This window comes from Argiope bruennichi, chromosome 8 (genome assembly GCF_947563725.1).
Source record: "Argiope bruennichi chromosome 8, qqArgBrue1.1, whole genome shotgun sequence".
NCBI lineage: Eukaryota > Metazoa > Arthropoda > Arachnida > Araneae > Araneidae > Argiope > Argiope bruennichi.
The window spans coordinates 63,345,362-63,417,450 of NC_079158.1; the positions used below are offsets into that span (position 1 = coordinate 63,345,362).

A 72,089-nucleotide genomic window follows, 5' to 3' on the forward strand; every position below is an offset into this window, starting at 1 on the left:
AGCTTTCAGGAGTGGTACAAAGAAAATTTTGCTAATTATTTCATGTAATATATTTAAAAATAATAATATTCTTTAGTAGAAAAATCATTAATAATAATGTTTTTTTTAATATCAAAATATATATGAAACATCATATATTTTAAAAATAATATTTATAATATTCTTAAAACGTTCCATATTTACAGTAATTCCTTAAACGAAAATTAAATGTTTTAAATAGAATAAATTCTCGTTTATCTATTATTGTTAACCTTAAAATATTAAAATGGTAATCAAAAAATTCAATAACGTATAAAAACAGAAGCATTTTAATATATAAAAAATACCGTTATTATTTTGTAAAAAAATAATTTCCAAATTTTAAGAACACAATTTTTATTTATTCTTCATAATTTAATGTTTATGACCCTTACATTAAATAAAAATCTCTCTGAAATATTTTACTGTGCATTAGTACTGCAATGTTCAAGTCTCATAAATCCGAGATTACTTTATTGTTAAATCTCCTCCTTTCATCTTTCTTCTCATCCCTATTTTGGCGAATTAAACCCTTCCTAACGCATGTGGAAAAGCGCGGAGGGTTTTAGAATCCGTTGTCCGTTTATTTATTGACATCATTATCAACGCTTATGAAAAACAGATTAATATAGTAATTATTTTCAAATTCACTGGGAAAATATTCAAAATATTAACAAAATAACACAGGTCCCATCGTTTATGTAGCAGGTCTATGCCTTTGCTGTACAAAGATGGTGGTTGATTCTTGAGGAAGTCCTGCACAATTTCCTTCGTTTCATCGTCCGAATGAAAGCGCGTCCTCTGCAATGCTTTCTTAAGTGGCCCAAAGATGTTGAAATCACAGGGTGAAATATCCGGACTGTATGGGGGTGTTCCAACACTTCCCAACGGAATGTTTTTAAGGTCTTCTAAGTTTCATGGAAGACGTGTAGGCGGGCATTGTCATGGAGAAGGATCACTTGCTGTGTGAGAAGGCTTGGTAGTTTTCTTGTGGTTGCTTTCTGTAGTTTCGTCAGAATACTGCAGTAATGTGTTAAATTGATAGTGCTCCCTTGGGGCAGGAAATCAATCAAGAGTGGTCCACGGTATTCGAAAAATCAGAAAACGTCCAACCGCGCATCATTACGATCTGGACACATCCATGTATTACTTTCGATCAATTTCCTCTACCACGAACAGCTTTCACTGTTGAACGCCGTATGCAGTGCATATATCTCCTCCCTCTCTTTATATCCCTGTTCGGTGATGCTGCCATAGCTGCAGTCATTCTAACACAATCGCAAGTGTCCACTTTCCATTTGGGCAACTTAACATATCATCAAGATTATAAAGAGAGATTCATTATTAAAATTTTTTCTTTGGATAAGAATATGTTAAAAATAAAAGTTTCATTTACACCAATTTTCTTAAGATATATTACATCACAGCACTCTTTGGCAGTCTTACGGAACTTTTATTTCAAAACGGATCTCGATACTTTTAATCTTTTTTTTTTAAATTTAAAGAATATTTTAGATTTAACAGTGTTGATAAGCAAAAATATTTCATAAAATTCTTCTTGCCTTTCGTTGAAGTCGGCCAGATGACTTATTTAAATTGAATTTCTACTTAATATTGTTATTTGTTCTATTTTTTGTTTATCATTCACTTTTGGGGTCATCTACCCTCACAGTACTTTGCAAAAGGATTAAGAGAAACATACTAGTGCAGAAGTGATTAGGATGCATACAGTTATACCAAACAAACAAACAAAAATTCTAAACATCGAGCCAATAGCTTATCAAGGGTCACTCCGCCATCGTCATCTGTAGCTTAAAAAAATGGAACTGGCTCCTGAAAGATAGCATTATGTTTTCGTACTTTTATCATATTCAGCTTTAAAAGTAGTGTAAACAAGCTAATGCATTATCTCTAAAACACCTTCCATTAATGGCGCCCAAGGTATCTGTAAAAAGTTGCTCTTTTAGTTAGGTTTCGACATTCTCCTTTCAAGGCATCGTCCATCCGTATTTAACATCAGATTAATGAAAAATTAATGAAATACTACCTATTCTCCAATGAAAATTTGATTCAACCATTAGATGTTTTCCAATGAATATCGTCTCGGAAAAGGGTATCTTCCCTCTTCTAAAGAGATTCAGATTAGCAGAATGCATAAATCAATAAAATAAAAAGGTGTTCTCATCTCCTAGCACAGTGGGTATGCATTAAGTCGATCGCGATCGACCACCAAGGCATTTTGGAGTGACCGCTTTTACCAAGACCTAAGGCTCGCATACTAAAAGAAACATTTATGAAATACCGACGGCTATTATTATTTTGTTTGTATCTTAATATTATTGTTATGTTTGTAGTTAAGTAAGTAAATGCATATTCTGTATTTATTATTAAGTTGTAATAAATATTGTAAACGTTTTCCTTAGCTCACCACACCTACGTTACTGGGTGGACCATAACATCTTGAAAAAAATTAGAAGCAGCCCGCACTCTGGAAAAGTCAGCCCACACCTATACCAACAGTTGCTCTCACGATATTGTCTGTCGGTATCTGACTTTGAAAATGAAGTCTTGTTTCTTGAAAAAAGATTTACTTAGGGTAGAATCGCTTGTTTCTGTAACCTACCATCATGCCCTTGAAACTATAATCTACTGGTTACTTAAGCAGTGTCGTAAGCATGAAGTAGAAGACATCCTGAGGTGATGAACTCCGTTGGTCCTTGTCAGTTTACAACATTGAAAATCGATTGTTTAACATAAGAAATTTATGGAAGGTTGATAAGTAGCGAATCTGTTAGGCTGGACTGATCTTATATGCTTCAAAATTTAAATTTAATAGAAACATGCTGGTATCAAGAATTCTGAAGACACGAATTATACAAATACACAAAACATAAACCATCACAAAATGAAATCAGAAAAATGAGAGAATTCTTCCTTTACCGTAATGCCTCGAATGCATCAATCGTTATGCCGATGAATAGGCCACAAAATTTTTAACAGTTTCTTTCCTGGTGCTATTGAGATGAAACCACTTATTAGCTAGCGTCTTTCGTGGGTAGAAGCAATTTGCATCTACAATAAGAATGAAATCTCTTTGATAGGAGATGTATTATCTTTTCATCAGTTAAACGGCACAATCGTTGAGTTGATGTCGAAAAATACAAGTTTTAGGGAATCGGGCTCATTTAATATATTTATTAAAATTTTTTATTTATAGTAAGTCAGCCATCTGACTCTCCGACGCGCCACGAAGGCACACGGATTTAACCATAAAACTGAATGACCGGACCGCCGGAATAGCAACACTGGCGGGAACTGTGGTTGAGTCCTAAGGGCCATCACCGGCCACAGTACAACTCTCCCCGAAGGAAGTACGTCCCGTCATCGATGGAAGGAGTCAGTTCCCCCACTCTATTTGTGTACCCTCCAGAGTGCCGAGATTCAACCACCATGCCGGAATCATCTCATCCTCATTTCGAGGTGCCCCCGGAGGTTTTTATCTATAGTAAACAAAAACATTTGAAGTAAAATCTATAGGATTTGGTAAAGGGACCAGAATTGTCAGCTGGTTTACATTCGATATCTTTTTATTTATCAAAAGCAGTGATTATATATATATACCAGCAATCTTTCTTTCACAGTTGCATTTGTATACTAGAAAGTTTTTCAGGAACATAAAAAGCCTTTCTGGTTATGATATTAGATATATAGGCACGCAAATCCGTCCGGTGAGAGCTCAATAAAGTCACTAAAGAACAACGATGCTTTAATCCACGTGAAACATAGGCAACAAATCACATTCAAAGCGTACACAAAGATGATACTTCTAGAAATCAACAACACACATGCAAACAGCAAATCGCTAATTCCATTAAATAACAGCGCATAATATCATTAAGTTTACAGCTAGGAAGTGTCCTCAGAGAGAAAATTTACTCAACTCTCTCTTGTTTCCTTCTTTATATAGGTTATCTAAGAAGACATAAGAAAATCTAGATGAATCTCTGAAGCTCGGGTCCTGATAAAAATATCACCGTTATTTTTGTATTATCTAGAACAATCATTTTTGTCGCCAAATTTGTCTCAAAAGTTGGAGTCACTGCTCTGGCATCTATTAAAATATCTGTACATTATGGGACTAACTGCGAGGAGAAACAATGTTGCTCATTTCTAATAATATTTTTATGAAAAATAACTCAAAAATCCTATGGCTATTTGTAAAATAGCAAATCCAGCGGGGTCAGTAACAAATAATGAGCTTTATTCTCCATATCATAAATTTACAACAAAACAGTTCAGACAAAACGTATGCAATAAAACCATTCGCAGTAAAAAAGTAGCATGCAAGTAGCAAATCGTTAATAAACAACTGTATCAAAAAAAAGTAGTCAGAGTGCTTAAAGAGAACTAGCAGGGGAGAGATTCATTCAACTACTCCTGTTTTTCGAGTTGTCTGATTACTCATTTGCTCTGAACTCAACTGTCTCTTACTAACTATTGACTAATTCCGTGATCTTTTTTCAGCTTTTTAGATTTTCCGAGACTGGGCATAGAAGTTTGTGATGGTTCACATTTTCACAAGTCCTAGTTGAGCTATCACCAAAATTCTTTAGGTTTCTGGAATCTTCGATTTTATCAATTGACGCTGAGGCCGAGTTATTCATTATCTATTAGAGTTTTCTGTAAAACTATCTTCTTTGCCAGTAGGCTTACTGCACTGGGAAGAAATCTATTGTATAAATTCGTAGCGATTTTCTTCAACTATCCATCTTATCACACTGAGCCTCGAGTTTACCAATTGTTTATCCAAGATAAAGTCTGTGGCATACCAACCACTCATGGGGTATAAATCTGATTATATTTGACTCTAAAAAAGAAAATAAAGCCGCTTATGTGTCTTCTTGATGGTCAGTTGAAGAACATAGATCTCCTGACCCTTGCTTTTAGATTCCGCATCACTGTGTAAAATTATTAAGACGTGTCATCAGATCATTTCTCTTTGTCATGTTACATGTACATTATTTTTTCCGAATTTGCAACAAACGTCGCTGTAATGCCTTTCAACTTCTACAAGATTTTATGTTGTTATAATGATGTCATTGTCGAGAAGTGATTACGCGTGTATGATATGCACTCTTATAATCCGTGATATTTAGAATGCGATTTGTCTTTCTATCTAACTGCTTATTCTAATCGCTTTACGTCCTTTTTTTTTTAACAGCATGATATAGCATCAACAAAATTGCAACCAATGACGAATGTTATTTCGATAAAGTATGATAAATGTATTTTAAAAGAAAGATGAATATGTAAATGCGAAAACCTGATTGTCTGCTTTCGTGGGGAATTTTGGTGCTTTACGGTCCTAGCCAATGCAAATTATTAGGATTTTCTTTTAATTAGATGGTCGATTCAGTTTCACATTTCTGCATACTTCAATATGCTAATAGTTTATTTTCAGCAAATATATTTTTTATTTTACTAAATTTGTGAATGTGTGTTTGTTTCTATTTATCCTTTATGAACTCTAGACTGCCCAGCATCCACGTTTTTTACACAATATTATTGCAGCAAATGTTCGACTTTCCAAATATTCTAATTACTAAGTGAATACAATGAAATATAATATGCTTGATAATACTATCCTAATATTTCATATTACTTTTACAAATTTGTTTATTTGGCAAATAAAGTTCTTTAATCGACCTACCTGCAGCCCTCCGTCAGCCTATCGGTCCTAGGCAGCTGTCTAATTGGTAATCTACGACTGAACTATTTTATCCAGCATTTTTTGCCTACAAATCGCTAAAGATGTCAGTTTGTAATTGAATGAATTTTTCTAAGCATAAAAGTTTGCACTTATCTAAATCTTAAACTGGTTACTCCGACTCGCCCGAAGGCATACGGAAAAATCTGAATGACCGAACCTACGCAACAGCAACACTGGCAGGAACTGTAATTGAGTCTTAAGGGCCATCACCGGCAACGGAACAATCATTCCCTTGGGAAATGCGTCCCGTCATCGATGGGACCCATGGAACCAGACCCCAACCTTTTTCTGTAACCACCAGAGTGGCGATAACCAACCACCATTCCAGAAGCTTCTCATCTTCAATTACGAGATGCCACCGGGGGATCGAACTTATCTAAAAATTAACATTAGAATTGATTTTTTTAAAAAAAATTAAGAGAAATTTGTGAAAATCTCTATCGAGCATACATAATTAGTCTATTCAATTATTATTATTTTAAATTAAAAGAATTTTTATCATTAATTTTACTATTTTAGTAATTGGAACAAAGCAGATTGTAGCATTTTTGACGTTTTATCAAATATTCATGTAGATATATTTAGGCAGAAATTGGAATAAAATTAGCAATGCTTAATAGATATTAATTAAAAAGAAGGAAATAAAGATATTTTTTAAAGATTTATAGCTGATATACCCGACATTGTGAAGAAAAAAAAACATTTTAATGCTTCTAACATTAAAATTTTAAAATATTTTTCGCTACTGCGGATTCGTTGATTTTTGTTTACCTCCTCCCATATCTTCTGATCACTCGGCCAGAAGCTAAGGCCCCCCCCCCTTTTTTTTTCTTAACGGATTTAGATAAAAAGGCGACATGTCTTTTCGGACCGAGAAACTGTACCGAAATATATGAGATAACAAAGTAAGCCGTCTATCATGTGAATTATTCATAACAAAAACGAGTTTCTTTTATTTACTGAGCCAGAACCACCATTTGCAAACCGAGATTTAAATAAATCTTGCAAGAGCCAACAAATCAATCTGCTTGGTGAAACCGATTAGACAAGAGGAACCGGCGTAGTCAGGAACTTGAGGAAATAACCGACACCGCTTCCAGTATTTTCCGCATTCAGGTATTGAAAACAATATGTACAATACATTATAAATATATTTCTCATACATATATTCATTTTCCAAGAGTATATAATGAATTTAACGCCAGAAACTAACATTAATATAAACAAGTAGCTTTCACTAATCAGAATTTAGTAAATCTTTTTAATAAAATATATGGAATTTTTCTTAATTTTAAAAATGGAACTGTACGAAAAATGAAGATGTAGAAATTCAATTTAAAGCATATTTTTAACAAAGTTAACTAAAGCATAATTTTAACCAGTTGAAGAGTATACTCGTCATAGAAAAAGTATAGCATTTTGCGTTATGCCGAATTTAATCAATGACTATTATTATATTTATATAATAATTGTTTATTTATTATATTTATATAATATATAAATGTTTGTGACAATTTAGATACGCATTTTCCAAAGAGGTCGAAATGGTTAACTAGTTAATAGTTAATTTTTTTTATCAGATTAGAATCAGTATTTGATAATGTAAAATTTAAACTAATTCTTGATTTTGAATTCTTTTTACTTTAATATTGAGTTGACCGTTTAATTAGAATAAAATTTCACAGAAATCTTCGGCATGTATTGCTATAAAGGAAATATATTTTATTAACATAATTTTTTTCTATTTTTAATTAATTTTTAAAAATTATTTTTATCATATACTTGCCGCCTTTGGCGACCAGCCGGTTCGCCAATCTTAAGGTTCGTTAAAATTTTAATAATTAAATATTTTATGCAATTTCTACTTTAATAGCTTCTTCATCTAAATATTTTAAAACTTCAAATTTTGATTATCATATAATTCATTCATAATATTATAAAGGCCTTCAGTCATAACGTAATATGTATCTCTCTCATTTTCTGTTAGCACCCGTAGAATTTATGCTTTAAATTAAAGTGGAAAGAATTAATCTTCAATTAATATAATAATATTTTTTACTGAAACAAAGCATTTTTTTATAATCTGATTACTGAAAATAAAGTCACTCAGCGTTTAAACTTTATGGGCACTAAAGAATATCTTTTTTAATTTATGTAATATCTCAAGAGTTGGCCAAAAAAATTTTCTTAGATTCATTATGAGCAGATCGATTCATTAACAATGTTTAAATTTAAATGCATCAAACACTAAGAAAATAAAACGAATTGTTTAAAATAAACGGTTGAAAACAGGTTTTAAAGAAACTACTTAAAAAACGATGTACTTAAAACTATAAGCATATACAAAAAATGTATATCTAACATAAATACAATTTACTTACAAAAGCATGCAACTAACCCAAAAAATAATTTAAATCAACCATTGATAACGGTTGCCATGGCAACAATCAGAACAGAATGCGCATGCGTGAATTTTCTTCGCCGGTTACTTAACGCAAATACGTGATTTTTTCTACGCCAGTTGGGGTAACGCTATGCGGATTAAAAATTTTTAATTTCCTTTATTCTGTTTTATTTTAATTCAAAAGTACTTCAGAATGAATCTGAAAGATCGATTCATTAACAATGTTTAATTTTAAATGCATCAAACATTAAGAAAATAAACAGAATCGATTGAAATAATCCGCCGAAAAATTTTAACCCTAGCCTCATTACTTTTGGGAGAAAAAAAAACTGAAGCCTTTCTCTTTTGGCGGTGGGGAAAATGGAAGATTTTTTTGGCGGGAAAGTTAGTTTTTAATTAATAATTAAAATTCTAATTAAAAATTCGAAAAAAGGAACCCCAGGTGCACATTCCCAACCTCCAAGGTATACATGTACCAAATTTGGTAGTTGTATGTTAAACGGTCTGGCCTGTAGAGTGCCAACACACACACACACACACACACACACACACACACACATTGAGCTTTATTATAAGTATAGATTACAAAAATATATATCATTGTTGAAGTCAAACACAAATCGTTTTCATTGCTGCAACAAATATTTGATCTAGATTTTTTTTCCCCTTCAGTTGTCTTTGTGAAGATGCGAAAATTCCTTCTGTATTTCCATTTTGAATAGATTTCAGTATAAGGCATCTTTTGAAATAATTTACGAAATTTATTTATGCTTACTATTAAGATTCAACTTCAGAATCAAGCAATAGTTAATTTAAAAAAAAAAATTACACCCATTTCTAAGCAATGCTGATCTTTCCCGAAATATAATTGGATGTATAAAGATAAGACAGAAAATTTGGGAAATATATACCATAATGAACAGAATGACGTAAGCCTTCTGAAATATTACGTTTTCAATGTCTACAAAAGATGAAATTTAAAAATTTGTATTCATGAAATCATTACGACCAAGTTACACAAATTAGTATTTAATTGAAATTTTTAGCAACCATTACTCATTGTAGATCAACAATTAATAAAGATAATAGTCAATGGACGTTGCTGCATGTTTAATAATTTCATGCAAATCTAATGAATTACAGTTACTCCCTGGAACTAATATATTGATTAATAACAGGTTACTAACAAATTTCCTTCTAGTAAAAATAAAATAAGAGCAAAGGGCAATCGCGAATAAGATCGAATGCAAAATAAGATATGATGCTCATATTTATAACGGAAGTTAACTTGCATAAATTCTAAAAAGAAAGAATTCGATACAATATATATGTGGAGGATCATGACGCTCGCCCCCCCCCTCTTCCTCAAAAAAAAAAAAAAAAAAAAAAAAAAAAAAAAAACATTAGAAAATACTTTGTAGTCTGGAAGGAAAACTTCTGCACGTTTGATCGCTTTTGAGCAGTTAATCGGGCAATATACAAGAGTTGGATTTTCAAAAAAAAAAAAAAAAAACTATTTGATCTAAGCCCATTAGGTAAAAGAATTTGTAGTGAATAGCTTATAAGCCAGTTAACAGCTACGCTACACGAGCAATTGCTTTTGTATTGTGGTCCTGTTACTGGGCTGCGAACCACTAGGTCCCAGGTTTTATCCTCACTCATACCAATCCGCAAAAAATTAAATAAATAGCTTTATTTTTTAATAATCGATCATCAATTTTAATAATTATCTTTATCATCTTACATGTCCAAAATTTTAAAAATATAAAAACTTCATTGATGAAAGTCAACTTGCCGTTGAGAAGTCTCGTGCAAAATCATTATCATGAATACTAATTTCTATGTTATCTAATACATTCTATACTGTCAAATCAGGAAGGTATGCCAATAATAGACAATATCTGCGATATGTTATCTATTATCAAAGAAGTTGTCATCTATGTATTGTAATGTCTTGATCTAGACTGATCAAATAACGAAGCAGAATTTCCAGACAATTCTTTATTTTACAGCCCTATATTTACAAAAGAAGAACTTGTTCTATTCTTGGTTAAACAAATAGTTATTTACACCTGTAGTAGGAGACACAACAGTCGAAGTTGAAAGTTTACTTGAAACTCAGTTCTCCATGAATACGGAGAAACAACACCACAGGGAATTCACAGGTTGTTAGTCAACGAGACCACTCCAGGGGTACTTCTCCGGACTCCGAACTCGTGGGCGTAGTCCAACAGTCTGCCTGCAATTCGTTTATTCTCTTCTCCTAAAAAAATCTCCGCCCTTTATTTCGGTGACAGTCTCCACCTCTTAATTTACATTGGTCATTTGAGCTCTGTTTCGGTCAATCAGGGTTCAGCAATATGCTCCCTCAGCGGCGCCAGTGGGTCGTGGGAAGGTCCTTTCACAATGAGAAACATTTAGCATCCAGATGTTTGGATACCCCTTTCTCTTTGAAGGTGCTATCAATACCTCTTGGACGAGGCATTCCACATGTGGTCTTTCACTGTAGTCGCTAATGAACAGATGCGAGACCACCCAGGTGAAAAGATCCACCATCTGGCTATCTAGAGAAGTTTAGTAAGTAACAGCGACGACACAGCTGGCTGTAAATGTCTTATCAGTACTGGGAAGTGGGGAATGTTACAATATATATAATATATAATAATATATTATATATTGTACATAATATATTATATTAATATTATATAATATGATTATAGATTATATAATCATACAATATTTCTCTCCTTATACATTATATATATTTAGAGAGAAAGAGAGAATATTATATGGTCGAAGCTTCGCGTAAATTTAATGTTTGGTGGTTGGCAATCATAGAAGCTTTATTAATTAATTTGCAAAACTTTAGTTAATTATTTGTTACGAAATTTATTAACTGAAGTCTGAAAGTATCATAATTGTGCATTTAAAATAAAGCCATGTCCTATAACGGAATAGTTTAGTTCCAAATATATTATTCCCAGCCGAATTGCTGCCTTTTATTGACTCCCAAACCTCCCCAGAAAATTTTCATACTTACGATAATATGTTCTTGCATGACCCCGCCCCTGAAAGATTAGTCTATATCAGTACCTGAGCATATATTTATTGATTAGAGGCAGCGGAAAATCAAAGTACCTTAAATCTGAGATCAAAAACTTCAGATTAAGGACATGATTCCTACATTAAGTGAATATTATTTTACTTCAATGTAATCAGCAATATATCGTGTTAAGAGAAACAGAAACGTGCCGAGAAAACGTAAATATAACATAATAAAGAAGTATTTAATTAATGACATTCGTCAATCCTAAAAAATATCTCAAAATAAACTTGCCTCAATCTAATCTCAGAACTGCAGTTTGTACTTTTAAATTGTTTTCATTTTTCGAAAAGCTTTATCTAATCCTCAGATCTATGTTTGATATCCACACATAACTTAAAAATCTTGATGAATGTCCTTCAATTGTCAAAATGACTCTCTTTCCTCATAATATTCCATAAGGAATTTTGGCAATAAAGTTCTACGTCAGCAATTTTTCGTATTGCAGTTCTTCATTTTCAACAGTCTTGATTCTGCTTTTAGCGAAACCAGATCTGTTTTCTGTCACTGGCAGAATGCTATTTGAAGAATTGATTTGCGGGCCGTTTTCGGTAGCTCTCATTCTTGGATTTATAATCTTCGTTTTATTTTATCGGTAAGTAATTCAGATTCTTTTAACTTTATTTTGATTGTCAACTGAATTGTATTGAAAAGCATCAATATTTAGAAAAGAATACATAACAGCAATTTTATTGAATTAAGTTGTTTGTTAGCCATCCAAATAAAGTCACTATGTTTTGCTCCCAGATATCGGTCCGTATAACAAAAGAGGAAAATAAAAAAATTTGAATATCATTTTCTGCATAAAAGGTCATTAAATTTGGAGGAAACACCAAAAAAGTTAGAAAGTTCTGGATATTAACAAGAACTATTAATTAGTTATCGAACGTTAAGACAACATAAATAGGACAGCAGTAATTGTTTAAAGAAGTTTTTCAAAAATATTGAGGATACTGATCTGAAACATTTATCAAGCCTTTTCTTCTGTATAATATATAATATCTATATAATATATAATATCTGTATAATATATATATATAATAATATATAATATCTGTATATTATATAATAACTGTATAATATATAATATATAATTCTGTATAATATATAATTGCAAAAGAATTCCAGAGAAATTGCAGATCTGTTAGTAAGTTTGATTTCACTTTTTTAATTGAAAAGGATTAAAAATATTTTCTGAATTGTATGATTTTTTAAGTTTTTTTCAATCTGTTCGAATTCGAGGAGAAAAAAAAAAAAGATCCTATTCGAAAAATATTGCTCCACTGTTTCAAATAATACAGGGTGTTTATAAAGTCTCGGACCCATTTTGATGTTTAATAACTCATAAAATAATGAAGATATAAACAAACTTATGGCATTTATCGATGGAATAACTCATATATTTTCCTTTTCAGGTTTGAATATTTTTACTTTTGTAAATATCGTCTGCGCGTGTGGTTAATTTCAGATAATTTCATTTTCCAGTCTAAATATCTGTACTTTTCTAAATATCGTCTGCTTATTAATTGCATTTTTCTCTCTTTTGTTTTTGGCAACTATTGCTATGTTATGTTTACTTTTGATGTGTTTGTTCTATGTAGTACTTTTGTATGTGATGTTTTATTCGAGCGGATATTAATGAGAATGCATACACCACAAGAGAAAGCACAGATTTTATGGTGGTTCATAGAAATGAAATCGATAGTGCAAGCAAAGAGAAATTTCAGAATTTACCAAAAAGATCCTTCAACGTTTTCAGGAGGAGAGTGTCGAACATTGATGACCTAAAAGCCAGAATTACAACCGCAATAGGCTCTGTGGATGCCGACATGCTTGCCGCTACCTGGCTTGAAATTGACTATCGACTTGATATTCTCCGTGCGACGAAGGGGGCACACGTGAAAGTTCATTGACAAGGGTCATGAAACTTTTTGAGTCTATTTAACCATTTATGTTATTAATTTTAATCTATCTTTATTATTTTATGAGTTATTAAGCATCAAAATGGGTCCGGGACTAAATAAACACCCTGTATAATAGTAATAAATAAATAAAGTAAAAATTAAATTTGAGAAAGGAAAAAAAAATCTTAATTTGTGATGATTGGTTCCCAAAAAAATGTTAAAGAATATTCGCGGAAAATGCGTTCAGGCTTGATAAATGGGACAAAATATTAATTTACAGCTAATTTATTTCGTTTTTTTTTCTTTGAATATCAATTTTATAAGACCATCAGATATCTAAAAATAACACTTTGTGAATAGAAATTATCCTGTCAATGAATTCGGAGAGATGGAAAAATAGGTTCTTACCGGTCTTTTTCGACGACTCTATCAAAATTCATTTTTACTTTCTTGTATACGTAGTATTCTGGTGATGATTAGGTGTGTGACAAAAGTGGCGTTACACCGGTAAAAGCTCATAAATAAAATTTTTAAAAAATAGAATTTAAATAGCTATCAAAGAACTAGCTATTCAATATTTTTTATAATCTTGTGTACTAGAAGCTAAAAACAGCCAAAGGAAAAAAAAAAAAAAGAGTAGGCATAAAAAAGAAAAAGTGGAGACGTCTAAATAGTCCAAGCAGAAGAGTCTACATAGTGTTGTTTCAACAGCATTATTGAAACCTAATTTGTAAATAATAAAATTTACCGAAGACAGGCAATTTAAATTTAGAAGAAAAAAATAGAAATAAATAAAAATATATATATTGTCGTGGCTGGTTCGTGAGTGCTTTCAATAAATAGGCAAATAGAAAACTTAACAGATTTATTTCAGATTCGTTCGAGTTACTCTGCTCAGTAACTCCTTCTCCTCCAAGAGCCAACACTCGAATGACATCACTCTTTGAATTACACTCGCGCTAGTTGTCTAGCGCCATCTATGAACGTTTATTTCCTAACGCTGCAAAATCCAATCACTACATATATATAAATAAAAAAAAGTGAAAAATATAAATAAACAAATAAGTAAATAAAAAAATAAACAAAAAGAAAAATAAATATATACAGTGGCTCAGTCTAAGGTAGAGTCCATGAATCAGGAACAAAAGGCCTGATAGTTCCTTTTGCATTTTTTTTCTTGTACTCACTAGATACTGTCCACTTTTAATAGTGCTTGACAAACCAGGATAAATTATTGTTCAATTTGGAAAAATCTGTTTTCATTATGATATAGGAAACCCAAAATATTTTGAGCTTCTAAATTCAATTTTTGTTTAATAGAATTTGGGAAATATTTAGTTGAGGTTTAATAAGTTTTCTCAAATGATGATGAATAGGGCAATGGAAAATATAGTGTGGAATGTCATCATAATTATTACCACATCTACAACTACAATTTCTCAAACTGAATCTTTTAAGATAATGCGGGCAAAGTCCATGGTTTGTAGTTAATTGGGCTAAATATTTATTGTCAATACATCTATTTCTTTTTACCTGAGAAAAGATACTGAAAGTAAAGCGGCCTTTTTCATTATTTTCTCATCTTAATTGTATACGTAGTATAGAAAAAGTATAGTAATCATAAAAAAAAAAAAAAAAAAAAAAAAAAAAAAAAAAATTTCAAGAATTTAACGAATATCCACGTTTTAAATTTCCTTGAGTTTGAAAAAACACACTTTAAAAAAATGCCCGTCCGTCTGTCAGACTGTGGCAAAAATACTGAAAAATACTTTGAGCTAGACGGTTGAAACTTGGTATACAGTCTTTACCACCAAGTTTACAGATTTCTATCAAGTTTTCAGTAAAATCTGTCCAGAGGAAGTCAGTATACCCCGTTCGAACATAAGTTAACACTACAGCTACAAAACGAAGAGAGCTAGATAGATAAAATTTTGTACGCAGTTTTAACAGACGTTAAATTTTGAGCTTAATCTAACTACAGATTGACTGTCTATCGGTCTGTATTTTCAAAAACATATAAACGCGATAATTCAAAAACGCAATGACTTAAATATGTCAAATTTGAATGGATGTTGTGACTACAAGTGCAGTTGTATCAAATTTTGGTTTCTATCGTTTAAAAAAACGCGTCTAAAACACAAATTCGATTTTTGGATACTATTAACGCATGCTAAGGATTGATCGCCAAATAACTCACTAAAGATGACACAATAGACTCAGTAAAAATGCTAGATTCACGCCAAAAGTTAGTGTTGCGTGACTATTGTAAGCCAATTCCATGTAATTCGTTCTCTGGCGTGATAAGTTTATTAGAGTATGCGAGAAAGCTTTGGGGAAACCACGCCCACCACTTTTAAAAAATAGTACAACTACTGATCTGAAGTTATTACCGTACATTTACTTCTGCGAAAATTTTGCTTAACTTTAAAAAAAATAATTTTCCAGATTTTCATTTTTTAATAATTTTTCCTGCTGTATTTAACCTATTTTAACTTTAACTACACTTTATATAGGTATTTTTAATATAACTTTTTAATTACAAACTTTTCTTCTTGGACTAGTAAAATTTTATTTAAATACAAAAAACTGATGATTATTTTTCCTCCTCCCCTGTCAGCCAATAACAAATATACATACTTACCTGTTTTTAATGTAAAGCCTAACAACTTAAACCAATAAAATTGCTGTTATGTATTTCTTCCAAGTGCAATTCGATCAGATTTTCTGTACCCATACAGTGAATACGAAGAATTTTGGATAATAATATCGATTTGAACTCGCACCACTTTGTTCAGAAACCAAGAGTGCCAGCAAGCCATTATGACTTTATGATTATTCCGAAAATTAAATTTCTTTTTACTAAACACGGATCGATATTAATAGTGACTCCTTATATTCTAGTATTTTTAATTCGATTATCTTCTGGTCATGATGACCTGGTGACAAAGCCTTGGCATGGGGATCGTAGTGTTCCATGTTGAACACGATTTCCACCGAAGAATCGCGTTATGATGCGCATTAAATCCGTCAGGTATCTGATTCAGTTGTCGTCCACGTTATCCGACCGTGGCTCAAAATTACGAAATATATCTCGAAATATACCGCATGTTGGCTTCCAAACAAAATAAATATAAATATAATTAAATTAAATTTTAGTACCATCCTCACATTTTATGAATTTATTTATACTCTCTTAAATTGCGCAAATGCTCGTGCATATTTGATACGTCTGTTTGTGGATTTAAAAAAAACTAATATTATATTTCTAATTATAGGCACTCTTTTATTTATATTGTAATATACAGTTATAAAAGTTTTAAATTTATATTTGTTAAATTAAACTAAAATTACTGCCTTAAGTAAGTCAATTTTTTTTATCTCTAATATAAACTAGAACCTTAATTATTGTTTTTGCAAGTGTCTGATTATTCCTGTCTAAGTTATGATAGAACCTAGCTTAAGGAGCACAATTAATTTCCCTATCTTACTCGTAATTCGAAACACTCGATAAGCCAAACAATATTTTTTTCCATAGGAGTCCATGCAAAATAGGACAGTGCTTTCAATTCCGAAAAAAAAAATCTCAAATAAATTTATAATAATTCTGTTTAATATTTATAATGCATGCTTTTATCAGAAAATTGGGTAAAGAAGTTTGCTGCGCTTCAAAAAAGGACGAAAATGAAACAAAGCATTATTGTTAAATGAATTTCTAACTCTCAAAGCTAAGTGCCTTAGGTTGATGCTTCTCAATTTAGATCAATAACACCAGCCTTCAACAATTTCTTGTTTTAAAAGTAATAGTTGTTTTTTTATGTATTTTCGCATGCTTATTTCAAAAATAATATCAGTTTTTACGTATCACGTACAGTTTTTTTGAAAAGTAAAATTTTTAAATAAGTAAAAATACACAGATTTTTTGCGATTTGGATAGGATAAATTAATAAAGTATGTATGTTTATTTGTTTAAATAAATTCTGAAAACCTCTTACTTCATTGAAATTAAATAATACATTTATATTGAATAAATACTTATAATTGTATTTTTAAAAAAAACCTTTTATTTAAAAATTCAAAACATAGATGACAGTTGGATTTCACCGTAAAAAATGAAGTACCTGAAAAATTTAATAAAGCCGAATTAAATGACTTAATTTGTGATTTAGGTTTAACTAAAGAAAATGTAGAATTATTAGGCTCTCGGTTAAAAGAGAAAAATTTACTAACGACACATACGTCGTTTAGTTGGCACAGGAATCAAGAAAAGCAATTTTTATCATTTTTCAAATCTGATTACTTCTTGGTTTATTGTGCTGACATACCTGGTTTGTTACATGAATTAGACGATAATATTCCTTATAATCCGAATGATTGGCGACTATTTATAGATTCCGCAAAGAGGAGTCTAAAAGCAGTTTTATTGCATAACGAATCTAAACTTGCATCAGTTCCAATTGCACATTCCGTTTTCATGAAAGAAACATATGAAAGTATGGAGATGCTTCTCACTAAAATAAAATACACTGAACACAAAGGGGCAATATGTGGTGACTTAAAGGTTATAGGTCTGCTTCTCGGGCAACAAAATGGATTTACTAAATTTCCGTGCTTTATTTGTGAATGGGACAGAGAAAGTCATTGGATAAAAAAGATATGGCCGAAGAGACAAGAATGGATTCCTGGCAAGAAGAATATTTTAAATGAATATTCAATAGATCCACAAAATATTTTATTGCCCCCACTTCATATAAAATTGGGACTCATAAAGCAGTTTGTGAAAGCTTTGGATAAAGGTGGAAAATGTTTTGAGTATCTTATATTGAAGTTCCCAAAATTGTCTAGCTCTAAAATTAAAGAAGGTGTATTTGATGGAACACAAATAAAGAAATTAGTTAAAGATTCCAATTTTGAACAATGTATGACAAATAGAGAGAATCAGGCTTGGGTTGCATTTAAAGATGTCGTAGAAGGTTTTTTGGGAAATGAGAGAAAAGAAAATTACAAAGAACTTGTAACTGAGTAATTACGTACTTATCATCTTTTGGGGTGCAATATGAGCATTAAAATTCATTTCCTTCACTCACATTTGGAATACTTCCCAGACAATTTAGGAAAAGGAGTGACGAGCAAGGTGAAAGATTCCACCAGGATATAAAGGAGATGGAACGCAGATATCAAGGACTGTGAGATGTTAACATGATGGCCGATTACTGTTGGTCTTTAAAAAGAGACAGTGATGTGGACCATAAACGAAAAACCCGAAAAAGAAGCTTCTTGACTTCAAGAAAAACACAAAAGTTATCATAATATTGTAAATGAACAGCATTATTGTGTTTTTTTAATAGTAACTACAGTTGCAACTGTATGCATTATACTGCATTTTGTTAATTTTTTCATCGTCATTTGTAAAAAATCCTTACGTGTTACATAAAATTTAGTTTGCATTTTGGAATGACATCATCATTGCTGATATAAATCAATTAAAATTTTACAAACAAAAAAAAAATTTTGTTTTTTTGCAGGCTGGTGTAATTTATCATGTTCTCCGCATCTTCCTTATTTCATTGGAAGTTTTTTGCTCTGTTGAATCTATTATTTCCTCCTCTCCTGACTAAATTTCCCCCACAACTTTCTGCTGTGAAACAGATCCTTAAGTCCTTCGGTAGTTCTGGCTATTTTCTTTCAAAAGTTCATCGATGTCGATGCTACACAGCTTCTCTCCAACATCACGGTGTTCTTGCCATTCGTTCTGCAAAACATCGCTCGTTAAACGAGTTACATTTTTACATTTGGTTTACTCGATATGAGAGATTTGACTTTATTTACTTGCTTGCTTTATCACAAGCTTAAACGAAAAGATATAACAACAAAATAATTCTCTTCACAATTATAAAAATCAGTTTAATATTTAGCACACAAAGCATACCAAAATGTGATATAATTATATTATTTTGAAGTAGTTCTAATAAAAGTAGTTTTATTTCAGGTTAACTACAAGAAATCATGATTACTGGGAAAAAAGAGGAATTCCATACGTTAAACCATTGCCATTATTTGGTTCATTGCTGGAGGATATGACGAAGGTTAGTATGGGGAAATAATCAGTGTTGTTATAATGTTGCAAATAGACCAGTTTAAATTTGAAAAAAATAGTAATAACTGATAGTAAAAATTGGATAGTTTTTACGTATCATTTTCCAATTTAATTCTCAATAGAATCTAAAATATACAAATTTAAATATTTAACTTTTTTTTCTTTCTAAAAACAAAAATCGAAACAGATAAAGGGAAAAAAACTAGTCAAAAAAGTAATTAGATAATAGCGTATTTTCGGAAAAATTCTTCAATGTAAATTTCAGTGATCAGCTGTTCTCTCAATATCCAAAGAGTAGTGCTCCAACCAGAACCACTAAACGGATACCGCGAATTTTTATTTCATATAAAATTTAACGACTCCTAGATAAGTCAACAATGGTTCCCTGCTTTCGGTCACCTCTATTTTTGTAAGATATTACAAAATAAAAATAGCCCTCAACCTGAATAGCTGAGCCCATTTCGCTAATTACTTTCACTATTTCCCAAGCATAGATAACCAATCATATTGTTATATTTCTTTATGTTATCGTAATTCAAAACAATACTTACATCTTATCATTTAGCATATGATTCCGTATCAAAAGAACATCTCATCTTTTAACTCACCGCATCAATTGATCTAATTTTTTTCCCTAAGATTAGAAGCGGTGCTTAGCCAGGTTTGTTTATGAATCGGGACGAGTAATAATCCGATGGAGCAATATCTGTTGAATATGGAGGGTGGTGTAAAACTTTCCATTTCAAACTATTCTAAATAAAATCGATTGCACGAGCAACATGTATTCGAACGTTGTAATGCTGAAAAATTACTTTATCATGCCTTTTCTCGAATTGCTGTCATTTTTGCTTGACGCACATCTCAAATGCATTACTTGTGTTTGGTAACGATCACCGACGATATTTTCATTCTTTGAAGCAGCTCTTAGAACACAACACTAAATACAGACCTCGGGATTTGAACCATAAATATCCGTCCCTGAGCTTATGTTGATGCAGTACCAAGTGAAACTGATGATTTTATACGATAAAGATTATCGCAGTATGTCTATTTTTCACTGTTGTGATTATACGATGAAAAATATTTCCTTTTCAACATTGTGGGATTGTTCACTTGTGAGAAGTCGACTTTCAACATCTTTCCAATTCATATGGCATCCAATTTCTTTGTTTTTGAATCATGCCAAGTGCATTTAAACATTTGGAAACAGTTGTGCGATCAATATTTCAGTAAGATCGTCTTGCATATGGCATGAATCCAGATCGAGCAATTTTTCCAATTCCTTATCTTCGAAATTTTTTGGTCAATGAGGGCGTTTTTTGTCAACTGTGTCGAAATCACCAATTCTAAAACATCAAATCCAATACTTATACATTTTTATCAAAGAAGTGTGTTTATCGTAAATTTTCAACACTTAGTGACTTTTCTTTGAATTAAACAGAAAAAATAAAACTTCTCGCAAATGTATTTTGTTAGCTCATAATTCAATATTTTCGGGGCTGAAAAAATATATCGTCCATTATTCAGCAAACTGGCACATAATAAAATGTAAAACATAATGACAGAGTTACAAGAATATAATTACAGAAATGTCCGATTCAAGTACGCTATATATTGTAAATACCTCAAATTGAATTCATACTTCTGGTTTTTTACATTACCATTCCGTTTTGAAACAACTTTAGGATTATTTTATACAAACCACGTAATTATGAATAACATAGTTTGTTTGATGAGGATAACACAACGTTTATATGATGGGGATAATACCAGAGCAAATATCTCGTCTTTAAACTTTCTTGTCTCACCAACGGAAAGGAGTTTGGCCCCGACAGGTTTAGTTTACGCCATACCCTCTTATATGGCGTTTCATCATTGGAATTGGGCTTTTTAGGTCAAGACATTAAAAACAGAAGCACCTCTGACCAAAATCCGCATGAAGGAAATAGGCTCTATGTTTAATTTGCAAAATTTGGCCACAAAATGTGCGCAATTGGAAGCCATTTATCATTAGTTTATGTTAAATGCAATTCTGATGCAAACTGACTTGTATGTTTATCTGTTCAATACTTTTATTTTTATTTTATTATAAAAGTCATGTAATATTTTTAAAAGTTATTGCGGGAAAATTCCCTTTGTTTAATTAACTAAAAAAAATTTAAAAATCGCTTCCACGCACGCCTTTTTATTTTTCAAAATATATATGTACCAAATTTGGTAACTCCAATCAAAAGGTCTGGTGTGTAGAGCACACATATTCATCTTAATTATAAGTAAAGATAAAGATCAACCCATCCAACTGCATGAAGCTCTATTTTATAATAAAGAGAGCAGATGTAAGCTTAATAACATAATAAGGATTTAATACTTGTCACAATTTGATAGTTAAAAATACAGAGAGCACAATAACCATTTAAGATAGTAGTACAAAATTTCTGGCTTCGCATAATCCAGTTCTTAAAAAAAGTCTTTGAGTAAGTGGTGCAGATGTTTAGACATGCAAAAATGAATGAAGTTTTGATATTTAACAAAATGGAATATAACAAAAAATCACATACAAAAATCAATAAATTTTTAATATTTAACAAAATGGAATATAACAAAAAATCACATACAAAAATCAATAAATTTTTAATATTTAACAAAATGGAATATCATAAAAAATCACAATGCTTTTTGCGATTCGATGGAATTAAATCAGCTATTCCTGTTCAAGGGCATTTTCAAACGTTGTTATGAAAGTTTGACACATCACTTTGAAATAATCAAGGGTTGAAAGCATGGATAATAAATGGCGAGTCAAATGTTACGCTACAAATTTTGTATAATCTATGGTGATGGCTAGAATGCCCCCCCCCCTCCTTCATTTTTCAAGCTATTGAGGAAAACGCACGTTGAAATTTAATAATCTATTTGGCATTATTGCAAAATTAAGTAAGAAATTTACAATTTCCAAAATGAAACACATACTTAAGTATAATGAGTTTTGTACATTAGATTTTGATAATTAGCATAAGACTTTATGCTAACATTGTATTTTAGGTAGAAAATCATGACCATAAAATTATCTGTAAGGATTTGATATTAAACACAACCAATATTTCCAAGTACCCAGTTGGTCGCCAAAAGCGACTAGTATCTTAATTATCAAAAAAGTCTTTTAATCTGAATGTTTGTCATATTACTATGAAAATCCTAATGTTTACTGTTTATTTATAATCAAATTAATTTCAGCCTGCACTAAATGTCGAACTAGAGAGGTATGCAAAGTTGGGACCTATTTATGGGTAAATATAAATGGCTTTTATATTTATTTTATTTTATTGTAAAATGACGAAGATATACTTATCAAACTATTTCGTTTTGTTTACTACTCAAGTTGTATTGAGTGTAAACTTTTAACATTCGTGTATTACGTGAGTTAGCTTTTTTCCTATATGTAGTAAAATAATTTATGCGTACTAGCGATGCGACTCTAAAAATGTTGAAGTCGATTTCTAATACATGCCTAAAGCTTTCAAGAGTTGTATGGTAAATGTTCTCAGCTCTATTTTCACTTATTATTAATAGTGTTATTTGCGCTCACATTACTGAAGCTGTATTGCCATTACTATGAAAACTTGGCGAACATTTAGACGGCATATAGGAAATACATATTTCTCGCTCTTATAAGACAGCGTAAGAAAATAATTTTTCGTGGGATAATAGCTTTTATTCTGACACTCAAACTGATAATTACCTTTAAAATGCAAGAAGCATCTTTAAAATTTTATTTATTTATATTGTTATGTTCACAAGACTTTAGGACTAACACCAGAATTTTGCACATAGTGAAAAGCACAGGGACTTTCTAATGTTTCAGAAAAAACAGAGATTTTTCAATGTGAGATTTCTAAACGTAACCGCCTAAAAAGTTTTATTATTTACTTTCAAATAGCATAAAGGCCGTTAATCTTTATTAAAATATGATGGATAATATCTAAATATAAACAATTGTTCCAAGAGTACTTTCTCAAAAAAATGGTGACAGAAGTGCTTATTCTAAGATCTGAATAATTATTGAAATTGAAGTTACGATAACACTCCAATTTAAATGATAGTTCAGGTTTATTAACCCTTCCTTTTAGATAAAAAACTCAGGGAAGAAAATATAGAAATAAAGTGCGAAATAATATTTTAAATTAATTGAGATTTCCTAGATTGCATGTACACAATTTTAGAATAAATTGATAGTTAGCAAAAAAATCATTTGCAATCCTGTTAACAAAATAGGTAGAAATTTGCTTGTAGTAAATAGATAGTATTGCGAATAAAACATCAGATCTTTCTTCTGCATATAATTGTCTTTGCTCACAGTACTCAGCTTTAGTGCGTCTTGTAATAAGAATAGCAAAACAGATGAAAACTAGCAACGCATGCATATCAGTCAAAGTTATTAAATATGAAATCAATATAAAAACTTCTGACATTAATGATTCAGCAACAAAAGTTTCACTGAGATTATAAAAAAGGTGTCATCAGGTTTTTGTCTCTACTTTTATTACGCTTGTTTCAAAGTGGCAGAGACTCAACGTTGTTAAAATGCAGTTTTGAAGATAAATAAATTTATTTTCCATTTTATATATAAAAAATTTTTTTAAAAAAAGCAAAAGGTTAAGAGATTAAAGAAGAAAGCATTTTAGTCATACGAATGTATAACTAGAAAGACATGCCGATAGCCTTAGTCGAAAAAATAATAATTAATTTATAATTTTTTGTTGATATTAATAACAACGTCTTTGATCTGTGTGATACATGGCAGTGACGTTATACAGTAACTATAAACTTAATGTGATCATTTCAGGACTTAAGAATTTAGATAACATTAACTGATTGTTAACAATTACCTAATTAGGTAAAATCAGCTATATTTTAATCAAGGAAGAAAATGAGGGAAATGAAGATGAATGAAATGAAGAGAAAAGGGAAAAAACACTTATCTCAGGATTATCTATAATTTATTTTAAAAATAATTTTTAAATTTCCTTAATTATTTCCGATCAAAAATTATTTCGCAATAATCAACTTATATATTGTTTACACTCTTATTTCTTTTATTTATAATTTATTAAATAATGCTGTAAGCCACTTTTCAAATTATCAAATATTTGATTCATTTTGGCGTTCATTAGAGGGGCTAGAGCCACATTCATTCCCCTCATCAACGTTCACAACTTTCGTTCATGTCCATTTTTCGTTCACAAGTTTTCATCCGCATTCATTCATCAGAATCATCAACGTTTATTGCTTGGTTTTGATCACAAAAATATCACGATTTACCAAAATTTTATAGAGAGAGACTGGGAATTTTTCAACTGTCTTGCAGCACTGCGATGTTTCATATTTGATAAACTTTCGCACTTTGTCTTTAATTTTGTCTTTAACATTTAAATGAGCTCTTTGTCTTTTTTTAAAAAATATTTTTTGCTTTAATAAGTCACAGTGGTTTATGATTGTTCAACAGATTTCGAAGCAGACCTGGCAGCTTAGCTGTCTGTTTAAATCGATCCAGACTTCTTTAGAATGGGAATCCATCCCATGGGGGAAATGATAACCAAATGTTTCTTTACAAATGGAGCAAGAAATTTTATGAATGTCAGTTACTAAAACTGGTTGAAAATGAAGTATCTGTCAGTTCTCTTTCTCAAGTATGATGACATCAAACAATCAACGACAGTAATCATACTGAACGAATATTTTTGTTCACATTTGAATACATCATTTCTGAATTTGATGATTTTGATAATATAAAATGAATAATAACATGAATCAGGTTCACATTAAATGGCGTCGGCAGTATTTATTCATATATTGCTTTAAAAATATCCAAAAAAACCTTCTTAGTAAAAATTTGTCATAATTTTTCATTCAGTCTAACTAACTTGATTTAGATGCAAATTGTGGAGAGTAATACCAATGCGGGTACTGGTTCAGAGGTGATCGTTCTCTGATTCAGGTCTAAATTACGATCTGTGGATGAGTGAATGAAATGCATGAATGAAGTCCGACCCATAAAAAGGGTTGTGACGCGTGAGTAGCTAAGTCGTATTCTTGGCCCTACTTGGCGCTATTGAAAAAACAAAAGACGCTCGCTCGGCTTAAATCGCTGACAGATAACTGTCAGCGGGCTTGTAAAGTGCCATAAGTCACAACACAACAACAGATACAAATAAAATATCAAAATGCTTTGAAAGAATTTTGATTGGTATGTGAAAATATTTTGTATCAGATTTTTGGGTGGTTTTCGCACGCACTTCCTAAAACATTGTCCATTCATCTCTTAAAATAAACTGAAAATTATCAATTATTTAACTACTGTGTTACTAATATAATTATGAATTTGCAGGTACTTTCGTACAGTTATGCCAAGTATTTCTGTAGCTGAGCCGCATTTAATAAAGGATATCTTTGTGAAAGATTTTCAATATTTAATGGATCGAAGAGTAAGTGTTTTTCTAATTAATGTAATTAGTAATAATTGTTTCTAATTAATTTAAACTATTCGAAATAGGCAAGGAAACAATTTCTCTCATTGAAAAAATCATTGAAAAACAATGATTCCGGTATACTAAATTTTTTTAGAAAAAGCATCAAATATGGGAACATTTCTGCTGGATAAAATTAATCAATTGTATAATCCGAATGTAATAAAATGAATAATTTTGTATTTGAAACATTTCAAAATGGTTTGTTTTAATCTTTCTTCTAATTATTAACAATATGAGCTATTTTCTGGGTATTAATATTGGATAGAGTTTACCATTTAGAATTACATTTAAAAATCTGTGTTTACTCGTAACTAAATAGAACTATTAATTTTGATATGTTAATTTTATAATTATTTATTGTTGTTAATTTTTAAAAAAGAGTACGAAAAAAATAATAATGACCTTTTTGTTTTGAACAGCGTAGTCTTCTTGGATATGGAAACAACAAAATATTAATATTGATGCTGAATATGGCCCCGGCCAAATATTGGAAACGAATTCGATCTTCCGTTACTCCAGCTTTCACAGCACGGAAAATAAAACTAGTCAGTATCTTACTTTTTAAAATCTTTTCATTGAAAATTATGAAAACTAGTTTCCTTAATAGAGTAATTTATTAAAAGAATTGTATTTAAAATTTATCTAATTGATATCTTATCAAAAAACACTTTTAACGCTACAGTATTATGTACTTAGTCTTTGATTCAATAAAAAGTAATATGTTCATTAATTTAAAATATTCAAATGCATTTTAAAGAAAATTTTATTTGTATTTAAATTTTAAAAATAACATTTCATATAAATACAAAACAATTTTCACACAATAAAATTACAATACTCACCAGATGATATAATTATTAATTAATTCAAAGGATATGTATGCATTTTTGGATCTCCAAAGTTGTGAAATATGGACCTCTAAACGATGAAAATGAATATTCGTTGTCCATACAGACGCAGAGAATATATTAATAATTCTAGACTATAATTCTAGACTTAAAGGAATAATTATAAAGCTATTTAATTATAAATTCTTTCCAAAACAGCTGAAAGAATAAATTTTGTGCAATGAATCGCATGTAAGCCATTGATGGCGTATTTATTGTTGCCAACCGTACTAAAGTTTGCAAGTAAAATTGGATCAATTACAATCTATTTCTTAATAGATTATATAAAATGTAATAACTAATTTCGAAAACTTACAGGTTCAGAATTTTTTCTGTGACGTTTTAAGAAAACAACTATTTTCAAGGTTCCAAGTTTCAATCTTTTATAGTTGATGTCTATTCGGATATCATTATATTCGCATGTCATCCTATTATACATAAAATAAATATAGGTAAATTAATTAAAATATAAGTTCATTTTTTTAATAAAGAGGAGAATTTTATGCTTCATATAATTATGTCAGACGGTATATTTATTTCAGATAAAAATAACCAGAATTTTAAATACCTTTTATCATAAAAGCTAAAAAAAAGTTCCAAACTTTTAAAAGAAGATATGCCAAGAAATAAAATTAAATACGCATATGAATATAAATAGGGTATAAGGACATAAATATTGCAGACAGTAAACATCTCAGACAGTTAGAAAATCAGACCAGCGATTTAATTTTGCATTTAATCGAATTGAAAATTGATTGCTGTGGCTTTCATGTGATTTTACATCAAAATGGAATGGAATGTTTTTGCATTTTGTATCCGCGAACAAATTTTCTTAAATCTAAGTATATGAAAAATATTTAGTGATAAATCTTAAATGTAAGATACAGAAAATTCTACTATTATAATATTGAAACCAAAGCAGCGTTTCTTATCGAAAATTCTTCTTACGGCGAGATAGCAAATATACAATGTGTCCTCTACAATCATATGCATCCTATTAATTTTGGAGCTCCGGCAGCTGAAATCATAAAAGTAGTGTCTAGACCTACTGATGTAATTATGTTGCATTTTATGAGACTATGTATTGCGTCTCCAAGCTTGTGAATCAGGAATTACTTTATCAATCTCGAAAATAATGCGAGATGAATGAAAAATTGCCAATTAAAGTTGTAGAGCTGAGTCAAAAAGACACGTGGTGTATATGCATACTAAGTCTACAGTAGTCCGTTCAACACAATGGGTGCAACAGTCATTTGTTTGCGAGAAATCAGCTCCATTGGACAATAGACGAATTTATTGTTCTTTCTTTATTAGACTATAGATTGAATCCCATTCTATACAGGAAATATTCAGCTATTGTGATCACCTAGAGAGACATACATGCATGTTAAGTGTCATACCACTGAAATTCTTCCTGTTTGGCTACTTCTAAAAAGACACAGCTGATCCTATGCTAATTTACACTTGATGTGCTTCATAATATGTAGTATTACATTCAATATAAACACATTATCCATATGCATAGGCAATCCCTGTAATGCCTATGCATACAGAATAATCTGAATGAATCCTTATCACGACAATAGGACGTAGTTCGGCTGCGGTTCGAGTCCTTAAAATCCTCAGCGTTCACGTCCTAATTCTTCAGTTGAAGGTACGTCTCATCATTGGAGTGGAAGTAATTGGACCTCACAACGTCATTTTACCTAACCAAGGACTTTAATTATACGATAACCTCTTATCCATATATTCATGTAACCCCTGGTGGCGATTAGATTCAGAATAAGATAGGTGCCTAGAAGTGGAATGAGCGCCAACCATAACTAGTTGTTCATTTTTGATATACATATTTTTAGATAACAATAACTATGAAAATCAAAAATACGCAAGCTAATATTGCATATAATATTCTGATTTTAGCATTCAAATTTGTGAACTATCTTTTTGCATAAATATTGATGATTCTCTGTAATAAAAAAAGTTACCGTAACTCAAACAATTTTCGAGATTGAGACGATAATTCTTGCCTTTGTTGCAGCGAGTTGTAAATAGGCTCATCGAATAATGAATATATTCAAATTATTTTATTTAAATTTCCCTTTTTTTTCTGTAGTTATCAAGTGTCCAAAAAATAATACAGTGAGAAAAGACATTAGTAGACACATTATGTAAAATATAAATTTAAATCTTTCAGTAGTTTTTCTGTTACTCTAATTATTTGTCGTTAATCTTTTCACTTCAGTGCTGTATAATTTGGTTCATTACATAATAATAATTGGGTTAAAATAATAACATTAAATTACTTTGTTTGGCTGAATCTTAAATGTAATATTGCTCTGCATAATCCTTTTTCTACTTGTAACTAAAGGAGTTGCTTTGATTTTAGATTACACAAATTTTCAAAGACAGCTGCGAAACTTTGATAAAGAATATGACTGACGCCTCGAAAAAGAAGCAGGTGAACATAGTGAAGTGAGTTTATTATATAATCATACAACGAAAAATATTTTTAAAAAATGAAAAAAAATTTGATTTTATTGTAGTGATATTTAACAGTAGAAATTATTTTGAAAAACTTGTTTAGTTTTTATAAGAATTCTCTTAATAAATCCATTTATGAAATAATACAAATAGTGAATACAATTAATAGCAGAACCGACAAACTTCTTCTGAATGGATTTCGTTCAAAATTCAATAGAAATTCCGAATGATCATATACCAAATTTCATCTGCCTAGCTCAAAACATTTTGAGTTATTGTATTCACAGAAAAACGAACATATTGCCATCGCTCTAGAAATGTGTTTTTCAGGCTGAGGGAAGTGAGAAATACGAAGGTTCATAAAATCTCGAAATTGAATTTTTTTTTTTTTTTTTTTTTTTTTTTGCAATAAAAATACATTTTCTCTGTAAGTAAAGCGAAGGTAAAAAAAAAGAACTATATTTGCCTAAAAGATATATAAATCGGAAAATAAAATATTGTTAACATGGAGAAAAATCATTAAGCTAAACCCAAGATTCTTTTTGTTTTATTAAAATAAAAAGGATCATTTTTTTTTCATATACCTAATAGAAATATACTTATTTACTTCACGCATTACAAATGAAAATTTTGAAAAAAATAGGATTATTAACATCTTACATATGTTTCAATATGTGGTTAATTATGAAAATGTATTTTATGTAAAGTTGGCTGATTCACCAACTAAGTGCATTTTTCAAGATTACAAGATTGAAAAGGTAGAAAAATATATTTATTCATAAAATAGGCCAAACAAGAAAATAAGCATGAAAAATAAAAGTTAATTAATACTAGGATGCTGCAGAACAATGCATTTGATAGAGGCAAATGTTAAGGTATTGTTTGTATAAACAAATAAACAAGATCCTGAAATTCATTACTTGTGTAATTCTCAATTCTATTATATTTAAAACGGATTCGATAAAGAATCTCGCTCTTTCACAAGTAACATAATTTATTTCTATATCGGACTGAATATATATATGCACAACACTCTCACGCATCACAAACTAGAATACAGACGATGACACAATTGCCAGAATAAATTAACAAATTCTTGAAGAACATTAAATAAAAGTTTAAAAGCAAACGATTTATAATTTAAATCAGGAATAACTTATTTGAACTCGCAATTTATTCAATTGATTGTGAAATAATAAAAGTTCTTAACAGTTAATCATAAAATAATTAAAGTTTTTCTTTAATTTTGAAAAGGCGAGTATTTTAAATATTATTTATTTAAATATTATTTTTTATTGTTTTTACATGTGATAAAAATGTTTTATTATCCTTACAGATTTTATGATGCTTTCATGATGGATGTCATTCTTAGTTCGGCTTTTTCCACAAAAATTGATTCCCACAATGATCCGAATAATACTTTTGTTCAACATTCAAAACAAATCACAACCAGTAACTGGAATATTTCAATAATTATTTACAGTAAGTTTAATTCTATTTTATAACTACTTGGTTTTTTTTTATATATATTTTTTGTTAACATTCGAACAGCACAGTTCGATTAATTTATGAATTGAATGCAATGAAAAGAAATTGGCTTTCAAAGTAATTACAAGAGTAACAAAAAATAAATAAATTGAAAATATGATTTCATTTTATTTATGGAATATAAATTTAAACTATATTTTCATTAATTAAATATATTTCATTAATTAAATATATCTATTAAATATATAATATATTTTCATTAATTAGTTCGATTAATAAAAATATGCATTATTTCCATTTAGTTTTTATTAATAAAATATAAGGTTATTTATATAATTGAAAATTATATAATTAAAAATAAAATTAATAATATATTTTTTGATAAGCAGAATATGATTTTTTTAATCGAAAATATGGCTTTAAAACAAAATCGTAAAAAAATTATAGAAAGTTGATCAGAAGAAGTTTTGGTTATATTCGGTATACAGGATGACCATAAACTAACTTTCGATGGTTAGGGGCATCTGCAATTAAGGGTAAAGTTAATTTGGAACTAAGCCAAAACTTATATGCAGGTTTTAAAAGGTATTAGATTTTAAGAAATGTACTGAAAATCGCTGATGCAATGACTTTTAAACAGGAGAGTTCCGCATATAAAAAGTTATTCTGCGATGACCAGAGGATCTCAATAAAAGATTATTTTCTGTGAATTCCAAATGCCACTCATTTCTGTATGAACATTTTTTTGTCATTTGAACATTAGAGAAATTTTGCATAATCCATCTTTTGTACATTCATTCTAATTATTGATTCGCTTTGATCGAAACATCACTTAAGTCTTTATATACAGTGGCTCAAACAATTCAGAGTGCACCTTACTTTTATTTGATAAATCCGACTTTCAATATAAACAACGCATTATAGGGAAGTGCAAACATGTTTTTATTTTTACACATAACAAATGGTTTAATTTAGAGTAAAAATAAAGAAAAAATCAACAAAAAAACTTCTAAACTGAAAAGTTTCAGAAGCCTTTTAAATAAACATACGCAGAATTTTGTCTCAAAAAATTGAGAATACACCAATGAAATTCTTGTAATATCTCGCATAGAAAGAATGTGTCAGTATTTAGTTTGCATGTCTTTTGGCTTTTATAATGGCCTCTAAACGTCGTGGTACCGATTCAACCCATTTTTGGTGGTATCTGAAGATAGTTTACCCCATTCTTCTTGCGACACTTGTTTTAAATGGATTTTGTTTCTAATTTTGAGTTTTTGGATCATTGCTTCGAGTGTAGCCCACAGATATTCAATAGTATTGATGTCAGGATACTGTGGTGGTGTGTATAATTACTGTTTACAATGAAAAAGACACCATATTGTGACGTTACGCGCATTCTGTTTGGGGTCGTAGTTCTACTGGAAAATAAAATTTCCATCTAAACCCAAATTTTTAGCACTTTAATTTAAATTACTGTGAAGTATATCCAAGTAACCATATCGTTTATAATGCCATCTATAAAAATTAAATTTCCTACCCCGGATGAAGCCATGCAACCTCAAATCATGACGGAGTCACCATAGTGTTTAGTTGTAGGACGTAAATTTTTTGGATTCAAAGCAGTATTAGGCTTTCTCCATACCGTACGATGGCTGTCACTGGCAAAAATTTTGAGTTTTCTCTCATTTCTAAATATAGCTTTCTTCCAAGGGTTATTGGTCTTCAATTGATGAGTTTTTGCAAACTTCAAACGCTTTTTCTGAATTTGCAAGCTGGTGAAAGGTTTTTCTCTAACAATGCGACTTTTATATCCAGCTTGTCTAATGGCATTTCGCACATTTCAGCACTTCCGTCCATCATTTGAAAAGTTTCTGCAACAAGTTGAATGAACCATATGGTCGCGGCAATCTAAAGGAACGTGTTAAAAATTTGGGTTTAGATGGAAATTCCATTTTCCAGCAGGACAACGACCCCAAAAACACAGCACATAACGTCAAAACATGGTGTCTTTTTCACTGTAAACAGAAATTACACACACCACCACAGTACCCCGACATCAATGCCATTGAATATTCGTGGGTCATACAAGAAAAAGTGGTTCAAAAACACAAAATTAGAAACAAAACCCATTTAAAACAAGCGTTGCAAGAAGAATGGGGTAAAATATCTTCAGATACCAGCAAAAATGGTCGAATCGGTACCATGACGTTTAGAGGCCATTATAAGAGTCAAAAGACTTGAAACTTAATAGTGGCACTTTGGTGTATTCTCAATTTTTTGAGACAAAATTCTGCGTATGTTTATTTAGAATTCTTCTGAAACTTTTCAATTTAGAAGTTTTTGGTTGATTTTTTCTTTATTTTTATTCTAAATTAAACCATTTGTTATATGTAAAAATAAAAACATGTTTGCACTTCCCGGTAATGTGTTTTTTGTATTGAAAGTCGGATTTATCAAATAAAAGTAAGGTGTACTCTCAATTTTTTGAGTCACTGTAGGTGACTTTTGTCGCAAAGTTTTTTTTTTTTAAGGCAATTCTTTTCTCATGCTTTCCTTTATCTGTACAAGAAATTTTATTTCTTCCCATTTATTAGTTTTAGTTGTAGCTATTTGCCCACAGGAAGTTATTTTATGTTCACTTTATGCATGTTTTTAATTCCCTTTCCCACTTTATTTTACTTTATGAATATTATTAAATTTTAATTTTCTTTTTCGTGATTTTGCTTTGATTTCTTTATTTTATTGTTCTCAGCTTTCATGCATTTAAGTTTTTATTTGGCTTCAATGTTGCTGATTTAAAGAATATCTGTTTTTCAATATATGAAAAAGTATACTTAATTTTTTTTTAAAAAATTATTCTTTATTATTTTTATTTTCTTTATTGATGTGTTTAATAATTCATTATTATCAATATCGTGGAATCTTTCATTCAGTTTTCTTAGATTTGATATCAAGTCATACCTTTTCTTATGATAGCAAAATTTGATTAAAACTTTTAGATTAATTGATAATTTTGTTCTGAAATAATATTATTATAAATATTGTATAATATAGCTAATAATTTTGTACTGTCATGGAAAAGGTCAAAATTTTAAAACATCTAAAACTGACAGAAAAATTGATTATGAAATTCCATCCTTATAACCTGATTATATTGGAGATATAATAGTAAAATCTGTTTACTACTTTAGCGGAAGCAATTCACAGTGCAAGTTTTCTTTTCCATCCCATTAAATATCATATATGACTTTCTGAATGCGTATGTTCTGTACTTGAGTTATTAATTTTTACTTATCCATGACTTATTCCGAACATTATTCGAAAAGATAGACTGTTTCATTATCTAACTATAAGCTATCCATGTCTTTGGAGTTTGATTTGTGAAAAAAAATGTTCAGACTAATACAGACAAATATGATGTATATACTATTCCAAGTATATATCTAGATGATAAGATTTTCCATAACCAATGATAATAGAGCTTTGTGCATGCAGTTAATACAAAGTGGATCTCCCACCCCCCTTCCTTTTCACTCACACACACAAAAAAGAAATGATTCCAATGTAAAACAAGTTTGGTTACATTTGGTTTAACATATTTCTTATACTAGAATCCTACGTTATTTTATGGCCACTTTGCATATTAAGCTATTTGAAAAATATGCATTATTATTCATTTTTTTTTAAATATAAAGAAAAATAATTTAAAAGCTATACAAAAAAGTACCTTTATGCATTGAATTGTACACAGATGAGTTCCATTAAATCGACTTCATTTTAATCAATACGTGTCAAAACATTTTATTCAGTCAGCGAAATTAGCGCCTCAACATTTTTTTCGATAACTGCAATGCCTTCGAAATTAGGGCATGAAAAGTGATTTTCACGCTCTAATATTGACTGTTTCTAACATCGACAATTTATGCTGTCAGATAATAATTTAAATGTAAAGGAATCTGCCTTTACCTTTCAGCTTGTCGAGAGGAATTTTTTTTTTTATTGCGAATTAAACAAGGCAGTTAAATATTGAAAATGTGTTTTGTGCTTCCATCAGACTTGAAAATGAAGTAAGCACTTACTTTATTTTAATAAATGATAAGCCATAAAACAGAGAAAAGCGCCCTCTTCAAGAAAGCAGTTACATGTTTGATTTAACAGTCGCTAGTGTCTTGTTTCGTATCATAACAAGAAGAATTTAAAAAATAAAAAAGCAATGTTGCTGACTCTGATGGATCTGAAGGTTTCAGCCATACCAAGATAGTTTTCGAGCAGTTTATTATGTTTTTATTCCAGTAAGATCTATGAAAAGGTCGGTAAAAGAAATTCATTTTTAATAGTTGCATAAATCTTTTCAAATATTAACACTTTCTGTTAGCACTATAGAAAAGTTTCTGTAAATCATATTCTTAATTAAAAGATAAAAGTGAAGATGTACTATTTCGGAGTTTTTTTAGGCTTTTGGTTCCATTTCTCTACATCGTAATTAGATAAAAACAGAATGGAATCGTCCTCATTGTTTAATTCATCAGAAAATGTGGAAACGAAGTTAAGAGTCCATATGCTTATCATGACCAGGGGGAATCCGATTAACTTAACTGATCAGGAGACAGAAAATACTAAAACAAGCAAGAAATAAACTAAATAAGTTCAATGAAATGTATCCGAATGAGACAGAGGATACATGAAGGTGCAAAAATAACATACCAAAAACAGTATTTAAAATATGAAATATAAGCTCAGTTTCAGAATAACTACTTTACCATTTAGTGTGATGCATGATTCGTAATGGCTTCAAATGGATTTCATATACAGTCGTTTCGCCATTTTTTTCTCCTTTCATCGATTATTAAGTAACGATCGATTATTAAATGTAAGTTCAATTTCACTGTAACTAATTTACTATTTGCTGTAATGCAGAATTTACAATGATGGCAAATGGATTTCTTATACAATCGTGTCGCAATTTCTTTCCTTGTCATCGATTATTTCAAGTATAAGGTGCATGTCTGTCCTGTCAACGTTCGTAAACGATTGCATGTTCTATGTAAACAATTGGGATTATTATAACATTAGACCAGAATAAGGGGGAAATTTGTCAACTTGTTTGTTAGATAATTTTTCATTATAAACGATTCTTGAAGTTAAGCACGAATTTAAACGAGCCTCAATTCATGAACCTTTCAGTTAAGTTTCTTTTTTGGTTTTAGTTCTATTTAGATATATTAATGTTTCATTTGAAAATAATATTAGGACTATTTTGGAATGAATCTCATAATTTTGAACCCCGTCCTATTTCTGAATACAACATTGATCAAATATCTTTAAAACGCCAAAATCAAGGTTGATATTCACTAATATATATTTTTAATAACAATTTTGTTTCTTTTTTTGTCTTGATTTTATGTTTTTAAACTATTTTTTATCTCTTACCAGTTGTTTACCCTTAAGTTTCTACTTATAATTCTTTTTCTCATTGATACGAATATTTTCTCAACAGTTTTATTTCCTTTTCTACGGAAATTTTTCATTTTCTACCATGCCAAGAAAGTTACTGATTTTTACAAAGATGCCGTGCTTCGAATCATTGCAGAGAGAAAAAGAACAGGGCAGGTAATTTTCTTTTTGAAAATATATAAATGAATGTTTGAATGTTTTATTAAGATTAAATTTAATTGCTATTTTTATGTTTGATATATTTGTAAACCTTGTTTTCCTTATAAAGAATTTCTATTTAGTCGTAAGATGTGACTTTTTGGCTTTCTCATATTCGAAGAGAAACTGTCGCAAACAACTTTGAGATTATGATAAACATTTTAGACTTCCCTGGTCCTGAAAAAACATTTTTAGTATTGTATCTGCCTGTCTGCCTAATAATTAAAAAATTCAACAAAATGGAAAAGTGCAACATGGTGCGTAGTTTGTCCAATCGCTCGTGTACATATAAACATAGTTCTCAAATGCAACTGATTAAATAGATGAAATTTGGCATACAGTTTGGACCCAAGCCATTAGAAGATTGATTGTCGATTGGTCTATTTATTCATTCTTGTACAACGGCTGTGACTAAAAAAATGTAGCAATTTATTAACGAAATTTAGTAAGTTGCCTCGATAATAAAATTGAAGATTCATCAAATTTCACTCACTTTCGACTTATCGGAAAAAGATCCAAATTGCCTCCTAGGACCTTTGTTTATTGTATTACTAAGATTAACAGAGAAATGGGTCTAATTGTTTCATAGAAAATCTAGGAGAATGAAATAAAGGATCTCAAAAGAATAATTTAAAACTCTTTGCTCTTCTTGAGCTCCTTTTGCACGGGCTTGCTAATATGTTCTTTTACAAGTATTAATTCGCATAATTATGATTAGCTTACATACAAAAAATTAAGAAAGAAAACATTTTAAATGAAATGCTTTAAATTTAAAAATAATTAAATGAGAGCATCTTACCTGAAACAATGTAGGACATAGTTATACAATAGAGCAAATTATTTTTGGAGTTTCTATGGTCCTTTAAATTTATTTTGTTTTACTGAAAATCCCGGGAAATTACTTGCTTTATCCTCAGATTTTTTAAAGTTCCCGAAAATTAAGCAAAATGTGTGCATCCATTATTTCCTGAGGAAGAAAGAAGAAAACGATTTGTGATTTAGTTTTGCATTGTTATTTCCAAAAACGAAAAAAAATAACCTGTGATATGGAAACGTTACCTTGCAATTCTTTTTTATGCCTGTATGTACAGGGTGGTTATAATTAAACTTCCCCTATAAACAGCATCATACAACGCAAACAAGTGAACGGATTGCAACGAAATTTGGTATATGGACTATACACGAGATGCGCTCACGGATTTCGAGAAAAAATAGTTCTAAAATTCCATCAGAGGAGAACTTTTTTATTTAAAAAAAGCATTAAATTTAACACATTAAACGACCAAAACGGAACGCCCAAACAATATTAACAATCCAGAACAAGAATTATGAGTAATAAAATGAAAAACGGGGAAAAGGTAGAAACTCCATAACCTCCATGTGCGAATCCTCACAATTGATCAGTTACGATCTGCAGTTAAACACACCGTCCATCGACTTGAAATTTTGCTGGCGAATGAGGGTGGTCACATGGAAAAGTTTTCCCTACGTCGTCTTGGACACGATTAACAACTGATCTCTTGTGCAATTTCGTCCTAATCTTCCGCAAACTGAACTGATTTTTCTCCTCTCTCTCTCTAACAGCGTACTGTTATTTTTTTTTTTTTTCCTTTCATTTACTTAATTTACTTATGACAAGGTGATCAGAAACTAATCAATAAATTTTAATATTGTTTATGTATTCCGTTTTGATCGTTTATTGTGTTAAATTTAATTATTTTCCGGAAAAGGCGCCCTCTGGTGGACATTTTTGAACCCCTTTTTTTCCTAAATTCCGTGAGCGCATCTCATGTATAGTCTATATACCAAATTTCGTTGCAATCCGTTCATCCATTTGCGTTATAGGATGCTCTTTTATAGGGGAAATTTAATTTTAACCACTCTGTAGTTTGGAGAAAAGAAGACCAAGCAGAATTACCATCACAATTTCCAAGGTGCATTTAACATATTTTATACATGAGTTAATAAAAGTTAGCCATTCATTGTATCTTTATCGTGTGTTGTTGCAGAAATAAAAGTGTTTTTGCAAAAAAGACTCTTGCAACTAAATTCCTAAGCATTTGGAGAAAGATTTTCATTTTACTATGCTTTGGACCAACAATACGTTCTTTCTTAATTCCATTTAACATTGCTGTATTACTGTGTTTTATTAAAATACCTGGCATATCTAAATGCATAGGTTTTAATGTTTGACGAAATATTTAACAAATCTTTGCAAATGAAAAAATCAATTTACATATTCAGTTTTTAAATTTAAAAAAAAAGCGAAATCCTGTAATAAATATGTATGTCATTCCACTGCCGAAGGTATATTACGAGAATTTTTACAGAAAAATTAGATTAGCTTGGAATAGGAAGAATTTGGAATCGAAAAGGAGTGGAAAGATTTCGTTTATCTTGATCTATGATCCATCAGTAAAATAAATGTTTTTTGACCTGTTGAATCATGATGCATAAAAAGAATTTTCAACAATGTTAACAAATTCTCGCAACAGTTCTTGTAAATTTAACGAAATAGTATCCAGATGAGGTATTGAATTGTTTTTATCTAGTTGTGTGTGGCGTATCTTTGAATAAATACTCAAAGATTAACTAACAAAAAGGAAAAATTATCTAAAATTTTAAAAGCTATCTTAAGACCTATCTCACATCACTGGCGGTAATGTTCTTCAAAGAGGTGATAGGAAAACTGACCTACAGACTTTTAGTAAATAATTCATTTTGTTCCCTACTCTTGTTTTCTTATGGTCCAATGGTCCATTGAAGATTAAAACAGAAAAAAAAAACTCACTTTAAAGATCATAGCATGTGTAAATGGCATACGTGGTGTAATATTTTTCACAACCTCTAGTCTTAATTATTTTATGAAAATGAAATAAATATAATAATATTTTATTTTCCTCTTATTATTTATATTTACATTTTTTTTTTCAAAAATTGCACAAGGGTCATTATTTCCCTATTACATTTCTTATCAATACATCGTTAACACAAAGATTAAGTTTGAGATACAGATCATTTACATTTTACTGTCTGGCTGCAAACTCTTTATATTTTCCATTTATGATAGCTTTCTTTAATAAAATGGCAGATTTAACCGTCTTAAATCTTTGAGAATTTAATTAAAAATATAATAAATCATTAATTTTGCAATGTATCAATTATTTTTTCAATATTTAATCTGTAATTTGATTAATTAAGTGAAGCTCTGGAAGTTCTACTATGAAATTATTCGTTTATTCTGAATAGGTACGCCATGATTTCCTTGAATTAATGATGGAAACAGTTCGGAACAGTGAAGAAACGGATGAGAAATTCTCGAGCACTGACAAAGAAGATCAAAATGGCATCACATCAGATAATAATTATCAGATATCTAGTCATCATATTTCCAAAAGCATTCCTGCTAAAAGTGAGTTTTTATTTCAATTTGTTTACGTGTTTCGTTTCATGCATGGTTAAGAAAAATTTCGTGAAAGGTTTGAATAGAAAGAAAGAATATGAAGACAAAAAAACGTTAATTAAAAAAAATCGTTGATTAAATCACTATCCTTTAGAAGGTGCATTGAGGTACAGAAATTATCTAATATATTAATAAATATCTCTATGCTTCTGCTCCTATTTTATTACAAGAAACACTACAACAGACATATGTACATGCATACTGATACCAATAATTCTTTTGGCACCAGTTCTTACCCATTTCTCTTACAGTGATTTCCCCGAATTATCAAAATATGGCTGCAGAAAATTCTATAAATAATAATTCCATTCTTATGAGTCCAAATCAAAAGCAAAAAAACAGTTATAATGTTACCAACTGAAGTATATTATTTGATTTTACTACCAGATATTAACGTAAATGGATTTTTCATTAAATAGTTTCCCACGGTTTATTAAATGCTTGAACAGGAATTAATTAGGACATTAGATTAGTTATGACATTTTATAGCCTTATCATTAAAGTCGGAGCAATTGTAATTTATTGAATGACATAATGATTTCAACCAAAAGTACAGAAACAATAATTGAAAAGGAAAATACAGTAAGTGATAAAACAAAACAAAAAAAACTTTCCTTGTCAAATTATTGTAAATCCTATATTCTTTACCTTGGAAAATTATGTATATATCCAACACTCTGTAAATAATTCAAATATTTGTTGATATTTGTCATCAATGACATAAGGTATGTGCATACCTTCGGAGACTTTTTTTTTAAATATTTAAATTTTTAATAAACAAAAGATGTTTTTATTTAAAATAGGGCATAAAACTTTAAATTTAAATGTAATTTGTTTGAAATTATTATTAATTTTTGAAATATTGGTCATTTTTAGTCAAATTTTAGCGAAAAATTGCACTTACGGTAAACTTTCTGCTATAAATTCTAATGAATATATTTCAATAATTTTTATACACTAAATAAATAACACCCTTATCTGTGTTATAAACTAAAAGATTTGCAAAATTTGGAAAAGTTTTTGAACTATTTGAAATTTTGTGTCAAAACTCAATTTTTTTTTTAAAAAAAAGACTCATGTTTTTTTTTACAAAAAAGCAATAAAATGAAAAAAAATGAATATGGAGATTAGATTTTAGTTCATAAGACAGATAAAATATATTTAAACATTTTCGAAAAATTTCAAATCAATATCTTAAAAAGATGGGTTTTGCTGATGTTTAGCGTAAAGCAAAATATTGAAAAACACAGTTTTTCAGAAAACACATTTAAATATTTTAATGCACCATAAAAAAATTTTTACTCCTTTTTTATTCTTAAAATTCACCATATTTGTAGGTCAAACCCTCTTCGTTTTTAATTAATTTTGATTATTTTTTTAGCTTTCAGCTTTTTTCTGGTCAATTCATTGGAGGGCAATGATTGACGTCTCGATTTCTTAATGTGCTCATCATCGATTCCCACATAGATTTTTAAAGTCAGAGGATTAATTGGAATGTCCAATTGTTTAAAAATAGGTAATAGTCCTATATATCCAGAATTAAACAATACGGCTGCTACATATGCACCTAAAAACAAAGTTTCTTGTCCCACAAAATGATCTTTAGGTAATATTGACCACAAGATGCTGTTGAAACTTTCATTATTGTTCTGTGTCATACCATGCAAGCATTTTTTTAATAACTCTCTATTACAGAGTTCTAAATATGTTGATTTTACCACTTTCATGACAGAATTTGGAAGACCTGGTGATTTTTCTGAATATTCTGATCCGTTGCTCATAGCTTGCTGATATCGACAACAGCTGTCACTCCCTTCTGGACACTGCCTATGTATTAAGTTTCTACTGCTAGAACAGCAGTCAAAGAAAGCAGCTATAACAGCATATTGCATTTTTTCAATATCTCCAACAATACTGCGGATATCAATTCCATAGTAATTTTGAAGTTTATCGATAAATTTATCAGTTAATTTTCCTTTTCCACCGAGTCCTTTGGTCTTCATTTTTAATTTCCTAAGTTGTGACACTACTCTTTTTTGAACGTGCCCTATACATTCAAGTTTTGTTATTGTATCGTTTCCATAGACATCCTTTACGTTCAGAAATGCCTTAGAGTCACCATCCCCAAAATATTCGGTGTATTGTAACTCTCGTTTCAATACTGATCTTTCAAAAATTCTGTAAGCCCCAACAGCTTCCATATTTCCTGATAACTCCTTGTATAAAAAGAATTATGCTAAAATTTTGAACAAATCTATTGAAAACAAGAAAAACGGTTTGAATTACGAGTGTAAATAAGTTACAAACGATAATAGTATTGTCGTTCAATTACTGAAACTTGAATTTAAAAAAATTGCTGCCAAATTTAAAAAAATAACTAAAAAATGAAAAAAGAGACGTTTATTTATATTTTTAAAAAAGATTATGGCATTTATATCGATTAAAAATTACAAAATAGACGCGTAGATGTATTGTTCGCATTTTTGTATCCCTTTAAACTTCCACTTCCGGTTGCAAAAAATCAACTTCCGGTTTATTAATTAGGCTGTAACTTTGCTTCTTATTAACGTGAGAACAAAAATGAAACAGTTCTGGAATCGCAAATGTATGGGCTATAAAATGGGCACATAATAAAAAAGTCGATAATTTTCACGAAAACGCTTATTTTAGGGTAGGCACATACCATAAATCCTGCAATATGTGCGAGTCTGACTTGGAAAACGTTGTAAGTATTAATATGTTCAGCGAGAGTTTTGCTGGCACTCCCAGGAAAAAAAAATTAGAGAATCCCTCATTAGTATCTACTCACATATTCACATTCAAAGTATTTGAAGGACGTAGTTAAATGCTATCATGATTAGAATAAAGATGGGGTGTATAAAAATTGGACATGGTGAAAACAAAATAAATAACATTAATCTGAAAATTGGCTTTAAAATTAATCTATTTTTCGCTTTTTTACAATCTGGAATTTGTTGCTTTTTCCAATTATAATTTCCTATTCATAAAACTAAATATTTCGTCAAAAACAACATAATCTAAAATTTATTAGCAAATTTACTGAATTTTTAAAAAAAAATTATTTAAGGAAGAATTATCTTAACATTTATTAATTCATTAAGAAATCTCAACTACTGAAAGATATTAATTGCTTGACTGTTCAAATTTCTCTGTATCTTAACAGATTACTCTTTCTATAGTAACAATTCACCAAAGAGCTCACAGGACACATAGAAATTGAGGACATTTAGGTTTTATATCCAATAATAAAGTCGATAGTTTTTTTTTTATTTACATGATGGGAAAATATGATTATTTGATATGCAAGTCAAACCTGATGTAAGCCAACTACTTTATCGATTTATAAGAAAAAACAGAAGCAATAAATTATAAGAGAAAGCATTTAAAAAAATCACGTTTTATTTTCTATTAATATTTCTCTTTCTTAAACTCTTTCTAGAATTGTCTGAGGAAGAATTAGTGGCTCAATGTATGACCTTCTTCGTTGCTGGATACCCAACATCAACATCTACTCTTTCATACACTTCCTATTTGCTAGCTCTGCACCCTGAAATACAGGAAAAACTACGCCAAGAAGTTGATAAAACTCTTTTAGAAAATGAAGTAATTTCTTTTCTCAATTCTTTAGATGTGTGGAATAGATATAAATATACTTTTTTACAATACAATATTCAGTAGTTGGAGTACTTAATAAAAATCAAGAACAGTTTGTATTATCTTAATATCGTTGTGGCTATATATACAAGGGGTGTTCAAATGGAAAGGTACGAAACGACACTGTGGGTATAAATGATGATTTCATTCAAAGTGTACACCATAGGCCTGAGAACAACGATCCCATTGATTAACGAGCCGAAGGATTCCTTATTCCCAGAATTATGTGGCCGTGACGAGACCCAGTCCTTCACAGTGTCCTTGAATTCGCCGTCCGAGTTGAAACGCTTCCCTTTCAGATATTTTTTCAGGGGACCAAACACATGAAAATCGCACAGCGATATGTCCGTGCCGTAGGGAGGATGGTCGAGCTGCTCCCACTTGAACTTGGCCAGTTCCACGTGTATGACACTAGAGACGAGTGGACGCGCTTTATCATGGAGCAGAACCACACCCTCTGTGAGTAGCCCCGATCTTCTGTTTTTGATGGACCTGCGTAGTCTTCGGAGGTCTCACAGTACACATCCAAGTTAATGGTTCTTCTGTGCTCGAGGAATTCAACAAGTAGCGAACCTTGGACGGCGAACTCAAGGATGCTGTGAAGGACTGGATCTCGTCACGGCTACAGGAATTCTGGGAACAAGGAATCCTTCGGCTCGTTAATCAATGGGATCGTTGTGCTCAGGCCTATGGTGTATACTTTGAATAAAGTCTTCATTTATATCCATAGTGTCATTTTGTACCTTTCCATTTGAACACCCCTTGTATAAATATGTGTGTTCCACTTCTGCTCTTAATCCTCCCAGTCCCAAGTTTTAAAATAAGAAAAATGTTCTATTCCTCTCAAATCCCATCATCTAAAGGAGTTGGTGTATAAAAGACAAACTAGCTTCAGTGGCGGATTTTAATAATATGAGGCCACAGGTCCTGAAATATTTTGAGGTCCCTCCTCGGCGAATTTTATTGACGACAAGAAAGTATCATGGATAAATTTATTTGAGCTTCCAACTTTGTCTTCATGCTTATTTTGTGATATCGTTATATAATTAAAAGGCAATTCTTAACGCATTTATTGCTTCTATTTCTAATTTGTACAGAGAATATATCTTTTATCGACACAATTTATATACTATGTCATTTTTTTAATGTTTGTACACCAACGAATTTTGTATTTTGTTAGAAATATATATATAATTAAAAGCAATCGTCAAGGAGTTCTTTAATGACTTTTATTCTTCATAATTTCTAGGAAATAAAGTTTCAGAAAAAAGTTTGCAATCGCAATGGCTTAATTCCGCGAGAAAAATAAGAGCTTGTGCAGCTGTAAAATAACAAATACAGTGAAATCAGAGCACGATCGATTAAGAAATTATTACATTATATATCTTTGCTCAATGCATATGTATATAATCGAACAGATAAAAATAAGATATAATTCTTTACTACCTTTCATTTTTATTTTTTAAGCTACCATTTGTTAACAAAAATAAAGTAAAAGAATAAAATGACAGTAATTTCCTTCGATCTTTGCGTCCTTCTAAATCGGATCGACATATGAATGTGTAAGCATTCGAATTTTATATGAAATAGGAGCAAAAATTAAAAAAATATTCTTAATAAATATATCATTTTTGTTTTTCTTTATTTAATTTCCAAAAAATGGAAACTTATTCAATTTAATCAACGAGAATGGTCTCCTCCAGACTTTCTAGTATACTCTCTATTAAAGATGTCCCCACCCCCTTTCTTAAAAAATTGTGGTCTTGGGCAAGGCCGTAAACGTGACAAATGCTCAAATTTTTATTTTCAAACGCCCTCTCCTGAGAATTTTATGCTTTATAGTATAATGAAGAAACTGAACTGTCCTTTTTTGGTCCTGCGTTGTGCCAAACTCTTATTTTCAACAGATTGAAAAAAAATTAACACAGAATTACAGTTTTAATATCAAGTCCAAACACCAAATTATATTCATCGAAGTCGTTGCTATCGCGTTTAATGCATTCAGAAGTACAGGCCAACAGATGGTCAATTCTTTGAAAGATTTAATTCTAAATCCAATAAGTATTTACACTCTAGATGCTTATTTTGTGCACTAAATTTTATTCATAAAGCTATTTACGTTTTGTAGTTTTCTTGTTCACTTGTTCTCGGACAAGTAGATAAATAAATTTTAACAGACATAATTCCCAAACTGCCTTTTGCGAATTCAGGCAGTCTGAGATGTTGCGATTTGTCTAAATGGTGAGTTCGAATTTTTTTTGACGATGAAAATATTTTCTCTTGAAGTACTTAGTTATAAGAGAAAATAAAAATGGGCTTGAGTTCATAAACTGCTAAATGTTTAATGAATTATAATTTTATTTTAAATAGAGGACTACTAAGGGAAAATTTTATATTTTTTCTCTTCGAGCTAAAATAAACATTGTTAACTTCCTATAACCCGAAGACGGAATAGCATGTTCTACATTTTAGCGTATTTTCAGATAAAAAAAAATAAAGCAAATAAACATTTTTAAAAGAAAGTTATAGAAATATTAATGCCAAATAAATAAAATTAAATTTTAGAGAGTTGTAGAAAAGCGCATATTGAATTAGACTAAATTTATACTTTTGATAGGTAATAAAAGAAATGAAAAAAAAATGAGGGTAAAATTTTGCTAACATAAGAAAATATATTGCAAAATATCACTTTTCTTGCTTTTAATTGGGATAACTAGTGAATAATTTTTTGATAATACCATTTTAAATAAATAAGTAAGACGGTTAGTTGACTTACACTATTCCGCAAATAATTCTATTTTAAAACAGAAAACGATTTATCTCGATTTTTATAGCAAATTAGTTTTACCTAGATTTAAATTTGGAGAAAACTAAGCAAAAAGCAATTAAAGAATTTCTTTTACTTAAATATTAAATTACCATTTGTAACTTATTGCTTTTAGATTTCTTCGTCTAATTAAAAAAATGTGCGATATTATACTCACTAATTTAAGTGATTTGACGTTAAACGAACGAACGAAATGGAAGTACCCGGTTCTGAAAGGGAAGTGCCTGGTTTGAGCAATGACACTTTTGGGAAAAAAAAAAAAAAAAAAAAAAGAGAAGACAGAATCTCCTTAATACCGGCAATTCTGATTCTAGCAGAAGAAGAAGGGGAAAAAAAGGGGGGGGACTATAGCAGCAGAATTCGATAGTTAATGTAAATTATTTCTATTCAAAATTAATCCCGTTCAGTTAAACAAAAGACTAATCGATATTCTTTTTATATTAATAGTTTAAAAAATAATAGCCGACTTCGGTGGCAGCGGTTCGCGCACAATACAAATAGTAGTAATTTAGTTATATGAACTATATTTTACCATTAAAAAATTAAAAATACTTTAAAGCATTCCTGTACAATAAACATAAACGCCATAATCGGTGGGCTGCATTATAGTCTTATTTTTCAATAACTTTCGAAATGGGAGTAGAGGAAGAAAAGCATCAATTATAAATTATCTATCATAATCTTTCATGTGAAATAAAAATCTGCGAAATCGAGCCAATAGCTGAGGCTTGGCGACTGGTTAATTTTCCCCCTTATTATTTTAGATAGATTGTTGATTTAATAATATAGTTTACTTGTCACATTTATATCTTAGAAACTTCTTGAATACGGCTTTCGAAATTATTTATGATCGTTTTTTTTACTATTTCCATCAGTATTCCAAAATTTTGCGACTCGTATCGAAGGGGAGACTGTGAACAGTTAAATCTGCCATCGTCTCAGCATTATCATATTCGTCAAAATAGATTTTGAGGCCCTTATAGATTTCAAGGTACGAAGCGACCGCCTCCACCGCCTGTGCGGTAAACCGCCACTGCCTAGCTTATCTGATAGTTACTAAGTAAATGTATGCTCGGACATTTTTTGAGAATTTTCCAAAAATCTCCATATTTCTTAAACTTATCTACGTGAAAGTATCTAACTGATATAGCAGGAGCTTTGAATATTAAATCGATCATATTTAAAAAGAGAGAGGAAATTTCGCAGTGATATTCGGCATCTCGGGTATCAGCCGTGGTTTCGTGAATTGGTTCTTTTCAGTACTGATGGAGTTAAACCACCGGAAAGAATTCAACCAAATTTTTCACATTTAGAATTTAATACAAGAAAAAGGATATTATTAACTTTTCAACAAGCAAATGCTTGATAGAAATATTCAATTCATTAGAAATTAACTTTGGTCGGATTTAGACAATTTGCAGTCCTAGGTAATGAATATTAAGGGGTTACTTTTTTTAATAAATGAACAAATTAAAGACACGTTTCAATATAATTTTAATTTAATCAGCATTTTAAATATTTATATTAGATTAAATTTAAATGTTAATAATTTTGAAAAAAGGCACATTTTTTAATTAATTAATTGTGATTTTATACATACACATTGCCTATATGTTTGCACACAATTATATTTGAGAAGAAGCTTGGCTTTTATAAATATTATAATATCTAAATGAGTGCAATAAAATGATGAGTAACTTGATCACTACGACAGTGTTATTATCCTAATATTTTATAATTCATTCAATAATTTTTTTACAAACTTATTCATTTGACAACTAGGCAAATAACATTTTTTTAATGGATCTACCTGAAACTCTCCTCAGAATAGTGGCTCTAGGCAGTTGTCTATCTAACAAATATGTCACTAAATTAACTTTTTTTTTTTTTTTGATTCGCGGAATGATTTTGGGGCAAATTATTCCATATTTTTATACCATATTAAAATTCGAAATGTTACCGTTTCATTGAATAAATGCAGATAATTTTGAAACAAGGAAGATTGAGAGTACTCTGTTAGGCAGTAGTGAAACTTTTAACTATTTCACAGCATCTTTGTTTAACATTTGCTTCATTTTTCAAAAACATTTTACTGACTTCTTTTTTTGGTTTTAAATGAATCTCAAAGTAAAGAAGGCTTGTTTGATAGAAAGAGAAATTATGACATACAATTTTCTTCTTTAGCTTAGAGTTATGACTGGAAAGTATTACTGCCATGGTGAAATTTGAATTGAGAATAATTTTCTAATTGAATACTGTTCTTTTTAGGGTGAGCTAAATTATGAAATTGTACACAGTATGAAATATCTTGACTGTGTTGTGTCAGAATCATTACGACTGTCCCCTCCTGTTCCCAGGTAGGATGTTATTTCCTTTGCTAAAATTTTTAATGATTTTTATTAAATAAGGCTTAAATGAACAAATTATTCATCAGAACTCTTATTTTTTATATAGTCACTATTTATTCTAACTAGCAAATAAACCTAAGTATTTACGTTTGAATTGGACGACAGAATGATTTGATTTATGTAAAACAAAAATTCTTAAGTATAGGAACAATATCTCTTTAATTGCTTATACTAGAACTATTAAAGTTAATAACTCTCAATGTGAAATCCTTTAATTTCACATAATATGTCCAAATGAGGCTCACTTTCAAGCTATGCATATGCAAGCGCATGAGAAGTTATAGATTTAATAGCTTTTGCGATACGCTGCTTTAAACTGTGTGACGTTTTCATAACTCTACATGAAAAAATGTTCAGAAATTTAATTTCGAAAACCGTATGATATGACTGCTAGGTGAAATTTTTTTCATTAAATCATCTTCAAGCTACACATAGAGCCATCTATTGGATTATGAGAAAAAACTTTATGATCAACCTTAGTAATAAATACCATCGAAGAAACGCCATTATTCTTAATTATTCTTTTACATAATTTTGTAAAGTGTTATATATATATAAGCATTATTTTATGTGAAGCAGAATGCAGTTTTGAAGACAGTGAAAAGACTTTCTATTTCGTGACGTCGTTTTATTTCATTTTGAAGAAGCAGGCATATGTACACGCGATGAGCGACGAGCAACACACACAACACAGAAAAAGAATGAGGAAAAAGCTCTTGGATATTTTATCCCTGGTCTTATATAACCTGAGATTTTGATAGGAAAAATATTTCTTCATAGCGATAATATATAATGAGATTCCTATAGGGATTTTCGTAACATGCGTCGAAGAAGTAGGAGAAACACAGGGAGATTTTAAAAAAAAGAATTTGTCTCGTCAGCGGTATTTTGTCTCTTCACGCGGAGTGTGGGAAAGTTAGGTTTTTAGCCGATTCAGCAATTTTACTTAGCTTCTCTTGAATTAATTAAGTAGAGACAGTGGAATTGGATCAAGAAATAAGGGAATATTTTAGAATAAAGTTACTATGGGCTAAATTAAGATAAAATCTTGGAAATTAATTAAATTGAAATTAAAGTTTAAAATATCATTAAATATATATATTTACACAGTATCATATAATAGCTACACTCTTTGTTTGATTAGGAATCGTACAATTTTATATAGTGTTGCACGATATTATATGACATTTAAATAGCCATGAATATTTAAAAATAACAATTCCTGATGAATAAGATTTATATTTTTTAAATTTGATCTGATATGCAAATATCAAGCACTTTTTTGCAAATTTTACCCTATTTTGCTTATGTTTCCTTGCCATCCTTATTACCATTTTGCTCATGTTTTTATCCTTGCTTCTCATTGCAGATTGGAGAGAATCGTAACAACTGATTACACACTTGGTGATACTGGCATCGTTTTAACAAAGGGGATGACACTCACGGTCCCTATAGCTGCCATGCACAGAGATCCTAAATACTTTCCTGACCCGCTGAAATTCAACCCAGACAGGTAAATGATTATCTTTAAATTTAAAATAAATGAAAACTTACTACTGAAAAAACATTAGTAGTAATTCCTTGACCAGTATAAAAGCAAAATAGAGTTATTAATCAATAATTGAGCACAAGAGGCTACAGATTGCAAATTTCTTATTCAAAATTCTTCTTGATGTAAATCAAAACAACGAATTTGAGTCTATTCTAATTTGTTAAGGATATTTTTCTATAAAAATTATATTCTACTTATTACTTTTATACCGATTTTCGTTATCGTTGAAATACTACCATACATTCTAACTTATCTCACGTGCAATCGAATTCAGAATTTATAATAATGAATTCAAAATATAATGCAAGCCTTTGAAGAACAAATGAATGCTAAAATTTATTCCCGAAAAATTTAATATGCAAATGAAAATCAACAATTGATGAGCTTAGGAATTATATAAACAAATATAATTCGAACAATAGCGTAATTAGAGTTAGAATTTGCAATATTAAGTATTAGCCACCTTAGACGATCGACTGATTAACCGGGAATATTAATAATTTTTAATTTCAATCAAATTCCTCATTATTTCTCTCTTCAATTAATCGCTTATGTATTAGGCAATACCTTTGCGTAATGCTTCATAGATCCCCCATTAAAATATTTTTCAGCCTCAAATTGTGATACATGTGAAGTCGTGTTGTTTAATAAATTTATGCTTACTATGTTCATTATATACATGAACCTTGCTTATTGAGAAAATTTCATGGTCATGCCATAAGTAACGTAGCTGTCCTATTAATCTATCTCCAAATTAAACATCGCAGCTCTGCAGTCTTAATAAAACCGGTGCTGGTTTTCACCCATTGCCTTTAATTTGCCTTTGATATCACTAATCAGATTTTAAAATTGTTGTTATAAATGTGCATTATTTTATGAACATGTGCATTATAGTTTATTTTAGTTCACTGATATTCAGGAATACATTACAATTGTTAAAAAAATTATTTACCTTAATGTAGTGCTAAGAATAGTAAGCAACTTTATAGACTATTGCTTGCGATTTTTTATATATTCTTTTCAATGAAAGAAACTGAGCAAATAAATTTAAAATAGTTTTTAATAATGAATATACAAAACAAAAACATTTTCCTATGTAAGCATGCAAAAAAATCATAGCATTTTAAAATGAATTTTTCCTGGTTAACAGAATGAAATTCGAAGTCAAAATCGACTTCTAAATCTGCGAAATCCGACAATTGAGACTTTAGATTATTAATATTCAATTGAGCAATTATTGCTCTTGCTATAAATTTAAAAAGTATATTATTTTTGAATATCTGCTAATATTTCTGAAATGTCTTTTCGCCAGATTCAGCCCTGAAGAAAAGGACAAGCATATACCATACACCTATCTACCTTTCGGCTGTGGACCCAGAAATTGCATTGGAGCAAAGCTTGCCCTTATAATGATTAAGATGTGTCTTGCCTATATTATTGCTAATTTCCGAATTAACCGGTGTTCGTTGACAAAGGTAAAATTTAATCTAAACATTGTTCATGTAAATATTTCAAAAAGGTTGCATTTTCAATTTTGGAATTTAATGGTTTTTTTCTTTCTTTTTTTTAATTTGTGCTGGAGTAATACTATTTACATTTAATGGTGTTAGGGTAGTATCCAATAAACGTTATTAATGCAATATTTTAAAAGATTCAACACTAATATATATTACTTTACAAAAATGGAGCTTTAAGAAATTATCCACTTCAGGTATTTACTACCTTCGATCAAGTGTGTATATCTTAGATCTCAAGAATATTACTGTTCGTGCCACAAACACAAGAGAATTCGATGCAAGAAGGACTTTTAATTATATTTTTATTTGGTTACATGAATAGATAATGTGTAAGTAGGCTGCGGTGGCCTAGTGGTAAAGTCTGGGCTTCGGAATCTTAGGGTTTCAGGTTTGAAACCCGATTCCACCGAATAACTGTCATGTAAGCGTGTTCTGGTGCACGTTAAATCCGTCGGGGTCGAACGTCCTCGCTCTGGTGTGGTGAGAAGTTTGGATGGGGGAGGGCAGCTCAGGTGTCGTCCTTGTCATCAGCATTACGAGGTCCGATCCAAATAGATCTCGTGTTGTTTTAAAACGGGACGTTAATATAACTAAACTAAACTAAGATCTCAAGAATATTGCTTTTCATGCCGGAAACACAAGAAAATTTGGAACAAAGAGGACTTTTGATGATGCTTTGATATGATTTCATGAATTCATAATACACAAATGCCTATTTCATTTACATTGTTTTGATGTTCACTGCATAATCAGGAATTTCACATTGTTCTACAATTATTTAAACAGATGTTTGCAATATCAAAGTCGAATTTTCTACAGTCTCAGTAGCTGAGAGGCGTCTGCATACAAGTCGGTTAGAGTGCTTTATTTTTCCTGTTGCAACAAAACGCATATTATATATAAATACGTAAAAATGTAAATTCTGTTAGTTATAAATTGAACAATATGGCAAGTATAACTGCCATATTGTTATGATTCCAATATGTTTCATTACATTCACTTAGTTATTAGAATATTTATAAACACAGAATGTCAATTTAAATAATATTGTGCACAAAAGTGAATACAGACGATAAAAAATAAAAACATTTTCAAAAAGTAATTGAAGGAAAAACGATTAACCTAAAACAGATCATAAATATTAAAAATGTGTTAAAATGTGAAATTAAATTGTCCAGTTTATTAAAAGTAGGACCTCATAATAAACACCGCCTATGGCCGCAAAATATCTAAATCCGACATTGTGTAGCACGGTAAATAATTTCATGATTAAAATACTTTAGCTATAATTTATGATGACATATGATAAGTTGAAATGTAAATCTGCAATTTTCCTTCTCTTTCATTTAGCATACATAAACATATATTCCTAAAATCAGTAAGTAATGAAGATTTTTTTAGTAATATCATACATATGGCGAATAGCTTGTCCATCAGATTCTTGTCAAGCCAGAATGCTTCTGAAACGTAATTAGAAATTTTTTCCATAAAATTCTTAAATTCCATTGTGAATGAATTCGTTATTCATCATGGAGTGCATGTTATGATAATCAATAAAAAATATTATGCGTGTTCTCTGAACCATCTCCAACTTTTGCTGTGAATCCTTTACAGAATGCATGCTACTATATCATATAATATTCATTATTCCAGTACTCTAAACTATTCATAATCAACTTCACTTTCATTTCTAGACGTGAATTATTCTCGAAGAGCATATAGTGAGCGCACATAATAGGCATCATGTATGTTTTCTAAATCGAGCAGTGGCTCAAATGAAGATAAATGCTTGAATTATGATATCCCGAAAGCACTGATTCGCGGATTCTTCAATATTAGTAAACAAAATCAATACAGAAGATGATTTTGATTAGAAGAATTCATAAAAATTCTATAAATAAATGCTTCGAATTTTATTTTTTCTGGTAATTCCTTCGATTTATAATGTTACGGATTTCCCTCTATCACTATCAATCCGTCAGGTTCGTTTACTTGTGTGTATTTAGTGGTTGTGTATGGTATGAAGATAACACAACACAATGATCAGTCCTTTCAGTAGACGAACACACAACACATTTATTGACACTACGACACACAGGACAACACAAAGACGACAACTATATACAGCATAGAGAAGACAATTTATTTTCAGCCGAGACGTGCACACAGCAGCACACAACAAGACTCTACTGCAGACAGTAGCGCACAGCTTAGTTCAGCATTAGCTTGACTCCGTCGCTGCTCTGCTAATCTCTGGAAGACCCGTTGTTTACCGTCGATTCCGACTACCACTCCGACAGCTGCACACTGTCTCCTTTTATAGGTCTCAGGAGGCGGGACTAGAAGCCTCTGAACCAATCAGGAACTTTCGAGGCGTATCTCGGTTCCTAATGGACAGATCGGGAAAATTCTCGATGTTTCGGGTATAATATATTTTGGCGCCAAAGTCGCCAAGCTCTGGGACCTCCAACGCGACACCCGGACTCCGTTCAATACAGATACAGACTGTAAAACAGTCTTTCTGATTATGGAACCAACTATGCTGGAAAGCAGCATCACAGATTCATACCAATAATTTCATTTGAATTGGTTTGCTGCATGTTGAGCCATGAAACAGTTTTTCATTCTTAGATGGTTTAGTGTAATATCTTTATTACCGAAGTAGAATTTCAAATGAAAAAAAAAAAAAACATTCAGAAAATTGTGCTCTGAATCATTGAATAACAAAGAATGAGATATATCTGTGCTGTGTCGAATCGTATTAAATAGATATCAATTAATCTAAAGTTTAAAAATATTCAGATTTCATTCTTATACTGTGAAAAAAAAATAGACTGTGTCACATTGTTCAATATATAGAATGCATTGAATAATAATATAAAGAAAAGATTACATTTTTTTTTAAATATATCAAATAATTCTAAATTTAAAAAAAAATGGAACAAAAAAATCTAGGATGTTTTTGTTTGTTTTTTTAATCATGCAAACTTTTTACTGTCGTCTTTATCAATTGTTTCTTATTATAAATATTTGCACTAATTAAAGAGGTTTAGTCACTAAAAAACAGATTTAGGATAAATACCGATTTTAAATATTTATGTTAGAGAATTTGTTCCAACATACTTTTGCTACAATAAGAGGGGAAAAAAATCTTTTTAAAAGTATCTTCTTCTGTGTAATATAATTTTTGTTTGTTTACAGGACAAATTGAACTTCTTGGTCACCCTAGCTCCTATTACGCAAGTCAAAGAAATAATGGTTGAATTAGAAAGAAGGAATGACTCTCCAATGGCCAAGATATTCAATGGAACGCCTTAATAATTAAAAAAATGCTGGATGTTTTGTTCAATGTATTGTTAATCATTGAACAAAACAATTTTTCATGATAATTATTTTCTTTTAATATTTTTAATTTCATTCAAATGTCATTCTTATTAAAACTTCAATCATTGCATCTTTTCCTTTTTCAAAATATTTATTAGCGTCACGGCACATATAATTGAAATAAATTTTTGAAATATTTATTTCACTAATTTCAAAAGGTGACTAATCGAATTTTATCTAATGCAAGAGTAATGATTTGCACCCTTTCTTATAAATAAAAATTATGATTCTGAATCATAAAAAAATATTATCATTACACAACAAATTTTTAGTTTGCTTATAATATTAATCAAAAGTTATTAATATGTTCATAAATTTCATTACATATTTCATTTAATGTTCTTATTTTTGCATTGAAATGTCGGAATATTTTCTTTTTTTTTATTAAAGCGCTATTAAATTCGAGTTTTTAATCATTCAATCAACACAGGAACTCGTTTGCCCTACTTTGTTGAGATCAAGAATATAAACAAGCAATGATGGTTTTTTGTTTGTTGTTAACTATAAAATATCAGCATTCTAACTTTAGAAAATGTTCATTCATTTTTCAAAATACTAATTATATGGTGATGGATTATTAAAAGAATTAAAATAGCGTGTATTTCAAAGTATAATGAGATCCATTCATTACAATCGATGAAACTGCCAACGGATCGTGTGAAATGATTTCATTTCAAATTTAACATTAAAAAGATACATTTAAATATCAGGTAACTTTTCTTTCCCTTCTATAACGCATGTTTATACTATACATTAAGAAAAGACATTATATATAGAGAGAAAGATAAAGAGATTGTTTGCATTATTCCACAATAAGTGCTGAAAAAAAATATATAAGAATATTATGCTGCTAATGTGCAATGTAATTAATTATATCACAAAATTATGAATCTCGTACATTTAGCATAAAAGTATCAATTTCTTAACAATTTCCATTAAAATGTTTGAAATGATCTGAAAATTTATCAGTCAAAGAAAATTTCAAATGTTTATTTGTAAATCTTCAAACTTAGATTTTGTAAAATTTCTTATCAAGATCTATAATTTCAGTTTCCCAGTAATGTCAAAGTAAATAATAAATTTAATAAAAGCAGTTTTTAAAACTATGCTTAAATTAAAGTAATAAAAGGTAGAATTTTTTTTTTCATAATTTATTTTACTACTTTTTTTATCTTTCCTTTTAATTCATTATTACAAATATTTTAAAGTTTTGAAATCATTTTTTCCCATCAAGCTCATTTTCAATTAGCTTCATATACATGGAATCAATTAAATACTGAAAATATAAAAATGAATATTTTTATCAGTTTTTAAATTCCATATTTACAAACGCAATCATGTTAAATGAAAAATAAATATTTAAATAAAAATATTTAAATAAATAATAATAATAATGCATATTTTCAAAAAGTATTAAAAAGAGTGAAACAATTTCTTCTAGTCCCATACAGATTTATAATCTCATACAAATTCTCCACCTTTTGCTCTGAAAATTTATGATTTTGAATCTTTAAAATTTCCGGTCATAAATTTTCAAAACAATCTGTATAGGGCTAGTAGAAATTCTTTTATGCCTATTAATCCTTTTCAAAAATTGATATATATTTCATTTAAATAATTATTTTCTCCTTTTTAGTCTGGTTTGTGTGAAATTCTACAATCGATTTTAAATTAATTTCCCAGTGAGCTACACTCTATGACCACATTTTTACCGATCTTATAAAAGAACTAAATATCAAATTGTCATCCGATTCTGAACTATGTTTAAAATTTCAAATCTCTAACACATTGGGAAGTTGGATATTATTAGATGAATTTAAAATTTGTACCGAACAGACAGACTAGAATGCGAGTTTATAAAAACGCGCGATATAATGAGCATTGACGTATCATATGAAAACAACTATAGGAAATTATATTTCTGATTTATATCGTGAACTATTTAAAAATAGAATGTGAAAGAGAATCTGTTATTATTTTTAAGTTTACCGTGGTTATGAAATTTAATGGAAAATACTTTCTTTCTATTTAAACATATGTAGACAATTATAAAATGTTAATATTCATTTACTCGTCTCGTCGCTCTTTTTCCATTCATTTTTTGAAGAAAATGAGTGATCAGTAGATATTTAATAAAAAGAAATCACACAACTGCGCAAGAAAAAAAAGGGCCTATAATTTATATGAATGAATAATCGTATTCTAGAGTTATAGACTATCAGGTGATTGGAAACTGGTGTTTTGACTTCCGATTGCAATAGCGCACTATTTTCGTGCAAATAAATTTGAAGTGATAGCTACTGCCTCAGAATTGACTTTAACTTTCCTTTTCTAACTAACCCAAAGCATTGTTTATGTACTATCTTTCGACGAAAATATATTCTATTTCAGGGATTTCGAATATAAACTAAACTAGATATAAAATATTTTCAATATGAAATAATTTATAATGATTCTATCCAAGATTTCGTCTCGAAAAGTTGAAAAATGGACCCTCATAAAAAGAGAAATGATTGAATATTATGAGATATGAGAAGAAAATGCTATCTAAGACTCAGAATCGCACTTTATAATGAGTAAGCAAATAGTTCAATTTAATAGTTGAAAGCCAAGAACTCACTTTAAACAGAATATTCAATCTCCTACACAACTCATCTTTCTCTGACATTTAAGTTACCTACTTCAGCTGTAGAATCTGCAAGTATGGCTTTTATCTGTCTCTCAGAAATTATTAACCACCAAAATAAATTTTAATTTGATCAAATCCGTACATTCATTTGACTACCATCAATCCGACTTACGAGAAAGGGATTTTTGTTCTGCTTCGTTTACTATTAACGATCAAAATATAATTCTTTGTAAAGCTTGAGCAAACTACACAGTCAACGGCGAAAATTATTTTTAAAGCAAATCAATTATTTATTTATATTCCACACAGCACAAACATTAATTTTAAAAGGTTGAATATTTATATTCAATTAATATAAAATTTAGAATCATTTTGGATCCGTCAATCATTCTCTTACGCTAAGCGACTATTCTCTTCTCTCTCTATATGTGTGTGTGTAATTAAATAGGAAGTCGAATTCTTCTCTATTCCAACAGACGTCGCTAGTCGTTTCAATACTCGATGAAAAGTCAATCCTTTATGATTCGAGATAAGTTGCTTCCTTCTTCTCCACAATCTCCATTTCTTGTTTTTTAAAAAATTGAAACCATCATTTTCAGATCTCCTTCTTAGTATCACATTTTTTAATTCCTCGGTGCCAATTTTCTGATTTTGTTCCATACTTGACATTAAAACAACATTAAATCATTATTAATAATCAAATTTCATTTATGATTTGTAATATGAATATAGACCACTCTGTAGATTCTTTACTAACCTTTAAATCTGCAGGCAATTCATATCAGAGACGGTTTTAATAGAAGAGAATAATCCCACCCACCCCCTTAGGCGAGAAATTGAGAATTACTATGCCGGCAAAGCTCTTCACCACTTTGAAACGGTTGTGGATACATGAGCATTAACGAATATTAATAATTTAAAATCGATTTTAAAATTTATGTATTGTAAACGACCAAAATATCCAAGAAATGGTTTAAGTAGGCAGAGTGATTACATTTAGCAAAATAGTCGACAAGCTGACAAGTCAATCAGAGGTCGCATTTAACCGATAACTTTTGATCGGCCAACTAAATCCTCAATGCAATGAATGTCGATGACGTTAAGTCCGCAGATTTTCAGATATCTATGTCATTCAGTCTTATAATTTGCACTATATTTGGCAGAATAACCGACAAGGTATCAAGTGATGCATTTCTTACGACTGTTCTTTGTCTTTCAACAAAGATATCATCATGATTTATGAAAAATTAAGTTTCCATTTTCATTCATTATTTCGATCACAAGTAGGTGTAATTGTTAGGAAAATAATAATATTTTTATTATACATGAATATGAGAGTCATTTTCCCCGATTCAGAATTCACTGAATAGTTCAGAAAAGAATCGTCATATCAATGGGCGATGAATCTGAAAGTATTTCTAATTTATCATGCTTATTTCATTATAATAATCTTCTTACAAAAATGGCATTAATAATTAGAATTAATTTAATAAAAAAATGCAACTCTTGACAATGACAATACTCTTTTTCCAAAATACATGCTAAGAAGAGCTGCTTTGTTGTAGCCAAATTAAATGAATTCACTATAAATGACTTGAATAAATAAATTTTACTGTTGTAAATTAATTTTATTTAACAGTAAAATATCTGCTTTTAGAGATTTAATTTATTAGGCTACAATTATCTCATTAATGATATATTACTAACTGCAATTGACGACAAAAAATGAATACATGTGATATTGTATCTTTTTAGCTACACTAAAAGAGCTTATTAGAGTTTTATTTAGAAATTTTAGCATGCGTTAAACTTGTTAAATAAATCAGTATTAAATTTTTCACATTCTACATTCAATATAGTAACTATACAATCAAAGGATGCTTTTTTTAATTTTATTTAATTTTTCTTTCAATTATTCATTAAGTCAAAAAAATTATAAATAACATTTACATAAACAAATGCTTCTAAATTTTGAATAGACTATGGATAAAGGTATCTTAATAAAACGACGATTAAAAACTTTCTTCATATATAAAGCATTAAAGAAAAAAAATCATTTTTATGGAAGGGAGAGGGGTGTATTAATTCGCAATAGTCCCGAGGTAAAAAAAAAAAAAAAACTCTCAACGGTAAAACACTTGCCTAAAAATAAAAAGAGAAACTAAAATTCAAGGTCTAATTGTTTTTGACTAAACTACATGGGTTTATAATTCTAAACATATGCATATAAATAAGTACAGGTTGAATCTATCATTTAAGAAATTCATTTTTCATATGGATATTTTTCCTATTTTACAAAGAATTGTATAAAAGAATAAGTATATATATATATATATATATACTTACAAAATATTTTCTTACGCCTTCTTAATAAAATAACAACATCGTATCTTTTCCACGTTCTAAATTGTTCATGTCCGAAAAATAGTAAATTTTTGATCGCTCATGCGAGCTTATCAAAGACGTAGAACACATTTGTTGTTATAATCCTTGCTTTAAACTTTTTTCGGGGTAGAGGACTACGCTAAAAAATCAAATTTTTATCAAAAATGTGGAATTTTTTTATTACTTATTCTGGATTTCTGGAAAGTTTCTTTTATGAAAACGTTTGATTTAATTTTTACATTTATTTTGTATAACCTCTATTGTAAGAATATACATTCATTCATTTAACATAATACCATCTGGGGCAATAGATAAAAAGCTGAATGCATTCTTTTTCCGAGAATGGTTTGACACTGATGATGCTAAGAAAAACATATGAACGTGAAGTATTCCGAATTAGTACAACAAAATTAGTAAAATAAATAAATAAATATTAAAAATAAAAAACGGGGTTTTCTCTTGCGTCGATAGTTTCTTATGCATTAATACTTTTTATATTATTATATACTAGCCGCCTTTGGCGACCAGCCGGTTCACCAGTATTACCGCTCGCTACAATTTTCAATTAAATATTTTAAGTAACTTGTCTCTTAATAGCTTCTCAAACAAAATATTTTAAATCTTCAAATTTTGATAGTCATACCAAACTTATACTGTTGTTTAGATCGTTTCGTTCAATTTTTTGCTAATTTGTTGTTATTTCCGGTAAAACTTCAACTTTAATTTAAAGTGAAAATGCTGAAATTGCAATTAATGTAAAGATATTTTTTAATGAAACCAAGCGTTTTATTTTATTTATTATTTTTGTTGTTATTTATTTATTATTATTATTATTGAATATGAGTACTGCAAACAGAATCGTTCGGTATTTAAGTCTTATGTGAACTACAAAATATTTTTCATAATTTGCGTAATTTCTCAAAGAATAATTCAACAAAAATTTCTCAGATTCAGCATAAAATTCAGTTTTTAGTTTTGCTTTCAAAAGGATTGAAATGAAATCAATAATATATTTTGTTCCGACCTATAAATATATTTCAAAAATTATGAAGTCTAAATTTTATGCAATATGGTATCATATTCTGAGAAATATTCTGGACACACCAAATTTTAAATAAATGAATGAATGTTTCTATTTTCCACGATTAACTAAGACTGATTTATAAAGTTTTGAATGTTAAAAATTTAGAAAAACTCAACATTTTCATAATCTTAGTCCAATTAATCTTGAGAAACCTGCGCGCTGATTGGCGTATTTTCTTTAAAACGATCGATGGAAAATCTAAAATTATCCTTTTTTTTTTTTTTTTTTTTTTTTTTTTTTTGAATAGTGATATCAAATTTTTATAAATCAGTCAGTTTAAGTGATTGATTTTGTTGATTGGAAATTAATTCTTTATTTAAAATATTAGTGTTTCAAGAACATTTTGTTAAATGTGATTTCCACAGCAGAAGTTTTATGTAAAATCAAAAATTCGTTATATATTAGAGTATTTATTGGATCAAGTTACATAAAATATAATCATTTTCCATTTAGACCATTTTAGCAGATCTGTATCTATTACTAAAGGTTTACAAATTAGCAGTGTGGCCCTGATTTGAATGGATATCCTGTCCATATTAAACAAAACTTGCCTTAAAATAAAACTGATTTATTGGATTAATAATACAGATAGTGTAAAAGATCATAAAATAATTTTTCTTGAATTTATTTTTTAGAAAAAAATAATATTTCATATTTGTTTTATTTCCTACAGAAACGTGACAAAAATCATATTTTTGCAGATTTCATTTCCAAAAAGATTTAATTTATTTTTAAATGGAGCTTTAATCGATGTGATGGCAACGCTTTGAAAAAAGCTAATTTTTTCCCCATGAATGCGAAACGTGCTCGTGCAGCTTAAATTTTATCTTTATTTTGTACGAAAAAAATTGTTGAAAAATATAGTTAAATTATTTATTTAAAAATTAATTAAAAATAGAAATTTAATTTTAAGGTTAAAATATTGGTATAATTTAAAAGATAAATTTTTGATCTTTAACTTGATGTAAAAATCTTTTTTGTGCGGTAATATTTTCGGAAGTTATAGCAGAAACACTCTAAAATTTCGCTTATTTTTTAAATAAATAAAATTTTAATTAAAAATTCGAAAAAATAACCCCAGGTGCACATTCCCGGCCTCCAAGGTATACACGTGCCAAATTTCGTAGCTGTTGGTCGAACGGTCTGGCCTGTAGAGCGCCAACACACACACATTCACACACACACACACATTGAGCTTTATTATAAGTATAGATTGCAGAAACATTGTTTACTTTCAAAAAATTGATTAATTAAGAAAACTTTTTACGAATTTTTAGATTTAGTTATAACATTTTATAAAGTATTATTTTGCATATGCAACATTATCTAATTTTAGGATTTTATAAAATACTGTAGCCCTGTTCAATTAATTCATTTTTGCTGTAATTGAAATATTTTATAAGTAATAAAAAAGATTAAAAAAATTGAGAATTTTGTAAAATTTAAACAAAATTCAAGTAGTTGAAAACGTATTCCTTGCTTAAGTTGGATGAAATATTTACATGATTCTGTTGCAACAAATTTAAATGATTTAACGCTTTAATCTATGTTTCTATTTTAAAAACTAAAATCGAGAATAAAATATAAGCATATTTTTTCTAGAGTAAGATTTCAGTGCAATTAAATCTCCAGGGTCTTTTAAAAATAGTCTCAGATTATTGACAATATTTTGATAATCAGTTAAAGGGAAGAAAAAGAAGAAAAAAAATTTGGACCAAAGATTATTTGAATCCCAGATAGATTTCGCCAAGTCTTCAATACAAATCGAATCTTTCATTAGATTAATTTTCGTTTCTGCGATCCTCCAACGCAAAAACTGAAATTCTGCTACCAAGATATCGTAGCTTTCTCTTTATTCGAAAGAAGCCATGCAATGACTGACTCCTTTTCATCCTAATATAGTAGTTTTCTATTAGCATATCCTTTTTTAGCACTAAACTCGCACTTTTATTTTGTGATTAAAATAAATCAAGGATCTTGTCGAGGATGATTCGTGGACTAAGATTATTATATGAATTTGTTTCTTCGCCCGAATAAACAGAATTCGGTAAATAAAATATGATTATAATGATAATATTTTTGTATTAACTATGACTTATCATCTTATTTTTTGTAAATTATAACTGAAGGCACAAACATTCATTAAGTTGCATGGGTGAATTTTTCTGTAAGACATTAATCTGTATATTGTATACCTGTTCCGTAAACTGGCAACACCGGTTAAATTTGTTAGTAAACAAATCAAATATCATGGCATGCGAATTTTATTTTGAAAGAATTGATTTTAGTTTATAATAGTTTTTTTTAATAAAGAAAATAATTTTTTTAAAATGTTTCGATCATTATATATCGCTTCAGCTTTCTCAAGACGATTCTGTTCATCTTTTACTGTGAAAGAAGTTTTACTTAAAAAGCCTGTAGATCAAAAAATATTGGTCCAGGTATTAATTTGTATTATTAATTTCTACATTAAGCTTCTTAATGTAAATTGGCTGAAAATAATTTTGCTAGTATTTTTATTTTTCAGTTATATTGGTGCTGTATTAACAAATTTTTGTTAACTTATTGCTTTAAAAAATATCTTGTTTTATTTCTCTTAAATTAATTGCATTTTTGAAATTAAATAATATTAATGAATTTAATATTTCTTGAAGTTTATGCAGTCAGTGTAAATTTTTCTGTGAATTAAGAATCTAAAGTTTTATTTAGAGATATAGTCATCATCAAATCTTCATAAATTCTAAGAACTATTTAGTGAAAAGTTGCCATTGTTTTTGGTTTTTAAATTTGGAAGGAATCTTTCCCAGTTTTATCTATTGGAACATTCTCTTAGATGCAGAGTGCATTGCAAGGTTCTATTAAAATACTGAAACAGTAGTGTTACTCATTGATGCATCCTATAAGAAGTGAGAGTATGCTTCTTTTCTTATTACTTTTACTGCTATTGGATCACATTCTTTTTCGCTGACCTGCAATGTTGTGAATGGATTTTAAAGTTAATTAAATATAATATCAAAACATCTATGATTAAGAATGAAGTGATGAATAAGAAAGTAAAGATTATTTAAAATTCTGAATGGCTTATTTTCAATTAATAAAATGTCATCATTATATTCATGTGTGTTAGAAGCAGATTTACTAAAAAATTTCATTAAATGTTGCTGTTTTTACTTGAATTATGTTTGAATCAAATTTTCTATTTAATTTCATTTTTAAAAAATTAATTTGATGTTTCACTGCAATAAATGTTGTTCACTCAAGCTTTTTTCTCGAATCAATATGGTACAAACATTTTAAGTATAAAATGTGTAACTAAGCTTGTATTGCCTCATTTTTTTCTAGCCTCCATGGAAGAGGCATGCAATTATATATCTCTGATGTCTAAATCATTTTTTTAACTCTATTTAGACAATAGAGAAGCTGCTGTTTGAAATTATCTTCCTTTGATCTTTAAAATCTTTGAAATTATCTTTGAAAAACTTATATCAACAAATCCTCAAAATCAAATTCTTCTGTGTTTTTAATTTGCTTTGAAGTTTTATTTTGGCTAACTAAGGATATTTGTTTAGACTGCATTGCATCATCAAATTCTAAAACAGCAAAATGGATTCATTTTGCATTCTTTCTAACTTCACCATTTTTATGCTGATATTGTTTTTTCAATGCTAAAATAGAATTTAATAATTTTTTAGAATTCTAAAGCAGTAAAATAGATTCAGTATTATATTCCGATTGAGCATGACTTTACCTGTCTTTCTTAATTTTTTTTTTTTCACTTTCAAATGTATATCTTTTTCTTTTTATATAGTAATTGTCATGAGTGGTTCTTGAGAATAAATATAATAGGTGCAATGTAATATTGAATATTCCTTATTAAAAATATTGAATTATGAAAATAGACTCAACTTCTTCATTTCCACTCTTTTGAGAAATCATTGTCTTTACATAATAATATGTCTGTATTTTTGAATTTGATACATTTCTATATTTTTTGATGAATTTGAGTAAAATTTATTGCACATATGCCATAAGATTTAGTTTTTTTTTTATTTATTATTATTATTTATTTATTTTCCATATGTTCACCAAGAATATCAAACAGAGTGAGGAGTTTAAACTTAGAACGCTTTGGTTTAGAAACTAAGTGTAGGTTAAAGTTAATAATTCATTTTTTGGGGGTTTTTTTGTAAATATTTTCTTAGTATTTTTATTTGGTGCCCCTTCAGAAGTTGAAATTGTTTAAAAATTCTTACTGAGTGAGTTAATTTTATTAAATGTTGGAACTTGGCATTGTATCTTTTAGAACAAGAAACAATTAATGTTTTTTTATTTTATTTATTCTATAAATAAATATGGAAACTAAGAGCTCAAAGATTCTGAATTAGACTGTTCTAAAAATGTCAAATTTTAGTTTTATTAGACTTCTAAGAAGATTGAATGAGAAAAATTGCTGGATTATTTCTTCAGTTTTTGTATCATATTATTTCAGTGGTTATTTATATATAACATCACATCTGTTAAATATCTTATCATCTTTTTTTTTTTCACTTGAATTTTAGTATTTTGGAAAAAATGATTTTATTAACATATTTTTTCCAGGGATGGGTACAAGCTGTAAGAAAATATAAGGAATTATTTTTTGTGGATCTCATTGATGGAACTTGTCTAGATCGATTGCAAATTGTGATTAATGCTCATAATGTGAAGTATGATTTAATATTTCTTATATTACTATAGAAATTTTAAAAACATAATATATTATTTTATTTTATTTATTTATTGATTTATGAAAAACACTATAATCTTTCTTGCTGAAAAATATCCAAAATTTAATTCCTAAAATCTAATAATATGGATTTTAGTGCAATACTTTGTTTAGATATGTAGCATTTTCATTGCATTTAATTTACCATTATTTTTTTATTTTGTTTGTTAATTTGTAAATTTCATATTAATTTTTAATATAGTTTTTTCTTTTATATTTTATTATCTAATTCTATAGCAATATATGTGTTTTGCTGCTTTGTAACTATAGAATCTTTTCTGTTGTTATAGGATATTTTACTTTTTTATAATTCTACCTGAAGGCAAAGTTATCTCAATAAATAGTAATTTTTGGATACAATAACTGTTATTGCAGCTAATTAACTATATATTTATATTTTTTTATACCTCCTATGAACAACTTTTATCCCAAAATGTTTGAAATAAATATTAATTGATGTATTACTTTTTCTTAAGTGTGTATTATTTTTCAGAGCTCATAGTCATTTCTGGTTTCATTCACTCATGTCATTATATGCTTTCTTAAGATTTATATAGTAAAAATAGTTTATAAAATTTGTTTTAAATGCAAAATATTGGCATGGACATATTAAATCCATGTCTTTAATAGTAATTACTTGAAAAAGTTATGAATAAAATGTACTGTTTTAATAAGAAAATTTTATAATTTTTTTAAAACTACCATTTTCAAGTTAAATATTCTTTATATAGGCCACCGAATTATGGAAGTTCATTAAAAGTGCAAGGATCAGTTGTTGAAAGTTCGCATGCAGGTCAAGAAATTGAATTAATTGCTGATTCTTGGGAAACACTTGGTACATGTGATGAAGTAAATTTTCTCTACTATTTTTTAAATTTGCTTGAAATTATGATTTGAATTATTAATTTTTATTCAAAGTTATTTAAAGTAGTTTTTGGATTCTAAACAATTTGCTGTAGATTTTTTTGTACTAATGAAATATAGTTAATAATTTTGAATCAGATTCCTCTTCCCTTCTTTCATGGACTGAATTGAAATTATACTAAATCAAATTTCTTATTTTTTTCCCTTATTAATAAAAATATGAATTCTGATTTATTATATGAATTCAGTTATTCTTCTTTACATTAATCACCCAAAAATTAGTAAAAATTATTTTAAAAAGTTAGTTAAAAGAATTTTATGCAGAAATGATTTTTATTAATTATTGGAAAATTTTCTTTTAGAATTATCCATTTGAAAATCATAAAAAATATTCTTCTGAATACATCAGACAGTACCCTCATTTGAGACCTAGAACACGAAGATTTTCATCTATTCTTCGAATTAGAAACCATGCTTCCATGGCTGTACATAATTTTTTCCAGGTAGTTGTATTTCCTAAATGTTTATATATCAAAACTTTTTTTTTTTTTTTTTTTTTTTGCCTAAAGTATTTTTAACATAAAATTAATTGAGAGGAATACAATAAGAAATTTAGAATATATCATAATTGTTTGCACAGAATATATTATGTATTTTACTATTTTTTATTTAGAACTGAAATGTAATCTAAAAAATCTGTTTAATTAAAAATTTGTTATGTTGTTTTTTAAAAAATTATATTATATTCTTCTTCTAAATTAGGCATAATGAAACACATAATCCATTCTGTGTAAACAATTCATTCATCAATTTTTATTATATTCTCAAATAATTTAATGTATCCATTTATGCATGTGTGCGTGTATGTGTTATTCTGGTATATTTTTCATGTCTTCATTAATTGTAATGAAATTTTTTGAAATATTTGTACTCTTGTATTTTAGAATGAAGGATTTTGTTTCATTCACACACCCATAATTACTCAGAACGATTGTGAAGGTGCTGGAGAAGTTTTCACAGTTGAGGTATTTATAAATGTTCATATTTAACACATGTTTAAATCCAAATCAATTCACCTTATACATACATACACCTTTACACACATGTCATATACATGATGATCTATTAATTTTTATAATTTTGTCTTTTCAATTTTTATAGAATGTAATATTTCTAAATGTTTCAATATTTTTGTGCCATTTTAAATTTTTCCCTTTCTGTTATAAAATAAATCCACAGATTATATAATTTAGGTTTCTAATATAGGTGAAGGGAAAACTAGCCGATACATTACTTACAAAAAATGTTGAAACAAATGCTGATAGTACTAAGGTTGATCAACCCACAAATAATGAAAATGAGCATACTGGCTCAAATGTTGATGGTGATATATTGGAAAAGCACTTTTTTGGAGCACCTACTTTTCTCACAGTATCTGGACAACTCCATTTAGAATCAATTGCTTGGTGAGCTTTTCATGTATTTCACAAAAATTAATTTTTATGCACTTTTATTTTGATTGATTTTTTTCTCATATTAATAAAATTGGAACTTCGTAATCAATTTTAAATTCACTTCATGAAGTGGTAAAATTGATTTATCTGTACACTTATGTATTCTCAAAGAAAATATGCTATTTTAATATTTTGAAAATTTACATAATTTTCAGTTCAAAATTTTAATGAATTATTAATTAAAAACTAATTTTTAAAAAATAATATAAAAATTACTAGACTAATAAAAATATATTTAAAAAAAATTTCTATTAAATATATTATTTATTATTAATCTGGTTTGATTTGTAAGATGGATGCCCAATTTTGAATCTGTTTCAGGGCTATTTAAGTCAACTTATTTCTATTAAATAATCAGCATTTATTCTAGTAATATCAGTGACTTTTGCTGTTTAAACTGGAACATATGTTTTCAATTCCATTCTCAAAATTTCATTTTTAAAGGACTTTATTAGAAAATTATCAAATATTAATGTCAATTATAATAATGATTTTGAAATAGGTAATAAAGATGGTGAAATTATTACATTTGAAACATAATTCACTGACATTGGTGTTTGAAATATAAATGATAAAAAAGAGAGGATTTGATAAATTGTTCTATAAAATATCCATAATTATTTAGATATTTGAATATTCAAATCTTTTTACACAGGAAATATTAGATTTATGTTGTTTGATGTGTGGGAAGCAAATTAGTTTATTGTAAAAATGCATTTATATTTCTATAGTAAATTTCAAGTATTTTATCACTAATAAATTATTTCTTAGATATTTCTTTTAAATTATAACGATTGTTTTCATTACTTGATTTTGTTTTCTTGGTTGTAGAAATGTTAAAATTTCATAAAAGTTACAGTATGTTGTAAACAAGCAAAAATTTGTTTTCATTGCTTGAGTTTGCAAACTATTTTATGTTAAGTGTTTTCTCTTTAAAAAATTTAAGTTATGCTATTTGTGGTTTTATAAAATATATACTTAAGTAAAATATCATATGTTATTTTGCTCTACTAATTTAAAAATGTTTTATTTAAATATATCTAATTTATCTTTATAAATACTTAGTAATATTTATTCACATTTTAAACTGCTATATTTCTCTTTTTCTCACTATGAAAATATTCTAATCAAATTAAAATAAGATATAAGTTTAATAGTTCTAAAAGTTTCAGAGTTCCTGCAGTTTCATGAAAAATCAAGTAAAGTATAAAACCTTTTTTTTTTTTTCTCTCCATCTTTTCAAATGTCCATTTATATAATTACTTTCAAATAAAAAGAAAATTTACTATTTATATAGTACTTTTTTTTGTTTTGTTATTTTACCAGTGCCTTGACTCGTGTATACAATTTTGGTCCAACATTCAGAGCAGAAGCTTCAAGAACAAGAATGCATGCTAGTGAATTCCAAATGATTGAGGCAGAAATTGCTTTTATTGAAAATGTTGATGAATTGTTGAAGGTTAGTTAATGTAAGCATTCTGAAATTATCCATTAACAACAAAAAAAAAAAAATTAAAACTGCATCTCATACATTTGTGTATTTTCAAAATTAAAATCTGCATTGTTTTAAATGATTACAGACAGTTGAAAAATGCCTAAAAAAAGTTACTGAATCCATAATGGAAAACTGTCCTGAAGAAGTTAAATTTATTGTTAAAGATGTTAAGAACTATGAACATTACATAAAGAATTTTTCATCTAAATCTTTTGTTAGGTGAGTTTAAACTTTATGAAATCTTTTAAATATAATTTGAATAATAACACTTATTTGTGTTATATTTATTTTTAAACAATATATGTATACTTATTTCTTACAGAATGCCTTATAAAGAAGCTATAAGTATTTTACAGAAAAATAAAGAATCATTAAAAACGCCTATAGAGGTAATTTTGGATTTTTGTTATTTGTTTTTACAGCATGCAAATAGTAAAACAATTATATATCAATCAAGGTACATAATTTTTATTATTATTTTTATGCTAGTTGTTATGTTTCCATCAAATTACTATTATTATTTTACTTATATTATTTCTTTTTCTTCATCTTGAAAATTTTATAAATATATGTAATATATATATATATTCCCACCTGTACTTTTAAAAATCTAAATTACTGTAATGGCCACTGGCTTATTTTGGTTCATCAAACTGTATTCGGAAGTAAGGGTATTCTGCATTTTGAAATAAAAAGATCATATCATTACTTTGATACTTTCTTTCTACAATTTGCCATTCTATAGTCATATATACATTTTCACAGCTAATATCTTCATACTCTGGGTCAACTGAAATTTGATCACACTTAACTTAGAAACATACTTTAAAATGAATAAGGGCTAGTAGTTCAATTTAGTAGTATAAAATAGAGCTCCCATTTCAAGTAGAATAGTAAACCTCCTATTCAAATAAATTTTTTCTTACTCTACTTGAGAAAATCTATTTCAGGGATAGGATTTGGTTATATAGTTTTTATCTGATACTCAGAAATTACAAATTATCACTACATCAAAGCATGTTTTAATAATCTAATTAATTCTCTTTAAACTTGTCATAATCAGTTGGCCATTGTCATAGTCAATAGTCTCTCAGATGTACGAAAAATGTTTTTTTTTCCAGTTATCTTCAATAAAATTAATCATAATATACAAATTTATTGAAAAATCAACTATAGATTTTCTTAGACTACTTCTTCCATCTCAATAATCCCTGTTTCTGATTAAAAAGAATTGAAGTCATCATCTTTAATCTCCTCTCTCAGTATCACTCGTTTTTTTTTTTTTTTTTTTTTTTTTTTTCCCTTTTTCTTCAGCACCAATTTTTTCCCATATTTGATTTTAAAAAAAAACAGCATCAAATCATTACTAATATTTAATAATGCAATCATAACTTGTATATCAAAAATAATATGCATATAGATGACATTACATTCTTTTAAAATATCAATCGGTAATTAATATAAAATAATAAACTATTAACTAGACAGGATGCTATTATGTTCATAAATTTATTTGTCACTTCTTATTGTATAATAAATTATTCCAAATGCATGAAGCATATGTTTTTATTACACTAAACTCCTGTTCCTAATCACCCCACCATGAAAACTATCAGAATGGAATAACTGAGAACATCTTGTTTCTCAAGAGGAAAATTCCTCCAATTCTCCATGTCTTAAAATAAAAACTGAATCATACTTTTCATTGTTATGTCCTACTTCAGACATAGAATCAAGAAATCTATAACTTGACAATTTATTTTGCAACTAACCAATGTAAAGAATAAATAATAACACTTGGGTAAATTTGGGTTTCACTTTTTTTAATATGGTGCAGCTAAAATAAGAAAACATTAGAAAATAACACTAAACAAAAAGTAAGAAATTGCTTTTCGTTTTTATCTAGAATGCCTTGCCAGCTGACTAAAGCTTTACTGATGCATATTGTAATCACTGTTCCCGTTTAGCCTTATTGATCCTATACTAGATTGAATAACTGATAAATGGGTTAAAAAATTGTTAAAAGCCCATCTTATAATAAGAAATAATTTAACAATAATGACAAAGTACTGGTGTCACAATTTACATACTTTATTCTTAATTCAAAAACAATATTTTAATTATGTATATTAACATACTCCAGAAACTTAAAACAACAATTTAAATCTTTTTCATTCTTTTCGTTTTGATTTAAATCGT

The 72,089-nt window shown here is 29.0% G+C and overlaps 2 protein-coding genes across 2 annotated transcripts in view; both read left to right on the top strand.

Moving 5' to 3' along the window:
- The first annotated feature begins 11,767 nt into the window (after positions 1–11,767).
- On the top strand, positions 11,768–55,226 carry LOC129981114 (cytochrome P450 3A8-like). The gene is made up of 14 exons (XM_056091791.1): positions 11,768–11,890; positions 19,186–19,282; positions 22,528–22,580; positions 25,679–25,775; positions 26,240–26,365; positions 29,094–29,179; positions 30,525–30,670; positions 36,174–36,286; positions 39,578–39,740; positions 43,252–43,415; positions 48,562–48,650; positions 50,071–50,214; positions 51,566–51,728; positions 54,972–55,226. The coding sequence occupies exons 1-14, from the start codon at positions 11,811–11,813 to the stop codon at positions 55,086–55,088; spliced, it is 1,638 nt and encodes a 545-aa protein (XP_055947766.1). The 5' UTR covers positions 11,768–11,810; the 3' UTR covers positions 55,089–55,226.
- An 8,272-nt stretch (positions 55,227–63,498) lies between these two features.
- Positions 63,499–72,089, top strand: part of LOC129981448 (probable asparagine--tRNA ligase, mitochondrial) — a 13,128-nt gene continuing 4,537 nt past the window's right edge. Inside the window, exons 1-9 of the mRNA XM_056092288.1 lie at positions 63,499–63,693; positions 65,852–65,958; positions 66,749–66,866; positions 67,244–67,384; positions 67,826–67,906; positions 68,148–68,347; positions 69,722–69,854; positions 69,976–70,109; positions 70,213–70,279. Of these exons, the coding sequence (XP_055948263.1) occupies positions 63,583–63,693; positions 65,852–65,958; positions 66,749–66,866; positions 67,244–67,384; positions 67,826–67,906; positions 68,148–68,347; positions 69,722–69,854; positions 69,976–70,109; positions 70,213–70,279 (1,092 nt within the window). The 5' untranslated portion in view covers positions 63,499–63,582. The remainder of the gene's footprint in view (positions 63,694–65,851; positions 65,959–66,748; positions 66,867–67,243; positions 67,385–67,825; positions 67,907–68,147; positions 68,348–69,721; positions 69,855–69,975; positions 70,110–70,212; positions 70,280–72,089) is intronic.

What these genes read in the sequence shown, in the direction of transcription:
- LOC129981114 (XM_056091791.1), top strand. Translation starts at nt 11,811, where the DNA reads ATGCTATTTGAAGAATTGATTTGCGGGCCGTTTTCGGTAGCTCTCATT. An exon ending in AAGCAGGTGAACATAGTGAA is followed by an intron (nt 29,180 to 30,524) that starts GTGAGTTTATTA and finishes TTATCCTTACAG; the next exon opens with ATTTTATGATGCTTTCATGA. An exon ending in CTGAAATTCAACCCAGACAG is followed by an intron (nt 50,215 to 51,565) that starts GTAAATGATTAT and finishes TCTTTTCGCCAG; the next exon opens with ATTCAGCCCTGAAGAAAAGG.